At 46.4% G+C, this 72089-nt stretch overlaps 2 protein-coding genes across 3 annotated transcripts; one reads left to right on the top strand and one right to left on the bottom strand.

Annotated features, from left to right (window-relative positions):
- Positions 1-15956: 15956 nt before the first annotated feature.
- Positions 15957-39699, bottom strand: LOC141176103 (uncharacterized). 2 transcript variants are annotated; one of them, XM_073660093.1, is made up of 7 exons: positions 39558-39699; positions 20935-21090; positions 20704-20805; positions 20506-20629; positions 20334-20422; positions 20047-20137; positions 15957-17494 (listed from the first exon to the last, which is right to left on the bottom strand). In XM_073660093.1, the coding sequence occupies exons 1-7, from the start codon at positions 39621-39623 to the stop codon at positions 16743-16745; spliced, it is 1380 nt and encodes a 459-aa protein (XP_073516194.1). In that variant the 5' UTR covers positions 39624-39699; the 3' UTR covers positions 15957-16742. The 2 variants fall into 2 exon arrangements, with proteins under 2 accessions (XP_073516194.1, XP_073516195.1); XM_073660094.1 differs by lacking the exon at positions 39558-39699 and adding an exon at positions 26833-26902 and having other exon boundaries at positions 15959-17494.
- Positions 36855-70894, top strand: LOC141176104 (gastrula zinc finger protein XlCGF66.1-like). Its single transcript, XM_073660095.1, has 7 exons — positions 36855-36913; positions 49358-49507; positions 49637-49804; positions 49888-50011; positions 50095-50192; positions 51329-51419; positions 66704-70894. Exons 2-7 carry the CDS (start codon positions 49430-49432, stop codon positions 67225-67227), a joined length of 1083 nt encoding a protein of 360 aa, XP_073516196.1. The 5' UTR covers positions 36855-36913; positions 49358-49429; the 3' UTR covers positions 67228-70894.
- The last annotated feature ends 1195 nt before the right edge of the window (positions 70895-72089 follow it).

The raw sequence follows: 72089 nt of genomic DNA, 5'->3' as shown, positions 1-72089 counted from the left end.
TGGCAGATGATGCTGTGAATCCACAACATGCGGTCAAAAGAACTCTCAATAAAAGAAAAATAGAACATCATAAGGCTGAAAAAATGAAGAAATCAATCAGGGAGATAGCAGGAATCTAAGGAGTAACCAAATCAATGGTTTGGTACACTCTGCAAATAAGAGGGCACTGGTGAGCTTGGGAAATCCAAAAGGCCTGGACATCCACAGAAGACAACAGTGGTGGATGATCGCAAAATCCTTTCCATGGTGAAGAAAACCCTTTCACTACATCCACCCAAGTGAAGAATACTGTCCTGGTAGTAGGTGTTTCAGTATCTAAGTCTACCATAAAGAGATGTCTTCATGAGAGCGAATATAAAGGGTTCATCACAAGGTGCAAACCATTAATCATCCTTATAAATAGAAAGGCCATATTAGACGTTATAAAAAAAAACATCTAAAGAAGCCGCCCAGTTTGGTAAAGCATTTTTTGGACAGATGAAACTAAGATCAACCTGTACCACAATGATGGGAAGAAGAAAGTATGAAGAAGACTTGGAACGGCTCAAGATCCAAAGCACAGCACACCATCTGTAAAACATGGTGGAGACAGGGTGATAGAATGGACATGCATGGCTTCCAATGGTGCTGGGTCACTAGTGTTTATTGATGATGTGACCGAAGACAAAGGCAGCCAGATGAATTCTGAAGTGTACAGGACTATACTCTCTGCTCAGATTCAACCAAATGCAACAAGGTTGATTGGACGGTGCTTCACATTACAGATGGACTGTGACCCAAAACATAGTGCAAAAGCAAAGAAGTGGAATATTCTGCAATGGTCGAGTCAATCGTCAGATCTCAACCCCATCGAGCTGCATGTCACATGCTTATGACAAATCTTTAGGCAGAAAGACCCATAAACAAACAACAGAAGTCAGCTGGAGTAAAGGCCCGGCAAAGCATCACAAAGGTCAAAACCCCACATTTTGTGACGTCCATGGCTTCCAGACTTCAGGCAGTCATTGCCTGCAAAGGATTCTCTACAAAGTATTAAAAATTAACATTTTATTTATGGTAAAGATAATTTGTCCAATTACTTTTGAGCCCCTGAAATGAGGAGGCTTTGTAGAAAACGATTGCAATTCCTAAACGTTTCACAGAATATTTTTGTGCAACCTCTTTAATTAAATTAGAAAGTCTACAATTGAATTGCATAGAAATTATTAGTATACAATATCACAAAAGTCAGAATGTCATTACAAAAGTGTGAAAATATGCAGAGCAAAAAACCCACCATATGTCCAAGTCACTAATCAACTAGCCTCTTGAGAAAGCATCACACACCCGCGAAACGCGCGTCGAGGCTTGTCTTTCCGTACAGCTGCCTGTCCCTCGCTGTCCCTCTACACCTTGCGACATCCTGATACTTTTGGGTGAGTTACCTTCTGTCACATCTGTGTATTGTACGGTGGGGACTTACTAGTTGATTAGTGACTTTGATTGACTATCTTATGTCCACCTGCTGTCTCATTGTGATGTTCGCTTGTGCCACCTTCCTTTGCCCCTTACCTTGGTTTTTTTCATCTTGTCCCTATTTATACATTGTGAGCGTCATACGCTGAGTCGCCGTCTCTCTTTATATTAAGGACCATGCTTGTCCAGCTACATATGTGAGACACACATCGACTTGAGTTTTCATGATTATCTTATGGTGCTTCTAGACATTTTTGGGACAGTTCCTTGCCTAACCTTTCATGTTCTTTTTACATGCGGCCCGCGGAGGACTTTTATCCGGCCCGCCGGGCTGTGGGCAGAGGAGAGCGGTGTCAGCGCCCGCCCTTCCCTCCGCTTTCTCAGAGCCCCGGCAGCCCGATACTTGCCTCTCCCCATGCCTCTGCAGATCCGCAGTCTTCCTGGTGCGCACTCCCTGTGACGTCTCAGGTCAGAGGGTGCGGTGACGTCTTTCCACCGCGCCCTCCCCTGAGCCATCACAGGCAGCGCAGAGAGGGACAACGCCGGAGACGCTGGAGTCCAGACCAGAGCAGTGGCAGCAGGCAAGGAGGGAGGTGAGTATTGGTTTTTTTTTTAATGTATGGAGGCATGGGACATAATATTAGGGGTGACATCCTGCATGTGACATTATATGGGGGGGAGGGGGGTGACATCCTGAATGGGGCATTATATGGGGGGGGGGTGACATCCTGAATGGGGCATTACACTGTGTTCCAAATTATTATGCAAGTAATATTTTCTCAGATTTTCCCAAATTACCTATATGAATTGCAGTCATTGTAATTTTCCAGTCAAATAACTATTAGAGTACAATTGAAAGGTTTTTGTACAAACTGCCCATGATAACAGTATATTTTTAAAAAACTCAAACTGCACTCAAAATGCATGTTCCAAATTATTATGCACAGCAGAGTTTTCAACCTTTTCATTTTAATAAAGAACAAAAAAATGGTCATTTTTGAAATTATAAGCATTAGCAGGTTATTACAAACTGAAATCAAACAGTTTTCAACTCAAAACTTTATTCTAGGTGATGTTACATTTGCACATAGGACCGCTTGTTCGAAAGGAGCTTCTGAACTCTCTCGTCCATTGAATTTGTCAGGTTTTGGATGGTTTCTGCTTCAATTGTTTTGCATGAGGACAGAATACCCTCCCAGAGCTGTTGTTTAGATGTGAACTGCCTCCCGCCATCATAGACACTCCTTTTGATGATGCTCCAAAGGTTCTGAATGGGGTAGAGGTCAGGGGAGCATGGGGGCCGCACCATAAGTTTGTCCCCTTTTATGCCCATAGCAGCCAGAGATGCAGATGTGTTATGTGCAGCATGAGACGGGACATTATCATGCATGAAATGATCTAATAACCTGCTAATTTCAAAAATGACCATTTTTTATTCTTTATTAAAATGAAAAGGTTGAAAACTCTGCTGTGCATAATAATTTGGAACATGCATTTTGAGTGCAGTTTGAGTGTTTTTGTTTTTTTCTTAAATATACTGTTATCATAGGCAGTTTGTACAAAAACCTTTCAATTGTACTCTAATAGTTATTTGACTGGAAAATTACAATGACTGCAATTCATATAGGTAATTCGGGAAAATCTGAGAAAATATTATTTGCATAATAATTTGGAACACAGTGTATATGGGGGGGTGACATCCTGAATGGGGCACTATATGGGGGGGGGGTGACATCCTGCATGTGGCATTATATGGGGGGGGGTGACATCCTGAATGGGGCATTATATGGGGGGGGGTGACATCCTGAATGGGGCACTATATGGGGGGGGTGACATCCTGAATGGGGCATTATATGGGGGGTGACATCCGGCATGGGGAATTATATGGGGGGGGGGGGTGACGTGCTGCATGGGGCATTATAAAGACAGGGGAGTGATATTCTGCATGTGTCATTATATTGGGGGGGGGGTGACATCCTGAATGGGGCATTATATGGGGGGTGACATCCTGAATGGGGCATTATAAAGACAGGGGAGTGATATCCTGCATGTGTCATTATATGGGGGGGGGGGGTGACATCCTGAATGGGGCATTATATGGGGGGTGACATCCTGAATGGGGCATTATATGGGGGGGTGACATTCAAATGCGGCATTATAAAGACAGGGGAGTGATATCTTGCACGGGGCATTATATGGTGGGAGAAAGGGAAATCCTGCATGGGGCATAATAAGGGGGGAACAGCCTGCATAGGACATTACAAGGGGGAAACAGCCTGCCTATTGAGGACCTATGCTGCCTATTGGGGACATTTACTTGCCTATTGGGGATATTTACCTGCCTATTGGGGACCTATGCTGCCTATTTGGGACATTTACCTGCCTATTGGGGACCTATGCTGCCTACTGGGAACATTTACCTGCCTATTGGGGACATTTACCTGCCTATTGGGAACATTTACCTGCCTATTGGGGACATTTACCTGCCTATTGGGGACCTATGCTGCCTATTTGGTACATTTACCTGCCTATTGGGGACCTATGCTGCCTATTGAGGACCTATGCTGCCTATTGGGGACATTTACCTGCCTATTGGGAACATTTACCTGCCTATTGGGAACATTTACCTGCCTATTGGGGACCTATGCTGCCTATTGGGTACATTTACCTGCCTATTGGGGACCTATGCTGCCTATTGGGTACATTTACCTGCCTATTGGAAACATTTACCTGCCTATTGGGACATTTACCTGCCTATTGGGGACCTATGCTGCCTATTGGGGACATTTACCTGCCTATTGTGGACCTATGCTGCCTATTGGGTACAGTTACCTGCCTATTGAGGACCTATGCTGCCTATTGGGTACAGTTATCTATCTATTGAAATACTGGTTGATTTAACTTTACTTGTTCTTCATTTTAAATATTGTATTTGTTCCTGTATTGTTTTTTTACTACAAAATAAGATATGTGCAGTGTGCATAGGAATTTGTTCATAGTTTTTTTAAAAAACTATATTCCGGCCCTCCAATGGTCAGAGGGACCGTGAACTGGCCCCCTGTTTAAAAAGTTTGAGGACCCCTGTTGTATACTAATAATTTTTATTAATAAAGCCTTTATATGCTGCTATACTCGTTTTGCTCTGTGTTTACAAATATCTTTCTGAGTAGGCCATAATACACGGCTATGGGGTGTGAATTGTATGGTCTCCACACTCCCTATCCGTGACTTTTACTATGATGGCCGAAGTGTTTTCTAGAATTGAATTGCATATCAGTTGTTTAATTTTAAATCAAAAGCAGTGGCCTGCAGAGCCCAAATCATGAAGATACCGTCAATGTCCAAATATTTCTGGACCTAACTGTATGTCTTGTGCATTAAAGACTAAGTACTGGTTATGGTGCTATATTAAGCAGGGAAGTGTCAAGTTAACCCCTGCTTTGCTGGCCAAAGACGTCACATCTGTTCCAAAAGTGACACGAGACCAGTGCGGATGACACTGAGGATTCCAGAATCATCCAAAGACAATCCAACGTAAGTCCAGGTGACACCGCACAGATATTAAAGCTACATTTCATCCATGGACTTTGTTTTGTTATTAACATTTAATGTATGGACTCTGACACATGATTTTCTAATAAAGAGAACAGTTTATGGACTGAACAATAATGAATACAATTATGGACTGCACATTATCTACACGCTATAATTTATTTCAAAGGAGTTTTCATCTAAAATAGATAAAAGTTGTGTGTAGGCGCTGGTAGGTGGGCCTGGATATTACCTGCTGCAAGGGATAGACAACCACCACAGGTTGACAGTATTGGAAAAGTCCAATGTTTAAAAGGTAGAAATAGTTAAAATATCCTGCGCTGGTAAGGTTTAGGCCGTATACTTGAAAGGGGAAGGTTGTTGGGGACAGAAATGTGGACAATACGAGAGGATGATAAAATAGTTTTTATTTTAAATAGTAAATCTCGCATAAAACTGACGTTAAGTCATAATGAAGGTAAAAAAAGGATAAAATATTAGATAAAGATAGCTGGTGGGTCTTTTGGGGTGGAGGCTTTTTGGAGGTTCCTGGTAGTGGTAGTCTCGTGGGTTTCTAGGCCAGTTTTTAGAAGGATAGTAGTCTGGATATTTCCTAGGTGTAAAAAGGAGAAAGAGAAGGGGAAAAAAAGGGGGGGGGGGTTTAGTGACCGGATTGTTCTCCGTATACTTAGAGTGGCTGCTCTCACCGGTGTAAGGAGTGATTTACCTGTTGTCAGTCTGGGTAGATTTCCAGGTGTTGATGGCTTGTGCTTGGGCTGATGATCGTTTGTAGATATTTAGGCAGCGGAATTAGAGAGTGCTGCTAATGAAAATAGAGTAATATTAGTTAAGCCAATAACGCTTGGTATAGGGTCTAAATGGCACATATAAGGGGATGCAGTTTGTTACCTGTAGAGGAGGGAGGTTCTGTGTAAGTAGCAGGATTGCACTAGATGGTGTCTGCGGTCTTGATTGTTGTCCGGTTCTGGGTGATGGACAGCTGTTATTAATCGCAGTGCTTGAAGCTACTTGCTACTGTTGGCGGATAGTAGAAGGGTTTTGTTATACCTGTGGTACAGTACAGCGGGTCTGAGTGGCACAGGTGGGAAGATATGCGTATTACCTGTACGAGGTGCTGTATAGGTTCCAAGGTAGCCTGGGCTGGTGACTACGGTTTTAAAGTCAGTTATCTGAGGCTGGGTGATGGACAGTTGTATGCGTATCCAAAAGAACTTTGAAGGATAAATGTTAATATAGGTATATCTATGGATTCTATTGAGTAGGGGGAGGGGGGGGGGAGGAAAGACCTTTATAGTGCAGGTAAAATGATTAAAGTGTTACCTGTTGGGTTAGAGCACTGGAAGTGTGCTTGTTCCTTGGACTCACTGGTAATATCAGTAGCAGTGGGGAAGCAGTATCTGTGCTCTATGTTAAGGTACTGAGGATCTGCTTAAAACTCTTGAGCTTGTTCGTGGTGGTAGTTGCAATCAGGGGAGATGGGCAGTCTAGTGTGTGTGCAGCATGTGCACACTGCAGTGCAGTCTTAGATGCTGAATGTCACCGTGGGAGCAGAGCTCAGTACTTACTGTTAGTAGTCTGTCAGGGATGGTTCTGCTAACAGGGACTCGTTGGCATCCCACTGTGCTCTCAGAGTCACAACTGGCAGCGGGGGGTAGAAGAGTAGTGGGGCATAGAGATGGGTCGCGCAGGGAGTGATACAGGGTCCCGGCCGGTGACCAGCTGTTATCCCTTGCGCTGCGTGTCCTCCGTCGGCGGTCTGTGGAGGGCGGGAAGGACCTGGAGTATGCGTCGTGTATCAACGCAGTAGGACCTGCGTGACGTAAGTGCACGTGACAGCGGGCATGTGACCCGTACGGGTACGGTGGCTAACAGGGACCAAAAAGACCCGCTGTACTGTACCACAGGTATAACAAAACCCTTCTACTATCCGCCAACAGTAGCAAGTAGCTTCAAGCACTGCGATTAATAACAGCTGTCCATCACCCAGAACCGGACAACAATCAAGACCGCAGACACCATCTAGTGCAATCCTGCTACTTACACAGAACCTCCCTCCTCTACAGGTAACAAACTGCATCCCCTTATATGTGCCATTTAGACCCTATACCAATCGTTATTGGCTTAACTAATATTACTCTATTTTCAGTAGCAGCACTCTCTAATTCCGCTGCCTAAATATCTACAAACGATCATCAGCCCAAGCACAAGCCATCAACACCTGGAAATCTACCCAGACCGACAACAGGTAAATCACGCCTTACACCGGTGAGAGCAGCCACTCTAAGTATACGGAGAACAATCCGGTCACTAAACCCCCCCCCCTTTTTTTCCCCTTCTCTTTCTCCTTTTTACACCTAGGAAATATCCAGACTACTATCCTTCTAAAAACTGGCCTAGAAACCCACGAGACTACCACTACCAGGAACCTCCAAAAAGCCTCCACCCCAAAAGACCCACCAGCTATCTTTATCTAATATTTTATCATTTTTTTACCTTCATTATGACTTAACGTCAGTTTTATGCGAGTTTTCATCTAAAGACTGTGTTTTATAAGAACCAAGAAAATGATGGGATGAAGAGCAGATGACAAAAATGATGAGGCCTGGACCAGTGATTGCATTAATTTAGATTCAGGGAAGAATAATTATACATTTTATATGAATATTAGTCACGGCTTACCATAACATGAATCCACATCATTATGCTATTGAATTCTAACAATAATCCGATATTGATAAATTGTATTACTATTATTATTATGGACATTAAATTATATTGCCAAAGAAGAAGAAAAGAAAGAAGATCCTGTTATCCTAATGATGAACCTATCTACTTTAAGGATTCCAATTGATGTCTGTCACACTCACCCTGAGGAATTGTTAAATAGTAATTATATACTTGATAATTATACATACAGTACAGACCAAAAGTTTGGACACACCTCATTTAAAGATTTTTCTGTATTTTCATGACTCTGAAAATTGTACATTCACACTGAAAGGCATCAAAACTATGAATTAACACATGTGGAATTATATACTTAACAAAAAAGTGTGAAACAACTGAAAATATGTCTTATATTCTAGGTTCTTCAGAGTAGCCACCTTTTGCTTTGATGACTGCTTTGCACACTCTTTGCATTCTCTTGATGAGCATCAAGAGGTAGTCACCGGAAATGGTTTTCACTTCACAGGTGTGCCCTGTCAGGTTTAATAAGTGCGATTTCTTGCCTTATAAATGGGGTTGGCACCATCCGTTGTGTTGTGCAGAAGTCTGATGGATACACAGCTGATAGTTCTACTGAATAGACTGTTAGAATTTGTATTATGGCAAGAAAAAAGCAGCTAAGTAAAGAAAAACGAGTGGCCATCATTACTTTAAGAAATGAAGGTCAGTCAGTGCGAAAAATTGGGAAAACTTTGAAAGTGTCCCCAAGTGCAGTTGCAAAAACCATCAAGCGCTACAAAGAAACTGGCTCACATGAGGACCGCCCCAGGAAAGGAAGACCAAGAGTCACCTCTGCTTCTGAGGATAAGTTTATCCGAGTCACAAGCCTCAGAAATCGCAGGTAAACAGCAGCTCAGATTAGAGACCAGGTCAATGCCACACAGAGTTCTAGCAGCAGACACATCTCTTCAACAACTGTTAAGAGGAGACTTTGTGCAGCAGGACTTCATGGTAAAATAGCTGCTAGGAAACCACTGCTAAGGACAGGCAACAAGCAGAAGAGACTTGTTTGGGCTAAAGAACACAAGGAATGGACATTAGACCAATGGAAATCTGTGCTTTGGTCTGATGAGTCCAAATTTGAGATCTTTGGTTCCAACCACCGTGTCTGTGCGACGCAGAAAAGGTGAACGGATGGACTCTACATGCCTGATTCCCATCGTGAAGCATGGAGGAGGTGTGATGGTGTGGGGGTGCTTTGCTGGTGACAGTGTTGGGGATTTATTCAAAATTGAAGGCATACTGAACCAGCATGGCTACCACAGCATCTTGCAGCGGCAAGCTATTCCATCCGGTTTGCGTTTAGTTGGACCACCATTTATTTTTCAACAGGACAATGACCCCAAACACACCTCCAGGCTGTGTAAGGGTTATTTGACCAAGAAGGCGAGTGATGGGGTGCTACGCCAGATGACCTGGCCTCCACAGTCACCAGACCTGAACCCAATCGAGATGGTTTGAGGTGAGCTGGACCGCAGAGTGAAGGCAAAAGGGCCAACAAGTGTTAAGCATCTCTGGGAACTCCTTCAAGATTGTTGGAAGACCATTTCTGGTGACTACCTCTTGAAGCTCATCAAGAGAATGCCAAGAGTGTGCAAAGCAGTCATCAAAGCAAAAGGTGGCTACTTTGAAGAACCTAGAATATAAGACATATTTTCAGTTGTTTCACACTTTTTTGTTAAGTATATAATTCCACATGTGTCAATTCATAGTTTTGATTCCTTCAGTGTGAATGTACAATTTTCATAGTCAAGAAAATACAGTAAAATCTTTAAATGAGAAGGTGTGTCCAAACTTTTGGTTTGTACTGTACGTATTCATTTTATACTTTTATTTCTATAGATTGCGTCAGTCTCGTGGTATGGTTGAACTGACACAACGTGCTATTCTTATACTTAGCTCAGGGTAAATGGTTAATGCCATATATAGATAACAGATGCTATGAGGGCCCTATATAACCCATATATAACCCATGTGAGACACAGGGAGGGGGCTCTCTCGTTTGCTACTTCACACTACACCAGACGGAGGATCTACGTGTTGAGGAAAACAGCTGACGATGTAGGTCCAGACGCATGGTTCATCCGGACATGTGCTTGACAAAGACACGAAATACCATTCAGGATCCAGGTAAAGATGGACACTCATGAATCAATCACTTTGTAACTATTTCACCTATTTTATGTAACTGCTGCAATTATTCTTTTTAATGGACAATCCAAGAATAAACAGCTACTTTTTTTATTAGAATATCGTGATATATTCTTTGAACAGTCGCATCTGGTAAACAGTCCTATATATACAGTGCCTACAAGTAGTGTTCAACCCCCTGCAGATTTAGCTGGTTGACACATGCGGAATTAACTTGGCATTGTGACATTTGTACTGTAGATCAACCTGGAAGTGGGAAATGCACTGCAGCAACTTTTTTTTTTTTTTAAAACGTTAAAAGTTAATTCAAAGTGTCATTTATTATTCAACCCCTCAAACCACAAGAATTCTGTTTGGTCCCCCTAACGTATTAAGAAGTAGTTCAGGCACCAAGAATAATGAGCTTCACATGTGTGGATTAAAGATCTATTTTGCCAGCCTTTTCTGACTATTTAAGACCCTCCCCAAACTTGTGAACAGCACTCAGACATGGTCAACATGGGAAAGACAAAGGAGCATTCCAAGGCCATCAGAGACAAGATCGTGGAGGGTCACAAGGCTGGCAAGGGGTACAAAACCCTTTCCAAGGAGTTGGGACTACCTGTCTCCACTGTTGGGAGCATCATCCGTAAGTGGAAGGCTTATGGAACTACTGTTAGCCTTCCACGGCCTGGACAGCCTTTGAAAGTGTCCTCCCGTGCCGAGGCCAGGCTTGTCCGAAGAGTCAAGGCTAACCCAAGGACAACAAGGAAGGAGCTCCGGGAAGATCTCATGGCAGTGGGGACATTGGTTTCAGTCAATACCATAAGTAACGTACTCCACCGCAATGGTCTCCGTTCCAGACGAGCCCGTAAGGTACCTTTACTTTCAAAGCGTCATGTCAAGGCTCGTCTACAGTTTGCTCATGATCACTTGGAGGACTCTGAGACAGACTGGTTCAAGGTTCTATGGTCTGATGAGACCAAGATCGAGATCTTTGGTGCCAACCACACACGTGACGTTTGGAGACTGGATGGCACTGCATAAGACCCCAAGAATACCATCCCTACAGTCAAGCATGGTGGTGGCAGCATCATGCTGTGGGGCTGTTTCTCTGCCAAAGGGCCTGGCCATCTGGTCCGCATCCATGGGAAGATGGATAGCACGGCCTACCTGGAGATTTTGGCCAAGAACCTCCGCTCCTCCATCAAGGATCTTAAGATGGGTCGTAATTTCATCTTCCAACAAGACAACGACCCAAAGCACACAGCCAAGAAAACCAAGGCCTGGTTCAAGAGGGAAAAAGTCAAGGTGTTGGAGTGGCCTAGTCAGTCTCCTGACCTTAACCCAATTGAAAACTTGTGGAAGGAGCTCAAGAATAAAGTCCACATGAGACACCCAAAGAACCTAGATAACTTGGAGAAGATCTGCATGGAGGAGTGGGCCAAGATAACTCCACAGACCTGTGCCGGCCTGATCAGGTCTTATAAAAGACGATTATTAGCTGTAATTGCAAACAAGGGTTATTCCACAAAATATTAAACATAGGGGTTGTATAATAATTGACCCACACTTTTATGTTTAAAATGTAATAAAATTCAACTGAGCAACATAACTTTTTGGTTTGTAAGATTTATGCTTCTGTTCATAAATCCTACTCTCGTTTGCAGTTTGAAGGCTCTAACTTATTTGCAAACCAGCTAAATCTGCAGGGGGTTGAATACTACTTGTAGGCACTGTATATATATAAATATACAAAATAATTATATTTAATATCAGGTAACTGAGAAGAGGAGCAGAACGGCGCTGGATACTGGAGAAGATGGCAGTAACGTAGTATATTAACACACTGACCCTACAGCTTTATTCCCTGCACCCAGTTTGTTTAATCCCTGCACCTCTATCAAACTTGATAGCTCCATGTGCTGTGTTATCTAACCTCACAGCCAGAGCTGGCCTCAATGTCCAGCACCACCCTCTGCACACTCATTGGCTGTCAGCATCTTCCCCAGCACCGCCCTCTGCACACTCATTGGCTGTCAGTATCTGCCCCAGCACTGACCTCTGCACACTCATTGGCTGTCAGTATCTGCCCCAGCACCGCCCTCTGCACACTCATTGGCTGTCAGTATCTGCCCCAGCACCGCCCTCTGCACACTCATTGGCTGTCAGTATCTGCCCCAGCACCGCCCTCTGCACACTCATTGGCTGTCAGTATCTGCCCCAGCACCGCCTTCTGCACACTCATTGGCTGTCAGTCTCTGCCCCAGCACCGCCCTCTGCACACTCATTGGCTGTCAGTATCTGCCCCAGCACCGCCCTCTGCACACTCATTGGCTGTCAGTATCTGCCCCAGCACTGACCTCTGCGCACTCATTGGCTGTCAGTATCTGCCCCAGCACTGACCTCTGCGCACTCATTGGCTGTCAGTATCTGCCCCAGCACCGCCCTCTGCGCACTCATTGGCTGTCAGTATCTGCCCCAGCACCGCCCTCTGCACACTCATTGGCTGTCAGTATCTGCCCCAGCACCGCCCTCTGCACACTCATTGGCTGTCAGTATCTGCCCCAGCACCGCCCTCTGCACGCTCATTGGCTGTCAGTATCTGCCCCAGCACTGCCCTCTGCACACTCATTGGCTGTCAGTATCTGCCCCAGCACCGCCCTCTGCACACTCATTGGCTGTCAGTATCTGCCCCAGCACCGCCCTCTGCACACTCATTGGCTGTCAGTATCTGCCCCAGCACCGCCCTCTGCACACTCATTGGCTGTCAGTATCTGCCCCAGCACCGCCCTCTGCACACTCATTGGCTGTCAGTATCTGCCCCAGCACCGACCTCTGCGCACTCATTGGCTGTCAGTATCTGCCCCAGCACTGACCTCTGCGCACTCATTGGCTGTCAGTCTCTGCCCCAGCACCGCCCTCTGCACACTCATTGGCTGTCAGTCTCTGCCCCAGCACCGCCCTCTGCACACTCATTGGCTGTCAGTATCTGCCCCAGCACTGCCCTCTGCACACTCATTGGCTGTCAGTATCTGCCCCAGCACTGACCTCTGCACACTCATTGGCTGTCAGTATCTGCCCCAGCACTGACCTCTGCACACTCATTGGCTGTCAGTATCTGCCCCAGCACCGCCCTCTGCACACTCATTGGCTGTCAGTATCTGCCCCAGCACCACCCTGTGCACACTCATTGGCTGTCAGTATCTGCCCCAGCACTGACCTCTGCACACTCATTGGCTGTCAGTATCTGCCCCAGCACTGACCTCTGCACACTCATTGGCTGTCAGTATCTGCCCCAGCACCGACCTCTGCACACTCATTGGCTGTCAGTATCTGTACCAGCACCGCCCTCTGCACACTCATTGGCTGTCAGTATCTGCCCCAGCACCGCCCTCTGCACACTCATTGGCTGTCAGTATCTGTACCAGCACCGCCCTCTGCACACTCATTGGCTGTCAGTATCTGCCCCAGCACCGCCCTCTGCACACTCATTGGCTGTCAGTATCTGCCCCAGCACTGACCTCTGCACACTCATTGGCTGTCAGTATCTGCCCCAGCACTGACCTCTGCACACTCATTGGCTGTCAGTATCTGCCCCAGCACTGCCCTCTGTCATTCATCTCAGCATTGGGAATAACAGAGCAATGTCCGGTCATCTGAGGAAAGCAGCACAATCACTGCCCTCCACATCTACAGCGGTGACAGAGCCCCCCGTCTGCACATCACCCCCGACATAGGAACACTGGAAGTGAAAAGCCTATAGAGATGTGTAATGCCTTAAAGCATTCTCTCTCATTATTCTGGCATTTGGCAAATATTATAAATGATGGTATAATCCTAACTGACCTAAAACGGGAAAGATTTATTCTGATTTCATGTCAGATATTGAGAAAAACATCAAATGTGTCTTTTTATATAGTGTATGGAAACTTCTGGTTTCTACTGTAGGTGATATCCAGACGTCTATTGATCCTATTCTGAACATTATTGGAGGGTTTGGTGAATGGTCAGGACTGTCCATTAATCGGGATAAATCGGTTATTCTACCATTTGATGATATCCCTGATTCCAGCATATTAGAACATACACGAATACAAACGGTTGAGAAATTCTAATACCGGGTATAAATATAACAATAAGATCTCCGGATTACATTGCACTGAATCTATATCTTCTTCTGGAAAAGATTAAAAAGATAATCGATGTGTGGTGGAGATTACCATTATCAGCTGTAGGAAGAGGGAACTTATTAAACATGACATTGATGCCCCAACTCTTATACATTCTGCATAATGCCCCTATTTGGATCCATAATTCCCATTTTCAGAAAATTCATAGCAAGTTTCATTCTCTTATATGGAAAAAGAAATAGTCTAGGATAAAATGTGAATATCTACAAAGTGACAAGGAATCTGGTGGATTGGCGATTCCTAATGCACCAATATATTATAAAAAAACTAAAAAACACACTGGCGCTTCACACAGGATATAAAAGCTGTTGGTAGTAAGCAGGCTCTTTGTGTATCTGCCTGCACAATGTAATAATAATAATAAAAAAACAACCACAAATACTACCGCGCTAAGTACGCTCAGAGCTGGTGGCTCTGACTAGATGGATGCAGATAAATACAAAAAAAGGAGATTGAAAATGCAACCCAAATGGATATCTTACTTCTAACTCTATCCTCAGTGAGGATACACACAGATCCTAGCTATAATCAACAATAGCTCTATGAGAAAGAAACAGAGAAGGAAAAGTGGCAGCACTTACTCTGAGAAGTGTGAGCTGTCGGTTTTTTTGGGGCCCCCTGTACATCTTGTACCTTGGGGTGTGACGTCACAGTGCCACGCCCTCTCCAGCTCTGCACTCACGCGGCCAAGCTTCCGGCCGGAGCACACCGCGTTTGTACCAGCATTACAGAGTGGGTAAGAAGCACCTTTTCGGGAGGACGCTCCCGCTTTACCCCGCCGGCTCATCAGTACAGACCCAGCAGGACGTATGGTAACAGCGCACATCAACTGCTGAACCACTGTGCTCGGTCTGGCAGGCTGAGGACTTCCACACCACAACCAACAGCTGATGGAGGTGATCCTGCAAAGCCTGCCTAATCAATACACCTTTCTATGGAAGCAGCTCACACTTCTCAGAGTAAGTGCTGCCACTTTTCCTTCTCTGTTTCTTTCTCATAGAGCTATTGTTGATTATAGCTAGGATCTGTGTGTATCCTCACTGAGGATAGAGTTAGAAGCAAGATATCCATTTGGGTTGCATTTTCATTTTCCTTTTTTTGTATTTATCTACATCCATCTAGTCAGAGCCACACTCTGAGCGTACTTAGCGCGGTAGTATTTGTGGTTGTTTTTTTAACACTAATATATTATATTGCAGTGCAATTGAAACATTTGGGTGGGTGGCATAGCGCTGCAAACCCAAATAGTATTAAGGGGTTAATTACCTCAGGACACGGTGGAATATTCCTATTCATATAGTGGAACTGAATGACCTCACACACAAGAAATCACTATACCCTACACTTGCTCTACTCTACAAGGTCTGGGATAGGGGTAAAGATATAATGGAAATAGGAGACTGCAATGAATATACACCTATATGGTTTAATAATAAATATGCAGAGGTCTATAAATTAGAGGGATTCCGGAGTTGGGTGGATAAAGGAATATATACAATATAACACATATATATGATATAAAACATATTATCTGAAGGGAAACTTAAGTCCTTTGATCAATTAAAGGGGGAATTTGTATAAATCTCTACAGTTTCGGCATTCATTTAATGCACAATCAAGATGGACGCCCTTTTGGGTAGAAAATAATACTTTTGTTAAGTTGGTATTAGAGAAGGGAAATACTAAGGGTCGTATTTCTGATATTTATTGAATCCTTCTAGATAATTATTTAAAAATATTTCCTTCTCCAGCTAGACAAAAATGGATGGAAGATATAGGTCCAATTTCTGAGGATCAATGGAGAGAGGTATTAGAACTGGTTCCCCAATTATCTTTACATGAGGCTCAGAGATTCTCCCAGATCATATTAATACATAGGAAATACAAGACGCCTAGATTCCTATGTAACATAGGATACCGGACTGCTGCTGAATGTCCAAGATGTAACATGGATGCTGCGGGCCTATTACATACGCTATGGGAATGCCGGGAGTTAGGTAAATACTGGAAAGGAGTTCTGTCTATTATAAAGAGGGTATATAAAATAGATATTCAACCAGACCCAAAAAATGCCTATTAGGTATATTAGAGGATGATATGAAATTTGACCCAATTTCAATAGGGATTTCACATATTTTATTTCAAGCTAGGAAACATATTGCATCCAAATGGATTAACCCCTCACCTCCAGAAATTAGTGAACTAAAAAATAGGATAAATAACATTATCAGATTAGAAAAAGGGGTATATAAAAAACAAAACTCAATGAATAAATTTGAGAAAATATGGGGTTTATGGTTGGATACAGCCAGCAAGGGGGATATTGTTGGAGAGACAATTTGACTTATAGGGGAAGGGGGGTATTGGCACATTGTAATGTGTATTGGAATTCCTTAACATGTGGTATGGGTAATATAGCACACCTATATGTGTATAGGATTATAATATTTATTACAATATTATGGTTATATAAAATATTTCAAGAATGTGGAATGTTAATTGTAAGAAATAGTAACTGAAAGTTATCAGATGGTAATGGGCAAGCTGAAAGGATATACAGGAGAGATGCATATATGTGATCCCTATGGTATGTTATTTTATTATTGTATGTACTGGTTTCTTGTTTTGTCAAAAAAAATAAGTAAGAAAATCTCAATAAAAATATATTGGATTAAAAAAAAAAGATTAGAAAAAAGGCTTCTCCCCCGTGTGGGTTCTCTGGTGCCTAATCAAATTGGATGTCTGGTTAAAACATTTCCCACAATCTGAACATGAAAAGGGCTTCTCCCCTGTGTGGGTTCTCTGGTGCGTAACCAAAACTGATTTTTGGTTAAAACATTTCCCACATTCTGAACAGGAAAAGGGCTTCTCCCCTGTGTGGGTTCTCTGGTGCTTAATCAAACCTGATTTCTGGTTAAAACATTTCCCACATTCGGAACAGGAAAAGGGCTTCTCCCCTGTGTGGGTTCTCTGGTGGTTATCAAGATGGCATTTCCGGTTAAAACATTTCCCACATTCTGAACATGAAAAAGGCTTCTCCCCTGTGTGGGTTCTCTGGTGATCAACAAAAACTGATTTCTGGTTAAAATATTTTCCACATTTGGAACAAAAAAATCTGTTGTCCACTGTGTGTATTTTTTGATGTTTAAGAATAGACTTTTCGAGGGTAAAACTATTTCCATTTTCTGAACGTGAAAATGATTTCTTTGCTTTAGGAGCAGTTCGTTTTTTAATGCTTATTTTATTTTGATTTTCCTTAGTAGTCGGTAATGAATCAGAAGATAGGACCTGTTTCATAGGATCAGATGATTGATGTTTGCTGTGAAGGGATGATGGTATATCTGGAGTAATGGCATTCACTTCAATTGTATCCTGTGGGATCTCAAGATCGTCAGATTTAAAAATCTCCTGTCCATCTGATCTTTTGGTACAGTCATCTGCCAAGAAAAAAAACAATTATTAATTTAGAATAAAATATCCTTGAAATTTATATTTTTGAACATTTCTACTTAAAATGTCTAAACAAACACATCCCTGGGCTACATGCTAGTCCAGGGAAATGAAGAGATATATGCTCAAGCTTAAAAATCAATTTTATTAGACACAAATCTAAAAAATAGAGGAATATTTACAATTCTGCTCTGGTTTTCTGCCATTTTGTTATATTAGGGTTTCTGCAAAAGGTGTGTCCCATCTCCTCTGGGACGTCTACTTCTCCTCCTGCTTCGACTTGTGTAACGTCTGCTTCTGTCACCAGGAGCCGCCTTATTCATTCTGCAGGTAGCACTGGTGATGGAAGAGACGTCAGAACCAGAAGCTCTGCGAGGCACAGGCTCTGTCCAGCCACTAAGATTAGGGTGCCTGGGACCCGTAGTACCATCCAGTCTGGCAGTATGGGTGTGTGTGCTGTCCAGCTGGAGTAATCTGCTCCCTGCTTCAGCCATTTGGAAAGCACCGCACCCTACTAAAGCTGGAAGCATATTGCCGGAAGCTGCCAGATACAGCCTTGTCCTCCTCTGGTTCAGTCCTCTGTGCTCAGCTCCCGGCTTGTGTATTTGCTTCCTGTTGTGACCCCGGCCCGTTTACTGACTACTTTTGTGTCTTCTGATTTTGTATTTTCTCTGCCCTCCTGGTTCTGACCCGGCTACCTGACTATTCTTCTTCCCATCTCACTCCACAGAACAGCAGGTAACACCGTGGCCCAAGCCTGGGGGTCTCTGTGTAACTCCAGATCCATGTAGAGGGGTTAAAGGGTGATGAGCAAAGTAATTTTTTAAATCTAGAAACGGGGTAGATAAGGCAAGCCTGTTCGTGGTAGTCATCTTTTGAGCTTCCAGGTGACCATAAACAGTGCCCCCAATACATTGTGTCTGCAAACAGCAAGATCTGCATTAGAATAGCTAAATGGCGCTCCTTCCCTTCTTAACCTGCCATGTGCCCAGACAGTAGTGTACAACCGTATATAGGGGATTGTCAGATTCAAAAGAAGTTGGAAAATAATTTGTAAGGTCCATTTGTTACCTATTATCCTTTGTGAAGAATTCCAAAGTTATCACCATATAAAGTGATTTGAAAAATGGGCCTGATTAGAAACACAAAACTGGCTGCAGGAAGGGGTTAAATCAGAGGATTACTGAAGTCAAAAACAGTGAGTATAGACAATAACACATCTACTGAAATGATCAAACTCAACAGTCTTCATCAGAGAAAAATGAGTAACTAGTGGTGAAACCTCTCTGGGGTAATTAGAGTCTGGGGCTCGGGGGCTCTTGGGAATCTAAACTATGATAATGGCCAATATTTTCTGTCAGATGAGTTTCAAGAAGAAATATTAGACATTGAAAGAGAACTTTTTCTAATAGTGCAGAGCTGAGGTGTCTTAAATTTAGATCTCGGGCATTTGGAAGAGGCAATGGAGATCTTTTTGAAAGACTACCAGGGAGTTACAGACTCACATAAGTGAGGCCGGCCGATCCCACCACAATGAAACTATCATACAGAATGAACTTGTGAAAAAAGAAAGAATATAAAAACATGTAACATCCCCAACAACAATGTATGTATGAGGGGAGAAATCCAACACTAAACTGGAGTTGCACTCATTTGTGGTGGACCATTGGAGCAACTATGAGTTCTGACCAAAAGAGTAGAGAAAGTATTAGCGCCCCCATTTCAAAAGAGATTGTGCAGTAATCTGAATTCCTTAGGATTGAAAACATAATGTAATTTATGACGTTGAGTGAATCCATGAAACCAGGGCTGGAGCCAACACATCTCCTGCAGACGTGAATAAATGTATATTACAGCCATCAGCCACGCACAGCTTAGAGATATATCATGGCACAGGTGTAATGTTTTTTGTATAGTTTAATGCAATCCTTTTTGAAGTTAATTGGTTTTAAAAGATATTGAAAAGTCAGGATAAAGGGAAACTCTTGATATGTTAAAAGAAATTCACACTTGGCCCTCACTGGACATTTAATGTTGTCGATCATAAAAGCGAAGTTTGGTCAGAAAGACTGGACCTGGTCTTGTAGGGACCAAAAGAGCACATTTAGCAGCACAGAAGGCAGAGAAGGTAGATTCATCCAATAAGATATCAGGGATCTAGGAAGCCAACAGCATCATTACCCTCCGCTTTCTCTTACAGACCCATCATAATATTTTTCTTCAAGTGATTTTTTAATTTGTCAACACATTCTACGTACGCTGTCATTTGGCTTTGTAGTTTACAGATCTGAGCAAGTAAAAGCATCTCCTAATCCCAGGGGGTAGGTGGATCTTCCAGGTAGTAAGTTGTGTAGAAAAGGGCTTTCACAATTTCCCAAAGTAAATTGAATATTTTCGGACTGAGGAGAATGTTGTGGTCTAGCGGCAAAATGGTGATCACACGATTGTGACACGGCCGGACTACACCACTGATAAAGCAGCCACAGCCGGTGACTGAGAAGAATCTGTGACTTCTCTGTATTCAGTGGTCAGTACTCACCTGGGTAGTCATATGTAGGAATCTCCTCTTTACACCGCTCATCACCCGTCACATATGTCTCTGTAGTATTAATATGGGTCAGATTTTCACCCTTAAATAAATATTATAAAAGTCAAAGACAGATGGAGAAGTCACATCTATGATCAGCTCTAATCCTGCCATCTCCACCGTTCTCACTACACAAATATAAATCATAATACTGGTGGATAAAACAAGACTGAACAAAAAACCTTTACAGCCGTCTACACATCATAGGGGAAATCTCATGACATGTTATCTGTATCTACCTGAGGAACATTGGGATCTTCTTGTTTATAGTCCTGTAGAAGAAGATGACGGGGACATCTCTCTGGTGTTGTCCTCTTACTGGATAGATCTGGAGGAAACACATACAGGGGCTGAATTCATTCTTTACATACAGATAATTATAGGCCATGTGTATTTAGTCCTGTCTATTACCTGGTGATGTGAGGGACTGGGGAACCTCCAACAAGATGTTCCTGTACAGATCTTTGTGTCCTTCTAAATACTCCCACTCCTCCATGGAGAAATATACAGCGAAATCCTGACACCTTATAAGAACCTGACAAATACAATGATACAGTCATCCCCCCGATCCCTTCATAGTGTTACTGTATAATGTCCCAGCAATGTCACCTCTCCAGTCAGAAGCTCAATCATCTTGTAGGCGAGTTCTAGGATCTGGTCATTGATGTCCTCATGTATCAGGGGGTGAGGTGGAGGCCCCGTGATTAATCTCTGGTTATGGAGAGACACATTAATAAATCTCACTCCAGACATTTCCAGAGTCCTCACCTCTCCAGTTCTGTCCATCTGTTATTCCCATATATAAGAATAATTAAACGCGATGTCATCAGAATCTCTCACCTCTCCAGTAAGCCGAAAGAGGATCTCTAGGGTGAGGTGTAATATCCTCTCCACCATCTCCATCTTGCCTCTGTCCATATCCATCTTTGATGGGTAAATCAGGAAAATTTTGTTATATAGAAGATCTTCACTGAGAGGATTCGGTATTGTAGAGACCTGAATGAGAAGAAAATAAGCCGATGGAACATCATAAAAATCCTGTGTAATAATACAACTATTGGAGATAACGAGGGGAAACATATAAGGAGATTTATTATTTGACAGTATTTAGTTTTTTCTTTACATCTAGTAATAAAACCTTTATATTTTAGGCCACAGACAACAAGCAGTTTCTTCCTCAGAGTCTGCAGCTGAATACATTTCTCATAGACTCACTGTAAGGGAAATATTGAGAAAATATTAACAATGTCTCCCAAACCTCTTTTCCCTCTCACCCCTCCCTTATCCACCATTTGGACCAAACCAACTGTTTCCATGCAATTTAACACACACAGCAGAAGTCACTTGTAGACAAATGCAGCACAAAAGGTGCTACTGACCCACTTAACATACGAATGCATCTCCCCTTAGCACAAACCTGGGATAGACTGACACCTTCCAGCAGGGGCAGAGATTGAAGAAAAACTCATTTAGGCTTCAAAGGGGTTTAACACAAACTCCAGGATGTCCGGAGCTGATACCAAATATGGAATATTGGAAGTTCCATAACTCCGCTAATAATGGGACCCATATTTTTAGTGGCAGGGTCAGCCAAGGAACAATATGCTTATTTTTTCGTACCTGTGAGCCCCTCCAGGTATCTGGGGTGCAAAAGTAACAAAATAACAGACCACAACTATGTCATGCGTGGTCTCTAAAGGAAGGTAAATTCATGACGGAAAAAATGGTATTACTTCCGGGCTTCTGCGATTAACCAACGATAAGTTATCGCAAAAGCCAGATATTCTAATAAAAATATGGAGGCTGGTATCCAGCCCACGTAATGTCATCCCAGGTGCTGTGTGGGCAGGTCTCCCCTTAGGCATAAAAGAATCCAAGGAGGATGGATGAGTATTCATTGCCAGGGGGGTATAAATACTATAATAAACGGATCTTGTTCGATAACAGTCAAATCAATAAGTGGGGCGCCCCCCTCCAGCTAAACAGAATTGTCTCTGCGATCTGTCTATCACGTAAGTCTTCTTTAATCCCGTTTATATTATGTAACTGTATATTCTGTACTGTATTGTCCCCTTTGTAAAATCCTTGTATATTTTTCATAACATTGCCTTCCTTTTGGTTAAATATAAAATGTAATAGTCCTGTTTCTGTTGCTCTGTAATCGTTCCCTCCCCCGAAGCCATATACGCTACTAGAACGCAGGCGTCCGACCAGGCCTGTATTATATTTCAAATCTGGACGGTGGTGGCAGCGAATAATAATAATTGGGTTATCGTGAAGCTGACAGTGACCGTACGGGGGCATATACACATATCCCTACAGAGTGACGACTATGGTGAGAGATAATGTGATCTCCCCAATGTCGCCTCTTTGTGAGTTCATGGCACCTTCTATAACGCTAATTCTCGTCTCATTTTCCGACAATGGAATTGGAATTAGCAATACTGCAGGAGATATTCATTATGATCCCCATGTTTCTCCCCTTCCCTGCTCATCACCTCTGGAGCTGTGCTAGTCATGGGGCAGCTACCATTGACCATGTCACTATCTGGCGTGACAGTGGTCACTCACACGGGACAACCTGCTTCCTGGTGTCCATGCCTGCTCCCTTTGCACATAGCACTTATGCTGGCTCAATTTAGGGGATCCTCAGCAGCATCACCCCGCAAGATGAGGTGGCTGAACTACCTTTAACACAACATAAATTTTTATTATGCTTGTCATTGACATTATTGACAGTGGCATTACATGCCATATCAGATCTGGGAGGGTGGTCAAACACCCCCAAACCCCGTGACAGTCAGGGTCTTCCCAGGAATGCGTTCCTCTGGTAACATGAACTCAGGGTGGATGAGGGTACATTCTGCGCCAGTGTTCTTAAGGTCAACAGTAACGGGCTGTAAGTTTTCCCGGGCCCTGTCAACCGCCCCACCCACAAAAAGAATGGCTGCAGTAGGTCCTGAGGCCTCAGGTGTGGTGTTCATCTTAAGCAAAAGGTGGCTACTTTGAAGAACCTAGAATATAAGACATATTTTCAGTTGTTTCACAATTTTTTGTTAAGTATATAATTCCACGTGTTAATTCATAGTTTTGATGCCTTCAGTGTGAATGTACAATTTTCATAGTCATGAAAATACAGAAAAATCTTTAAATGAGAAGGTGTGTCCAAACTTTTGGTCTGTACTGTAGGTGGAGGGGAGATACTCAACAGGATCCGTTGCTATAATAAATATATACTCCCGCAATAAATACTACCAACCTCAGCAGATGCGGCTGAAGGGAAAGACCTGCCCACATACCCCCTGGGATGACATTACGGGGGCTGGTCTCCAGCCTTCATATCTTTATTAGATATCTGGTTTTTGTGATAACTTATTGTGGGTTGATCGTAGAGGCCCGAAAGTGATAAAATTTTCTCCGCTATGATTTTACCTTTCTCCAGAGACCTCACACGGTATAGCTGCGATTTGTTATTTTGGGACTTTTGCGCCACAGCCCCCAGAGGAACCTACAGAGACACGAAAATATCCATATCATTCCCTAGCTGACCCGGTCACTAAAAATATGGGTCCCTTCATTTTCAGAATTATGAAACTTTAGTTATTCCATATTTCGTTTTGACTCCGAAGATCCTGCAGTCTTTGTTAAACCCCTTTTGAGCCTAAACGAGCCATTTCCTCTTTCCTTCCATCTCTGCCCCTATGCTGGAAGGTGTCAACCTATCCCAGGTCTGTGCTAAGAGGAGATGCATTTGTATGTAGAATAGGCTACTGAGCTCCTTGTACTGTTATTTGCATACCGACAGCTGCGTGGAGTGTCAGCTCTCCTCTGGAGACAAATGGTGGATAAGGGAGGGATGAAGAGGGGTTTCAGGGACAGAGAATTTGTTAATACTTTCTCAATATTTCCCTGACAGAAACTATGCACTAAAAGGTCCCTAATTGACTGAACCTTTCTGAAAGTTATTGTAGGAGTAGATCCCACAGAACCCTCAGGTCCGGGTCAGCCACAAGTATATCCCAGTGTTTTCTGAGGATATGAAAGATACAGTCACTCTAATTGTCGTAAGTTTTTCTTACTCGTGTTGTTCTATCTTTTTCTTGGTCTCTTGGATAGGTATGGAGGAGTGTCTGTCTCTCCCATTTTTCTGCAAACGATGATGTGGAATCCAAAATGTACCACGAGTACACTTTTTCCCTTAATCTGATGTTCAGGTCTATTGCCTGTATATTAAAATCTGTGACATTAGAGCAGTACCCTCTCAACAGTAAAAATTGTCCCTTGGGTATTCCTCTTTTTATGAGGTTGGGTTGGTGGATATCCAACTTCAATAGTTTATTAGTACTTGAAGGTTTATGATAGATGAGTGTTCCTAGGGTCCCATTGCAATCTTTCTTGATTAGTACATCGAGGAATGGCAACTGGTAATAATTAAATTCAGATGTAAATCTCAGGTAGTCTCTATTGATGTTGAGTTCCCTGACAAATTCAAAAGATTGTTCACTCGTCCCTGACCAGATAATAAAAATGTCGTAAATATATTTGTACCATACCCCAATATATGGATGCCACCACTTATGATCATCCCTGAACATTGTGGTTTCCTCCCACCAGCTCAGCAATACTTTAGCATGTGATGGTGCACAGGGGCTCCCCATCGCAGTACCCCTGAGCTGGTGGAAGTATTTCCTGTCAAAAAGAAAGAAGTTATGAGTAATAGCGAATTTTAGAAGATCCTCCATGAAGTCATTATGTCTGCTACACTCTATTGACCTCGATTTCAAGAAATGTCTTACTCCTCTGATACCATCCTCATGCGGTATATTACTGTACAAAGCCTCGATATCTAGTAAGGCCTGCTCCCCTACATGCATGTATACATGCTCGAGGGTCTACATGTAGGGGAGCAGGCAAAGGGAAAACCATTTTCCAGAGGAATTATTCCAACTATAAAACCTCAGGCGGTACTGTGGGAACATTACACATCATAAATACTGCCTAAGGGGCATAATGGGGGCATTACACTGTGTGGGGGCATCATACATACTGCATATGGGGCATAATGGGGGCATTACACTGTGTGGGGGCATCATACATCCTGCATAAGGGGCATAATTGGGACATTACACTGTGTGGGGGCATCATACATACTGCATATGGGGCATAATGGGGGCATTACATTGTGTGGGGGGCATCATACTGCATAAGGGGCATAATGGGGGTATTAAATTGTGTGGGGGGCATCATACATTCTGCATAAGGGGTATAATGGGAGCATTACACTGTGTGGGGGCATCATACATACTGCATAGGGGGCATAATGGGGGCATTACATTGTGTGGGGGCATCATACATACTACATAAGGGGCATAATGGGGGTATTACACTGTGGGGGGCATCATACATACTGCATAAGGGGCATAATGGGGGCATTACACTGTGTGGGGGCATCATACATACTGTATAAGGGGCATAATGGGGGCATTACACTGTGGGGGGCATCATACATACTACATAAGGGGCATAATGGGGGCATTACACTGTGGGGGGCATCATACATCCTGGATAAGGGGCATAATGGGGGCATTACACTGTGGGGGGCATCATACATACTGCATAAGGGACATAATGGGGGCATTACATTGTGTGGGGGCATCATACATCCAGCATAAGGGGCATAATGGGGGCATTACACTGTGTGGGGGCATCATACATACTGTATAAGGGGCATAATGGGGGCATTACACTGTGGGGGGCATCATACATACTACATAAGGGGCATAATGGGGGCATTACACTGTGTGGGGACATCATACATCCTGCATAAGGGGCATAATGGGGGCATTACACTGTGGGGGCATCATACATCCTACATAAGGGGCATAATGGGGGCATTACACTGTGGGGGGCATCATACATACAGCATAAGGGGCATAATGGGGGCATTACACTGTGGGGGGCATCATACATACTGCATAAGGGACATAATGAGGGCATTACACTGTGTGGAGCATCATACATCCTGCATAAGGGGCATTACACTGTGTGGGGGCATCATTCATTCGGCATAAGGGGCATTACACTGTGTGGGGGCATCATACATACTGCATAAGGGGCATTACACTGTGTGGGGGCATCATACATACTGCATAAGGGGCATAATGGCAGCATTACACTGTGTGGGGCATCATACATTCTGCATAAGGGGCATAATGGGGGCATTACACTGTGTGGGGCATCATACATACTGCATAAGGGGCATAATGGGGGCATTACACTGTGTGGGGCATCATACATACTGCATAAGGGGCATAATGGGGGCATTACACTGTGTGGGGGCATCATACATCCTGCATAAGGGGCATAATGGGGGCATTACACTGTGTGGGGGCATCATACATCCTGCATAAGGGGCATAATGGGGGTATTACACTGTGGGGCATCATACATCCTGCATAAGGGGCATAATGGGGGCATTACACTGTGTGGGGGGCATCATACATCGTGCATAAGGGGCATAATGGGGGCATTACACTGTGGGGGGCAGTAAAGGGGTCCTGTACTATGAGAACAATACGTTTCCTCCCTTCCTGTCTCCATAGTTGGGTCGTATGTATCTATTACAGGAAACAGAACAAAAACCTTATGATTCTTATAAAGGGGCAACACAAGACCCCAAGAGGCTCCGTGCTGAAGGGGTTAATGCCCCCTGCGCCCAGTAATGGGGTCTCCACATACCTCCACCTGCAGAGCCGCCACCACATATATGGCTGCTCTGTGCGCACAGGAGCTGTGATGAGGTCACAGGAGGGGAGGAGTCAGGGGTCACATGATCAGGGGCCTCAGTGGATGCAGGACTCTGCTGTGCTGGTTGTCATGGTGCTGGATGAGCTGAAGTTTATGTGTGGGGTCAGGAGGGGTTTACAGTGTGGATGTAGCAGAGCCGCGTGTGTACGAGGTGTACGGAGCGGAGCCGCGTGTGTACGAGGTGTACGGAGCGGAGCCGCGTGTGTACGAGGTGTACGGAGCGGAGCCGCGCGTGTACGAGGTGTACGGAGCAGAGCCGCGCGTGTACGAGGCGTGCGGAGCAGAGCCGCGTGTGTACGAGGTGTACGGAGCGGAGCCGCGTGTGTACGAGGTGTACGGAGCGGAGCCGCGTGTGTACGAGGTGTACGGAGCAGAGCCGCGTGTGTACGAGGTGTACGGAGCAGAGCCGCGTGTGTACGAGGTGTACGGAGCGGAGCCGCGTGTGTACGAGGTGTACGGAGCGGAGCCGCGTGTGTACGAGGTGTACGGAGCGGAGCCGCGTGTGTACGAGGTGTACGGAGCGGAGCCGCGCATGTACGAGGTGTACGGAGCGGAGCCGCGTGTGTACGAGGTGTACGGAGCAGAGCCGCGCGTGTACGAGGTGTACGGAGCAGAGCCGCGCATGTACGAGGTGTACGGAGCGGAGCCGCGTGTGTACGAGGCGTACGGAGCAGAGCCGCGTGTGTACGAGGCGTACGGATCAGAGCCGTCTGTACGAGGCGCACGGAGCGGAGCCGTGTGTACGAGGTGTACGGAGCGGTGCCGCGCGTGTACGAGGTGTACGGAGCGGAGCCGCGTGTGTACGAGGTGTACGGAGCGGAGCCGCGTGTGTACGAGGTGTACGGAGCAGAGCCGTGTGTGTTTGTCAGTCCTCACTTGTGAGGGCCAATAGAGGTGTGAAGAACATACAACCCCCTAAAGTGACCCCATTTCGGACACTGCACCCACAAGGGAAGTCATCTGAGGGTGTAATGGGCGTTCTTACGTTTTTATCCCACAGGTGTCTCACTGATTTCTTTACCTCTCGTTTGTGTGTAAATAATATTACATTTGCTCAGAGCCGCAGTGAAGGGTTCAGCCAGGGGTGGACACACCACCGATGCACCCGGGCCCAGAGGTGAAGGGGGGCCCATGCAGGAAGGGGCGTAGTGCTCAGGCAGTAGACCACGCAGCTGCTATGGGGCCCCTTGACTGAGGGCTGATGCTGCTTATCCCCGTCCACTCCCACCCGTCATGATTTTTGATACCCTGGGCAGAGTGAGGGCATTGAAAAAGGGGGCATGTCATGCAGGAGAGAGGCCACTGGCCAATGAACGCTTCCCCATCAGACTGATGAAAGCGCTCATTGACTGCTGTGTCTGTCCTCCTGCAGGGACTTGCAATGGGTCTTCTGCCTCCTGCTGTTCCTTTCCCAGAAGCATTTCCTCAAAAAGTAGAGGGAGGGGGAAGAGAGTCCACAGCATTGGACCACACGCTGGGGCAATCAGTCCTGTCTGTGTACCCTCCACAGTGCGTTCTGCAGCCCTCTCCAGAAGACCCCAATAGCATAAAACATTAGTATATGAGTGTATGTATATGTGTGCAGGGCTGCCACCAGGAATTTCAGGTCCCATACTGGCAAAATTTTCTGGCCCCCTGAGACTCCGCCCAGGCTCCACCCCAGCTCCACCTTCACTCCTCGAACCTTCCACAGTCACACCACCCACTGTTGGAAAAACTCCACTTCTGCACCACATCCTCACCAATCACACATTAAGGGTATGTGCCCACGGTCAGGAGCCGCCTGCGGGATAGCCGCATGACTTCTGCCCTCATTTTATGCAAATGAGTGGCACAATTATTTTTTTTTGTACATTGCAGACTTTCCTCATAAAGGTAAAGTCTGTGGAGAAAGTCCACATGTGGACCCACAAGTCAAATTGACATGCTGCTGGTCTGAAAGCAGCCAAAATTAGAAAAATATTGTCTCTGTCCAAATATATATGGACCTCTCTGTACATAGCCAGCAGCTTTTGTTTTGGTCAAAAGATTTTGTAAGCCAACAACATGACAAGGTGGACTCTTCTGGCCGGACCCTGCTCTACTCTAGCCTATTAAACATTTCTTGAAATATCCTGTACTCTTTTTAGGTATATTTTTAGTTATTTTTCTTTAAGGGAATGTGTCACGTTTTTTAAAATGACCAATAATAATACATACAAGGGACAAATACCTTCACACTATGGCCGGACCACATAGTGGCCGAATATTACCACATACAAAGAATACCGCCACACCATGACTAGACCACATATTACCACCCCATAGTGACCGAATAATACTACATACAAGGAGCAAATACCACCAAACCATGGCCGGAGGACATATTACCACAAAATAGTGACCCAATAATACCACATAAAAAGAACAAATATCGCCACACCATGACTGGAGTATATATTACCACCTCATAGTCACCGAATAATACCATGTACAAGGGACAAATATCGCCACAACATTACCAGACCACATATTACCACCACATAGTGACCGAATACTACAATACTGATCATTGATAAAAAAAAACAATACTAATATTACCATAAGTGCCATTATACACAGGAGCTCTTTACATAGTATACAGTGTATAGTGTCAGTGTACAGGTAATACAGGGATCACCAGTGACATTATACACAGGAGCTCTGTACATATAGTGTCAGTGTACAGGTAATACAGGGATCACCAGTGACATTATACACAGGAGCTCTGTACATATAGTGTCAGTGTACAGGTAATATAGTGATCTCCAGTGACATTATACACAGGAGCTCTGTATATAGTGTCAGAGTACAGATAATACAGGGATCACCGGTGACATTATACACAGGAGCTCTGTATATAGTGTCAGTGTAAAGGTAATACAGGGATCACCAGTGACATTATACACAGGAGCTCTGTATATAGTGTCAGTTTACAGGTAATACAGGGATCACCAGTGACATTATACACAGGAGCTCTGTATATACTGTCAGTGTACAGGTAATACAGGGATCACCAGTGACATTATAGCCTCTATATTTTTATTAGATATCTGTTTTTTTTGCGATAACTTATTGTGGGTTGATCGTAGAGGCCCAAAAGTGACTCCATATGTTCTGTTATGATTTTACCTTTCCCCAGAGACCACACACGGTATAGCTGCCGTCTATTTTGTTACTTTTGCAGCACAGCTCCCCAGAGAGGCTTACAGAGACTGGAAAATATCCATATTATTCCTTAGCTGACCCTGCCATCCAAAATATAGGCCCCATTATTATCGGACATATGGAACTTTAGTTATTCCATATTGGCTTTGGGCCGTCTGCAGGCCTTTGTTACATTCTCTTTGAAGCACTGGGAATATAACCTTCTCAGTTAGCTGTAAATCTATCACAAGCCTGTGTTAATTGGGTTTGGTAGCACCTTTTGGGCCAGCATTTGCTTACAAGGCCCTTCTCATGTGTGTGTTGATTTGCATAGAGGCAACTGGCCAAAGTGTCAGCTCTTCTACCGTGGACAATTACTATAGGGGAGGAGGGAAGAGGAGTCTGGGAGAGAGACTTCTTAATATCTATGACAGGGGAGAAGAAAAGATTTTCAATATTTCCATGACAATCTGTTTTTCATTGATACAGAAAGAAATGCTATACCTATAGCCTCACGATCAAGTTTTGCATCAGACTCTATTTTGACGTATCCCATTGCAATTGCTCTGTTATACATCCAACTCCTGGATAGCATGGATTTGTACGCTCCATCTAATCTGATTCACCATTGCAATGTTCTACAGTTATCTCAGCAGTGTTTTGTACATACTTGTTTTCGTCTGTTTTACAATGATGCATCTATTTGCCTCCCGTTGATATGATTGATAATGCTCGGTATATCTGCGGCTCTATGATCCTTTGCCAGGATATTATGCTTTGCACCAGATCAGATGTGGGTGTATTTCCTAACATCGGTGGTTTTCACACAAATTTCCTGCAATAGACAGTTTATATACAGGGTGGGATACAAATATGCATGAACAAGAGTATGAGCTTTAATTCTGTGTTCCTTGTATATAGTATTACTTGTATGTAGTAATATGTGGTCTGGTCATGGTGTGGTGGTATTTGTTCCTTGTATGTGGTGTTCGGTCACTATGTGGTGGTTATATGTCGTCCGGTCACGGTGTGACGGTTTTTGTCCCTTTGTATGTGATATTAATTGAAAAAATGTATGTGACACATTCCCTTAAAGAAAAATAAAGAAAAATATACCTAAATAGAGTACTGGATATTTTAAGAAATGTTTAATAGGTTAGAGTAGAGTAGGGCCCTGCCAGAAGAGTCTACCTTGTCGTGGCAGCAGCTTACAAAATCTTTGGCCAAAACAAAAGCTGCTGCTATGTACAGTGCCTTGTGAAAGTATTTGCCCCCCTTGAACTTTTCTACCTTTTGCCACATTTCTGGCTTCAAACATAAAGATATAAAATTCTAATTTTTGGGGAAAGAACCAACAAGTGGGACACAATCGTGAAGTCGAACGAAATTTATTGGATATTTTAAACTTTTTAAAAAAATTAAAAACTGAAAAGTGTGGCGTGCAATATTATTCAGCTCCTTTGAGTTAATACTTTGTAGCTCCACCTTTTGCTGCGATTACAGCTGCAAGTCACCTGGGGTATGTCTCTATCAGTTTTGAACATCGAGAGGCTGAAATTCTTGCCCATTCTTCTTTGCAAATCAGCTCGAGCTCATTGAGGTTGGATGGAGGGCGTTTATGAACAGCAGTTTTCATCTCTTTCCACAGATTCTCGATTGGATTCAGGTCTGGACTTTGACTTGGCCATTCTAACACCTGGATACGTTTATTTTTGAACCATTCCATTGTAGATTTTGCTTTATGTTTGGGATCATTGTCTTGTTGGAAGATAAATCTCCTTCCCAGTCTCAGGTCTTTTGCAGACTCCAACAGGTTTTCTTCCAGAATGGTCCTGTATTTGGCTCCGTCCATCTTCCCATCAATTTTAACCATCTTCCCTGTCCGTGCTGAAGAAAAGCAGGCCCAAACCATGATGCTGACAGTGAGGATGGTGTTTTGAAGGTGATGAGCTGTGTTGCTTTTACGCCAAACATATCGTTTTGCATTGTGGCCAAAAAGTTTGATTTTGGTTTCATCTGACCAGAGCACCTTATTCCACATGTTTGGTGTGTCTCCCAGGTGGCTTGTGGCAAACTTCAAACGAGACTTTTTATGGATATCTTTGAGAAATGGCTTTCTTTTTGCCACTCTTCCATAAAGGCCAGATTTGTGCAGTGTACGACTGATTGTTATCCTATGGACAGACTCTCCCACCTCAGCTGTAGATCTCTGCTGTTCATCCAGAGTGATCATGGGCCTTTTGGCTGCATCTCTGATCAGTCTTCTCCTTGTTCGAGATGAAAGTTTAGAGGGACGGCCGGGTCTTGGTAGATTTGCAGTGGTCTGATACTCCTTCCATTTCAATATGATCGCTTGCACAGTGCTCCTTGAGATGTTTAAAACTTGGGAAATCTTTTTGTATCCAAATCCGGCTTTAAACTTCGCCACAACAGTATCTCGGACCTGCCTGGTGTGTTCCTTGGTCTTCATGATGCTCTCTGCACTTGAAACAGAACCCTGAGACTATCACAGAGCAGGTGCATTTATACGGAGACTTGATTACACAAGGTGGATTCTATTTATCATTACCAGTCATTTAGGACAGCATTGGATCATTCAGAGATCCTCACTGAACTTCTGGAGTGAGTTTGCTGCTCTGAAAGTAAAGGGGCCGAATAATATTGCACACCCCACTTTTTTAATTTTTTAAAAAGTTTAAAATATCCAATAAATTTCGTCCCACTTTTTGTTGATTCTTCTGAAAAAATTAGAATTTTATATCTTTATGTTTGAAGCCAGAAATGTGGCAAAAGGTAGAAAAGTTCAAGGGGGCCAAATACTTTCATAAGGCACAGTATGTGATCTGGTGTTCTATGGGAACTGTCAGGGTATGTGCACATGGTCAGGAGCCGCTGTGGGTTTGACACTGCAGCTTATGCAGCAACAAACCTGCAGCGGCAGGTGTTACAGCATAGTGTATAGGATTTCTAGAAATCCCATGTCCACTATGCAACTCTGTGGACCTATGGATCACCCACGAAAACTGGCATGCGTCGCATCTTTCAGACTCGCATCATGTCAATTTCTCTTGCAGGTCTACATGTGGACTTTCTCCACAGTCTAACTTCTATGAGGAAACTCCACATATACAAAAAAAAAAAAATTGCACCACTCAATTGCATAAAATGAGGGCAGAAGCCGCACGTCTATCCCGCAGCTTTGGGGCCGCAGGCACCTCCTGAGCGTGGGCACATACCCTTAATGTGTGATTGATAAGGATGTGGTGCAGAAGTGGAGTTTTTCCAAGAGTGGGCGGTGTGACTGTGGAAGGTTCGAGGAGTGGAGGTGGAGCCTGGGCGGGTCTCCAGGGTGCCTAAAAAGTTTTTGCCAGTATGGGGCCTGAAATTCCTGGTGCCAGCCCTGCAGACATATACATACACTCATATACTAATCTTATATGATATTGCTGTCTTCTGGAGAGGGCTGCGGAACCCACTGTGGAGGAAGGAACACAGCTCAGACAGGACTGATTTCAGCTTCCTGCCCCTGCGTGCTGTCAGATGCTATGGACTCTCCTCCCCAACCCCCTACTCTTAGAGGAAATTCTACTGGGAAAGGAACAGCAGGAGGCAGAAGACCCACTGTGAGACCCTGCAGGAGGACAGACACAGCAGCCAATGAGCGCTCTTATCAGTCTGATGGGGAAGAGTTCATTGGCCAGCGGCCTCTCTCCTGCATGACATACCCCCTTTTTCAATGGCCTCACTCTGCCCAGGGTATTAAAAATCATTACGGGTGGGAGTGGACGGGGTTAAGCAGCATCAGCCCTCAGTCAAGGGGCTCCATAGCAGATGCGTGGTCTACTGCCTGAGCACTAAGCCCCTTCCTGCATGGGCCCTTCACCTCTGGGCCCGGGTGCGGCTGCATCGGCGGTGTGTCCACCCCTGGCTGAACCCCTCACTGCGGCTCTGAGCAAATGTAATATTATTTACACACAAACGAGCGGTAAAGAAATCAGTGAGACACCTGTGGGATAAGAACGTAAGAACGCCCATTACACCCTCTTCCCTGGTGGGTGCAGTATCCGAAATGGGGTCATTTTAGGAGGTCGTATGTTCATCACACTTCGAGGGCTTTGCTATTGGCCGTTCCGTACACCTCGCACACACATGGCTCCGCTCCATACACACAGCTCCGATCTCTACACCTCGTAAACACGCGGCTCCTCTTCCTACAGCTTGTACACGTGCGGCTCTGCTCCACATGTCTCTGCTCTGTACACCTCATACACACGGCTCATCTCCGTACACCTCGTACACACAGATCCGCGCGGCTTCGCTCCGTACACATCGTACACGCGTGGCTCCGCTCCCTACACCTCGTACACGCGCGGCTAAAGCTCCATACACCTCGTACACGCGCGGCTAAAGCTCCGTACACCTCGTACACACGCGGCTCTGCTCCGTACGCCTCGTACACACGCGGCTCTGCTCCGTACACCTCGTACACACGCGGCTCTGCTCCGTACACATCGTACACGCGCGGCTTCGCTCCGTACACCTCGTACACGCGCGGCTAAAGCTCCATACACCTCGTACACGCGCGGCTAAAGCTCCGTACACCTCGTACACACGCGGCTCTGCTCCGTACGCCTCGTACACACGCGGCTCTGCTCCGTACGCCTCGTACACGCACGGCTCTGCTCCGTACGCCTCATACACGAGCGGCTAAAGCTCTGTACGCCTCGTACACGCGCGGCTCAGCTCCGTACGCCTCGTACACGCGCGGCTCAGCTCCGTACGCTTCGTACACGCGCGGCTCAGTTCCGTACGCCTCGTACACGCGCGGCTCAGCTCCGTACGCCTCGTACACGCGCGGCTCCGCTCCGCACGCCTCGTACACGCGCGGCTAAAGCTCCGTACGCCTCGTGCACGCGCGGCTCCGCTCCGTACGCCTCGTGCACGCGCGGCTCCGCTCCGTACGCCTCGTACACGCGCGGCTCAGCTCCGTACGCCTCGTACACGCGCGGCTAAAGCTCCGTACGCCTCGTACACGCGCGGCTCAGCTCCGTACGCCTCGTACACGCGCGGCTCAGCTCCGTACGCCTCGTACACGCGCGGCTCAGCTCCGTACGCCTCGTACACGCTCGCGTCAGCTCCGTTCACCTCGTACACGCGCGGCTCAGCTCCGTACACCTCGTACACGCGCGGCTAAAGCTCCGTACGCCTCGTACACGCGCGGCTAAAGCTCCGTACGCCTCGTGCACGCGCGGCTCCGCTCCGTACGCCTCGTGCACGCGCGGCTCCGCTCCGTACGCCTCGTACACGCGCGGCTCAGCTCCGTACGCCTCGTACACGCGCGGCTAAAGCTCCGTACGCCTCGTACACGCGCGGCTCAGCTCCGTACGCCTCGTACACGCGCGGCTCAGCTCCGTACGCCTCGTACACGCTCGCGTCAGCTCCGTTCACCTCGTACACGCGCGGCTCAGCTCCGTACACCTCGTACACGCGCGGCTAAAGCTCCGTACGCCTCGTACACGCGCGGCTCTGCTCCGTACGCCTCGTACACACGCGGCTCTGCTCCGTACGCCTCGTACACGCACGGCTCTGCTCCGTACGCCTCATACACGAGCGGCTAAAGCTCTGTACGCCTCGTACACGCGCGGCTCAGCTCCGTACGCCTCGTACACGCGCGGCTCAGCTCCGTACGCTTCGTACACGCGCGGCTCAGTTCCGTACGCCTCGTACACGCGCGGCTCAGCTCCGTACGCCTCGTACACGCGCGGCTCCGCTCCGCACGCCTCGTACACGCGCGGCTAAAGCTCCGTACGCCTCGTGCACGCGCGGCTAAAGCTCCGTACGCCTCGTGCACGCGCGGCTCCGCTCCGTACGCCTCGTGCACGCGCGGCTCCGCTCCGTACGCCTCGTACACGCGCGGCTCAGCTCCGTACGCCTCGTACACGCGCGGCTAAAGCTCCGTACGCCTCGTACACGCGCGGCTCAGCTCCGTACGCCTCGTACACGCGCGGCTCAGCTCCGTACGCCTCGTACACGCGCGGCTCAGCTCCGTACGCCTCGTACACGCTCGCGTCAGCTCCGTTCACCTCGTACACGCGCGGCTCAGCTCCGTACACCTCGTACACGCGCGGCTAAAGCTCCGTACGCCTCGTACACGCGCGGCTAAAGCTCCGTACGCCTCGTGCACGCGCGGCTAAAGCTCCGTACGCCTCGTGCACGCGCGGCTAAAGCTCCGTACGCCTCGTGCACGCGCGGCTCCGCTCCTTACGCCTCGTGCATTCGCGGCTCCGCTCCGTACGCCTCGTACACGCGCGGCTCCGCTCCGTACGCCTCGTACACACGCGGTTCCGCTCCGTACACCTCGTACACACGCGGCTCTGCTCCGTACACCTCGTAAACACGCGGCTCTGCTCCGTACGCCTCGTACACACGCGGCTCTGCTCCGTACACCTCGTACACGCGCGGCTCCGCTCCGTACGCCTCGTACACACGCGGTTCCGCTCCGTACACCTCGTACACACGCGGCTCCGCTCCGTACACCTCGTACACGCGCGGCTCCGCTCCGTACACCTCGTACACACGCGGCTCTGCTCCGTACACCTCGTACACACACGGCTCTGCTCCGTACACCTCGTACACACGCGGCTCTGCTACATCCCCCCTGTAAACCCCTCCTGACCCCACACATAAACTTCAGCTCATCCAGCACCATGACAACCAGCACAGCAGAGTCCTGCATCCACTGAGGCCCCTGATCATGTGACCCCTGACTCCTCCCCTCCTGTGACCTCATCACAGCTCCTGTGCGCACAGAGCAGCCATATATGTGGTGGCGGCTCTGCAGGTGGAGGTATGTGGAGACCCCATTACTGGGCGCAGGGGGCAGTAACCCCTTCAGCACGGGGACTCTTTTGGGGTCTTGTGTTGCCCCTTTATAAGAATCATAAGGTTTTTGTTCTGTTTCCTGTAATAGATACATACGACCCAACTATGGAGACAGGAAGGGAGGAAACGTATTGTTCTCATAGTACAGGACCCCTTTACTGCCCCCCACAGTGTAATGCCCCCATTATGCCCTTATGCGGGATGTATGATGCCCCACAGTGTAATGCCCCCATTATGCCCCTTATGCAGTATGTATGATGCCCCCACACAGTGTAATGCCCCCATTATGCCCCTTATGCAGGATGTATGATGCCCCCACAGTGTAATGCCCCCATTATGCCCCTTATGTAGTATGTATGATGCCCCCCACACAGTGTAATGCCCCCATTATGCCCCTTATACAGGATGTATGATGCCCCCACGCAGTATGATGCCCCCACACAGTGTAATGCCCCCATTATGCCCCTTATGCAGGCTGTATGATGCCCCCACACAGTGTAATGTCCCTATTATGCCCCTTATGCAGTATGTATGATGCCCCCACACAGTGTAATGCCCCCATTATGCCCCTTATGCAGGCTGTATGATGCCCCCACACAGTGTAATGTCCCTATTATGCCCCTTATGCAGTATGTATGATGCCCCCCACGCAGTGTAATGCCCCCATTATGCCCCTTATGCAGTATGTATGATGCCCCCCACACAGTGTAATGCCCCCATTATGCCTCTTATGCAGGATGTATGATGCCCCCACACAGTGTAATGCCCCCATTATGCCCCTTATGCAGTATGTATGATGCCCCCACACACTGTAATGCCCCCCTTATGTAGTATGTATGACACCCCCACAAAGTGTAATGTCCCCATTATGCCCCTTAAACAGTATATATGATGCCCCCATTATGCCCCTTATGCAGTATGTATAATGCCCCCCACACAGTATAATCTTCCCACAGTACCGCCTGAGGTTGGAATAAACTTTCTGGAAAATGGTCTTCCCTTTCCCTGCTCCCCTACATGTAGACCCTCGAGTATGTATACATGGATGTAGGGGAGCCGGCCTTACTAGATATTGACGCTTTGTACAGTAATATACCACATGAGGATGGTATCAGAGGAGTAAGACGTTTCTTGAAATCGAGATCAATAGAGTGTAGCAGACATAATGACTTCATGGAGGATCTTCTAAAATTCACTTTTACTCATAATTTCTTCCTTTTTGACAGGAAGTACTTTCCCCTAACTCAGCGGTACTGTGATGGGGAGCCCCTGTGCCCCCTCGTATGCTAACCTATTCCTGGGCTAGTGGGAGAAAACCACAATATTCGGGGATGATCATAAGTGGTGGCATCCATATACTGGGACATAGAATAGATATATTGGCGACATTCTTGCTCGGGGACGAGTGAAAAGTTTCTTGAATTTGTCAGGGAACTCAACATCAATAGAGTGGGCCTTAGATTTACATCAGAGGTTAATTATTACCAGTTGCCTTTCCTGGATGTTCTAAATAAGATATAGCAGGATGGGACCCTAGGGACACTTATCTACAAAATACTTACAAACACTAGTAAACTATTGAAGTGGGATAGCCACCACCCCATCCCCCTAAAAAAATAAACAAAACAAAAAAAAAAAACTATATCCATGGGTCAATTTTTATGGTTGAGAAGAAACTGCTCTAATGTCACAGATTTTAATATACGGGCAATAGACATGAACACCAGATTCATAGGACAAGGGTACAGACACTCCTTCATACCTAACCAAGAGACCAAGAAAAAGATGGGATAACATGAGTAATAGGAACTTAGGACAATCAGAGTGACCATATCTTTAATATCCTCAGAAAACACTAGGGTGTACTTGTAGTCAACCTGGACCTGGGAGTGCCGTGTGATCTACTCCCACAATAACTTTCAGAAAGTGTCGGTCAATTAGGGACCGTTTAGTTTACAATTCTGGACAGCCAATCACAGCATTTCTCACTGTTTCTGGCAATCAGATTGCAGCCTGGGATCGGTGCTCATAAGAGCATCGATCCTAGGCTCTTGCAAAGAGACCCCAGCCCTCTCCCCCACCCGCTGTGATCGGTGTGATCGCCAATCACATCGATCGCACCGATCATAGCGCCACCGCGCGGTGACTGGGCGGTCACGGGGTGGTGACCGGCTTGTAACCTACCTGTCACCGCCCCATGACCCCTTGTGATGTCAGCAGAGGCCTCAGACAGCTCTGATTGGAGCGATCAATGATGACATCGATCGCTCCAATCAGAGTACCTGAACACAGGTGACAAGGCGGTCACAGGGCGGTGACTGACTTGTCACCTGCCTGTCACCTCCCTGTGACCCCCTGTGATGCTGCCCAGGCCCCAGCCATCTCTGATTGGTGTAATCGATGTCATCATCGATCGCACCAATCAGAGTTCCTGACCGGGAGGTGATTGGCCTGTGACCTGGCTGTCACCACCCTATCATTCCCCCTGTGACCACCCTGCAGTTCCTCACACTTGGTGAGGATTTCTACGGAGCGGTCACGTTTGATCACCTCTGTGCTGGGCCTTGTGTTGCCACAGAAGCACCTGTGACACCACAAGACTTTCTCACCTGCTCCAGTTGCTGCTGCTCTGGCGTCCTGCTGCGGTCTTCTGGGTCCTGGGTCTCCTGCTCCATGTCCTGCTGCTGCAGATCTTACTCCTGGACCTGCTGCTGAAAGAAGAACAGAGAAGACTTTGGTAAGTCCATCTCTGTTCTCCCCTCATCCACCCCAAACCACTCCTTTTTACCCACCCTGCCCCCAGTTTGTTTGTTTGTTTTGTGCGTCCTGCAGCGGCCGAGTGCTGACCAGTGACTACGTCACTGAACAACGTCCAAGCTCGCTGCATTTCATGATGTTATTTCATCCCTGTCACTTTATTTCTCCTCCCCCCTCACTTCGCACCACCTCCGTGCTTACATCCAGCAGCCACCGATCAGCACTCGTGCTCGCTACTTTACCTTTTTTTCAACTAACCTTTTTTTTTTCTAGAGGGCGGTCCCGCTGTCCGATTGTGTGCCGTGCTGGGCCACAGAAGCCTGCTCCAGAAGACATCTTACAGAAGACATCTGATAGACGACATCTGAAAGACAACAACTGTAAGTAGGATTTTTTGATCCCTCCTTATCCACCCCAATCCCCCTCTCCCCCTTCCCATACTCCTTTCTGCCTCCAAGTGCTGATCATCACTTCATCGCTCGACTGTTGTCTGTTTTTCTTTTTTTTTTGCGTTTCGTGCAGCGGCCGAGCTCTGATCAGTGACCACAGATCTTATTCCAATCGCATACCTTTTTGCCGTCCAGTGAGCGTCAGTCACAAATAGCCTGGCATCGCTAATCAGCAGGTGCTCTGCCCAAAGAAAGATTTTTCATTTGATATCCTGTTAGCAGCTAGAAGGTGGCACTCCAGCAAGCGATTGAATATGAAGATCCTTTATTCTTTACAATTTTAAAACATGGAGCCGGGAAAGCGGGAGTCCTTCAGGTGCTGCTGAACCGCCACTCAGACACCCCAGGAGAAAAGATGAACCAGCGCCCTCCCCCCACTACTGACCCAGTGTGGACGTCGCCCCCCCCAAAATTATGAGCCACTGATTCCTGATTTTGTGGCGGAATCAGGAATCAAGTTTGACACCACCGGCCTCACAGAACTAGACTTTTTCAAAGTCTTTTTCTCTGAGGATCTTGTAAACCTCATGGTGGGCTTTATACGCTCATCAATTTTTGGAACAAAACCCCTCTTCATCATTTTCTAACTGGTCTCCTGTACACGCAGTAGAAATAATGAAGTTTTGGGGCCTGGTCCTTCATATGGGATCATGAAGAAGACAGAACTTTGGCAATATTGGAGTGTTGACGTTTTGTATAACACTCCAGTGTTCCAAAAGGTCATGACCCGGAAAAGTTTTCAGGCCATCACAAGTTCTTGCATTACAACGATAATGCAAGGTGTCCTGCATGCGATGACCCGAACTTTGATCATCTTTTCAAAGTTCGACCGGTCATCGACCAGTTCAACAACAAGTTTGCTGAAGTGTACGTGCTCCAAAGGGACATCTGCGTGGATGAGTCCTTAATGGCTTTTATGGAGCTGCTTGGATTCCGGCAGCACCTGCCCAATAAGAAGGCCAGGTTCGGAATCAAGCTGTATAAACTTTGTGAGAGTACCTCAGGGTACACTCACAAGTTTAGAGTTTATGAAAGGAAGGACTCCCGGATTAAATCCCCTGAATGCCCCCCTGTTCTGGGAGTGAGTGGGAAAATTGTGTGGGACTTGTTGCGCACACTGCTGGATAAAGGTTATCACTTGTACTTGGATAACTTTTATACCAGTGTCCCTCTCTTCAAGTCCCTCTCTGTGCGACGTACCGCAGCCTGCGATACTGTCCGCAAAAATAGAGAGGCCTCCCAAAGACGCTAATTGGGCAGCTGCTCAGAAGGGGTGAGAGCAGAGCCCAATGTAGTGACCACCTTCTGGTGGTCAAGTACAAGGACAAGAGGGATGTCCTTTTCTTGACCACCATACATGGTGATGGCAGCACTCTCAGCACTGTACAAGGTCCCACTACACAGGTCGTCAAACCAGACTGTGTAGTGGGGTACAACAAGTACATGGGGGGAGTTGATCTCTCTGATCAAGTCCTCCTGCCGTTCAGTGCTTTGAGAAAGGCCAGGGTGTGGTACAAAAAGTTGGCCATGCACATTGTACAGATGGCAATGCACAATTCTTTCCTTCTATCACAATGTGCAGGCCAGACTTCTACGTTGTACCTTCAGTTCCAGGAGGTTGTTATCAAGGCCCTGATATTTTGCAGTGGTGATGGAGCGGGCCCCAGTACTTCCGGAACTGAAGGTCCTCGAATTGTACCAGACCAGCATTTCCCAGGGCAGATGCCTCACAGCGGAAAAAAAGGTCACAAAAGAAGTGCCGAGTGTGTTTATAAAAGGTGAATACGCAAGGACACCATTTATCAGTGTGACACCTGCCCCGACAAACCTGGCCTGTGCATGAAAGAATGCTTCAAAAAGTACCATACTTCCATGGACTACTAAATTAATTTCTGACGTATGACAACCTGACGAACACTACACAACTGACGTATGACACTACATTATAAGATTCACAAATCGGGTATCCGTTCCAAAAAGGGGGCACTTGTTGGCCATTTCCACTGTTTAGGCACATTAGGGGCTCTGAGAACGTGACATGATGCCCGCAGACTATTCCATCAAAGTCTGCATTCCAAAGCGCGTCACTCCTTCGCTTCCTAGCCCTGACGTGCACCCAAACAGTAGTTTTCTCCAACACATGGGGTATCGGCGTACTCAGGAGGAATTGGACAACAGATTTTGAGGTCCACTTTCTCCTGGTACCCTTGGGAAAATAAAAAAAATTTAGGCTAAAAGATCGTTTTTGTGGAAAAAAAAATTATTTTTTTTTCATGACTCTACGTCATAAACTTTTGCGGAACGCTTGGGGGTCCAAAGTGCTCACCACACTTCTAAATAAGTTCCTTAAGGGGTCTAGTTTCCAAAATGGGGTCACTTGTGGGGGGGTTTCCACTGTTTAGGCACATGGGGTCTGCTGTCAATTCCAGCGAATTTTGCATTGAAAACGTCAAATGGCGCTCCTTCCCTTCCAAGCCCTGCCGTGCGCCCAAACAATGGCTTTCCCCCACATATGGGGTATCAGCATACTCAGGAGAAATTGCACAATAACTTTTGGTTTCCAATTTCTCCTGGTACGCTTGTAAAAATAAAAAAAAATTTGGGGTTAAAGTAAAATTTTAGTGAAAAAAAGTTAAATGTTCATTTTTTCCTTTCACGTTCAATTAATTGCTGTGAAGCATGTGAAGGGTTAATAAACTTCTTGAATGTGGTTTTGAGCACCTTGAGGGGTGCAGTTGTTAGAATGGTGTCACTTTTGGATATTTTCTGTCATAAAGACCCCTCAATGTGACTTCAAATGTGACGGGGACCCCAAAAAATGGTTTGTAAACTTTGTTGTAAAAATGATAAATCGCTGGTCAACTTTTAACCCTTATAGCTCCTTAAAAAAAAAAAAATTGTTTCCAAAATTGTGCTGATGTAAAGTAGACATATGGGAAATGTTATTTATTAATTATTGTGTGTGACATATCTCTCTGATGTAAGGGCATGAAAGTTCAAAGTTTGAAAATTGTAAAACTTTCCCCAAATTTCCATTTTTTTCACAAATAAACGCAAGTGATATCGAAGAAATTTTACCACTGTCATGAAGTACAATATGTCACGAAAAAAACATTCTCGGAATCAGGGAGATCCGTTGAAGCTTTCCAGAGTTCTTACCTCATAAAGTGACAGTGGTCAGAATTGTAAAAATTGTCCTGGTCATTAACGTGCAAACCACCCTGGGGCGTAAAGGGGTTAAACTGAATGATTTGGGTCAAACGTTTGAGATATCCTTCCACAAGCTTCTCACAATAGTTCGGTCGGAATTTGGGCCCATTCCTCCTGACAAAACTGGTATAACTGATCCAGGTTTGTAGGTCGCCTTGCTCGCAGCCTTTTCAGCTTTGCCCATAAATTTTCAATAGGACTGAGATCAGGGCTTTGTGATGGCCACTCCAAAACATTGACTTTGTTATCCTTAATCCACTTTGTTACCATTTTGGCAGTATGCTTCGGGTCATTGTCCATTTGGAAGACCCTTTTTGCCCATGCTTTAACTTCATGGCTAATGTCTTGAGATGTTGCTTCAGTATTGCCAAATAATATTCTTTTCTCATTATGCCATCTATTTTGTGAAGTGCATCAGTCCCTCCTGCAGCAAGACAACTCCACAACATGATGCTGTCAACCCCGTGTTTCACAGTTGGGATGGTGTTCTTAGGCTTCCAAGCTTCTCCCTTTTTCCTCCAAATGTAACAATGGTAATTATGCCCAAAATTTTAGTTTAATCAAACCACAGGACATGCCTCCAAAAATTAAGGTCTTTGTTCCTGTGAGCATTTGCCAACATTAATCTGGCTTTTTTAGGTTTCTTTTGGAGTAATGGCTTCTTCTTGGCAGAGTGGCCTTTCAGCCCATGTTGATACAGCACTCGTTTCACTGTGGATATTGACACAGTCTTACCAGCTTCCGCCATCATCTTCACAAGGTCTCTCGCTTTTGTCCTTGGGTTGATATGCACATGTTGGACCAAAAGCACGTTCATCTCTGGGACACAGAACCCGCCTACTTCCTGAGCGGTATGATGGCTGGACATTCCCATCTTGTTTGTACTTGCGTATAATTGTTTGTACAGATGAATGAGGCACCTTCAGGTATCTTGAAATTGCACCCAAGGATGAACTGGACTTGTGCAAGTCCACAATTCTCTTCCTGGTATCTTGGCTGATTTCTTTAGACTTTCGCATGATGCTACACAAAGAAGCAGTGTGTGTCAGGTGTGTATTAAAATACATCCATACGTGTGTCTCTAAATAACTAAGATGTTGCCAAAAAAACGGAAGCTTCCAAACACGTGATATGTGTTGTGTCGGCGTCTATGCCTCCTGGGCGGCAGAGACGTCGATCCACTCATCACCGTGGCTATGGTTCGGCGTTCCCCGCTATTTCCTCTGGTCTCACCGCAGCATCTTCCCAGGGTGCGTGCCGTCCTAAAAAGTCCCTGGCCAATGGCCGGAGGACTGCCCCTATTTAAAGCACCTCCTCAAAAATGGAGGTGCCTGTGCAAAGTTGTGGTTTGTGTTCTAAACACTCTTTCCAGCCCTCAGGTCCCAGTGCTGCCTGCCTGTCTATCAGCCATGTCCGCCTGTCAGTCTGCCTGCCAAGCCTGCCCGTTTACCTGCATTGTCTATCAGCCATGCTCATCTGTTGTGCCTCTTGGCTTTGGCCATCAGTCCCGTGGGAGTCGCCTGCTCTCACTGGAGGTCGGTCCCAGTGTGGCACCTGTTCCACCTTCTCCGTCCCTCCTTGGTTCACGGAGTCGATTAAGCCGCCGTGTAGCCAGGGTCCAGTTACGCCCCTCTGGTCCCTCCTCATATCTCAGCACAGAGGTTCCATCACCCGGACCCGTAACAGTATGATCATATGGGCAGTCCAAAATTGTTTAAAGGCATAGTAATCTTAGTGTATGTAAACTTTTGACTTTGCAGTAAGTAATAAATATGCCTTAAAACATTCTCTCTCTCTCATTATTCTGGCATTTGACAAATATTAAAAATTATGGTAATCCTAATTGACCTATAATGGGAAAGGTTTATTCTGATTTAATTTCAGATATTGAGAAAAACGTGGATACAGTGAAGGAAATAATTATTTGATCCCTTGCTGTTTTTGTAAGTTTACCCACTGACAAAGACATGAACAGTCTGTATGGTTTAGAGATGATCTGCAAAGAGGAGTGGACAAAAATTCCTCCTTACATGTGAGCAAACCTCATCATCAACTACAAAAAAAGTCTGACTGCTGTGCCTGCCAACAAGGGTTTTGCCACCAAGTACTAAGTGTTGTTTGCAAGAGGAATCAAATACTTATTTGTCACTACAAAATGAAAATAAATTTATCTAATTTATACAATGTATTTTTTTTTTTTTTTTTTGGATATTCTATCTCTCAATGTTAAAATTAACCTACCCTTAAAATTACAGACTGTTCATGTCTTTGTCAGTGGGTAAACTTACAAAAACAGCAAGGGATCACAAGGGCTTCTGAGGTACAGCCACCAGTGAGCGGGGTCACCATTGTTGAGGGTGCCAACCTCCCCAGCTAGGCAGTATAAGCTTTGTTTAGGTACAGGATAGGGTAAGGTAGTGACTGTGTCAATTATTTAGCAGCATCATTGTTTAGATCTGTTTATATACATCCACAACAAGCCATTCAGCTTGTAATTTTGCTAGTTTTAAGTACATATCTGCTGTTAGTCCAGTTTTTAATGCATATATTTAATAAATGTTTAAGATTTTACTTTAGGGAGGTTTTCCCACAGTACTGCCCCCTACACCCACAATATGGTTTCATCCACTCCACCGACTACCCCAGTGCTGATTAATAAATACTCACTTAGCCCCATTCTTGGTGCAGATACTAATAAATCCAGAACCTATGAGATTTTTACTACATCATAGTTGGATAGTTAGAGGCGTATTATCCATAGCGGCAGCCCACCCGGCCACTATTGTGCCCATGAGAAAAACAAGAATTTGAGATTGGTTTAAATTGGCATACATTCAGCACATAATGCATGTTTACAATGGCCATTAATCAGAAAAAAACTACAAGAAGAAAAATGATCATAAACCCTGCTGTAAATAAATAAATAAAAACCAAAAGTGCATTTAAATAAAATAGGGTTCTTAGTAACACTGTTTTTGATCAAAAATAGCATGAAAGCTACCATGGCAAGGTGAACCTATTCGGGATAGTCCTACTCTGTCTAATATTAAAAACTTTACCATGTGTCAAAGCCTCAAACTTGTGTGTGTGAATCAGACATGAGATCTAATGTGATAGAAGATTACAGTGCAGGGAAGACGGGAAACATTCATATAGCCGGCCAGTGGTGATGTAGTCAGTAACGGACTCTGGCCAAATATGTTTCTAGAGCTGTAGTAGATGAAGATGTCGTCCTCATGAAGTAGTTATTCCTCATGTCACGTGTAATGAATATCTCCTGCAGTATTGCTAATGCTGATTCCAGTGTCGGTAAATGAGACGAGAATTAGCTTTATGGAAGATGAGTCTTTGAGAAACGTGTTCAGCTGCCGACTCCAAGGAAGAAACTGCTTGTTGTCTGTGGCCTAAAATATATATGTTTTATTACTAGATGTAAAGCCGAAAACTAAATACCGTATTTTTCGGACTATTAGACGCACTTTTTTCCTCCAAAGTTTTGGAGGAAAATAGGAGATGCGTCTTATAGTCCGAATGTTGGGGGATGAGGGGGTATATATATGATGTGTGGGGGGAGCGGTAGCGGCGGAGGAGTGGGGCACAGGAGGCAGCAGCCTACACTGTCCCCGCTGCTAAAGAAAATTAATATTCAGTGCTCCCCACGCCCATGGAAGCGTGAATGAATATTTAACCTGTCTCTATGCTCATGGTCGTGGAGAGCGAGTGAATATTCATGCCCTTTAATAGCTTGCACACGTGATCTCCCAGCAGGAGCTGTTCTGCAGCTGTGTGCCGGCTATTAAGGAGCATGAAGTCACTGTGACTTCCGGGAGCTGATCTCTCCTTGTGAGCCGCGCATGGTAGTGACGCCAGGCGTGGCTCACATGACCAGATCAGTGGGGCAGACAGGACGCAGCGCTGGAGGAGAGAAGAAAAGGGAGTAGGAGTGTTTATTTTTATTTTTTTATGTGCAGCATGATGGGGATGAGGGGGACCATACATACCAGGATAAGGATGAGGGGGCCATACATACCAGGATAAGGATGAGGGGGCCATACATACCAGGATAAGGATGAGGGGGCCATACATATCAGGACAGGGATGAGGGGTGCCATGCATATCAGGACAGGGATGAGGGGTGCCATGCATATCAGGACAGGGATGAGGGGTGCCATGCATATCAGGACAGGGATGAGGGGTGCCATGCATATCAGGACAGGGATGAGGGGGGTGTCATGCATATCAGGACAGGGATGAGGGGGGTGTCATGCCTACCAGGACAGTGATGAGGGGGGTGCCATGCATGCCAGGATCGGGATGGGGGGTGCCATGCATGCCAGGATAGGGATGGGGGGTGCCATGCATGCCAGGATAGGGATGAGGGGGGTGCCATGCATGCCAGGATAGGGATGGAGGGTGCCATGCATGCCAGGACAGGGATGAGGGGGGTGCCATGCATACCAGGACAGGGATGAGGGGGTTGCCATGCATGCCAGGATAGGGATGGGGGGTGCCATGCATGCCAGGATAGGGATGGGGGGTGCCATGCATGCCAGGATAGGGATGGGGGGTGCCATGCATGCCAGGATGGAGGGGTGCCATGCATACCTGGATGGAGGGATGCCAGGCATACCAGGATGGGGATGGGGGCCACGTATAAAAGGAAGGGGGGCATATAAACCAAGATGGGGGATATTGTTAGAATTGGAGGACATTACCCCTATACCAGTGTCAGCAATGTCAACACATTTTTTGCTTAATTTTTTTTTCTATTTTCTTCCTCTAAAACCTAGGTGCATCTTATAGTCCGAAAAATACGGTACTGTAAAATAATATATCTCCTCATATGTTTCTGTGGCATCCCGGTTCACGTTCTACTGCTGCTAAATGAGACAGTTGTAGTGTGATAGTAGACTTGTTCCAGTGTGGGCACTGTGAGTTAGGAGATATAATACATTGCATTGTAAATTGGACTTTCCTGCCATCTACTGGCCAATGTGTGTATATGAAAGGTAAGTGATTCTCCTCACAATAAGCTGCCATAGAAATGGCTGTGAGGAGTTTCCCAGCTCAGGGCTCGCACACTGACTGAGCACTGGTACAAATCAGTAGTGGGCGGTTCAAGCTGCCTAATGAAGATACAGGAGACAGACACTATTTCTTACAGAAGAGTTTCCATGCCAGTCCACGCTGGGGGGACATTTTTCTCCACATAATCTCCTTCCAAAAAAGACAAGCCTCTTCCAGTCAGGAGAGATAACTCTGTTCGTGTGCTCTCCTGCACGCTGGTTATCCTGTTTGCTTCTAGCCGGACCAGATCCACGTGGCTGCCACACCATCGAATACCCCCTGCGAAAGGGAACGGTGGGCTAAAAACTGTGAGCACACCCAGACTTTAGTGTGTTTCCACGGAGAGCCATTCTGTGAAGGTTCCTCCATCAGTGTAATATTACTTAGACTGCGCATAGCATTTCCTCTACTAGCAAGTGAAGAGGACTCTGCTCCAGCCGCCCTGAGAGGCCATAACCTCGCTTGTCTCATGAGGAGAGAACCATTACTTTCATATGCACAAAATACTGTAAACTTTGCCTTCAAGAGAGACTGTACCCCGTTACCTCCTTCAGTAAAATTGTTATGTTTACAAGTTCACCTGTGTGTCTGACTGCTTGTGATTGCACAAACATCACGGGCACTCCAAACTTGCACCCAGACACCACAACTACAGGAGTGCCCCCTGGGGGTCCTATACCATCCACAAGTGCCACCTTCCGACAATTGTTGTGGACACTAGGGAAGTGTTTAGGGGTCCAGCGACCCACTCCAACTACTGTGACATCATTATCTGCTGCCTTTGAGACTACATACCCCAGCTGGCCCTTCTGCAACATCTGGGGCCTCCTCAGTGGCCCACCACATTTCCCCTTATTATCTCCAGTAATTGTATTATTACACAGGATTTTTATGATGTTACATCAGCTCATCATCATCTCATTCAGGTCCCTACAATATCGGATCCCCTCAGTGAAGATCTTCTATATAAGAGAATTTTCCTGATTTACCCATCAAGGATGGATATGGACAGAGACAAGATGGTGGAGAGGATATTCCACCTCACCCTAGAGATCCTCTTCCGGCTTACTGGAGAGGTGAGATATTCTGATGACGTCACATTACATCATTCTTATCTATGGGAATAACAGATGGACAGAACTGGAGAGGTGAGGACTCTGGAAATGTCTAGAGTAAGATTTATTAATGTGTCTCTCCATAACCAGGATTACACAGTAGTGAAGAAGACCTCTAGTGAGCACTGTCAGGACCCTGTGTCTGAGGGATGGGGAAGACTACTGAGCCCTCCACCTCACCCCCTGATACATGAGGACATCAATGACCAGAAGATCCTAGAACTCGCCTACAAGATGATTGGGCTGCTTACTGGAGAGGTGACACTGCTGGAAATGCTGGGATATTATACAGTAACGCTATGAAGGGATCGGGGAGATGACTGTATCATTGTATGTGTCAGGTTCCTATAAGGTGTCAGGATGTCGGCATCTATTTCTCCATGGAGGAGTGGGAGTATTTAGAAGGACACAAAGATCTGTACAAGGACGTCATGATGGAGCTTCCCCAGGCCCTCACATCACCAGGTAATAGACAGGACTAAATACACACGGCCTATAATTATCTGTATGTAAAGAATGAATTCAGTCCCTGTATGTGTTTCCTCCAGATATATCCAGTAAGAGAACAACACCAGAGAGATGTCCCCATCCTCTTCTTCCACAGGACTGTAAACAAGAAGATCCCAATGTTCCTCAAAATCATCAGGTAGATGGAGAGAAGGTGTCATGAGATCTATAATGTGTAGACAGCTGTGAAGGTCTTGTGCTCAGCCTTGTTTTATCCACCAGTACTATATGTTTTATACTAGCTATTGAACCCATTCTACGCCCAGGTGGCGAGCATTTTTATTGCTATATGGTCTCCCATGCTGGTATGTGCTGCTCCCCTCCTGGTATTTGTGCTGCCCCCATCCTGTCCCCACCATCCTATCCTGGTATGCATGGCACCAGTCAACCCCAAATCCTGGTATGCATGGCACTCCTCACCCCCAATCCTGGTATGCATGGCACCCCTCACCCCCATATCCTGGTATGCATGGCACCCCTCACCCCCAATCCTGGTATGCATGGTACCCCTCACCCCCCAATCCTGGTATGCATGGTCCCCTCACCCCGCAATCCTGGTATGTGTGGTACCCCTTATCATGGTATGCATGATCCCCTCATCCCACAATCCTGGTATGCATGGTCCCCTCACCCCCCAATCCTGATATGCATGGTCCCCTCACCCCCCAATCCTGATATGTGTGGCCCCCTCACCCCCCAATCCTGGTATGTGTGGCCCCCTCATTCCTTTCACACTGTACACACATACAAAAAAATAAACAGTTATACTCACCTTTCTTCCCTGTGCTCCAGCGCTTCTGCGCCCTGTTCTGCCGGAGGCCGGGGGAGGAGTGTGTCGCCGAAGCACTGCGCTGTCCGACGCCATTTTTGCTGAACACACACTGTAAATGTGTCTTCAGTAAAACGGCGCCAGATAGCGCTATGCACATGCGCCGATCCGACGCCTCACTCCTGCCCCATCTCCGACGAAGAGAGGCACCGCTGCAACGCTCCTCCCGATCAGGTAAGTATGGCGCCGGAGATTGCGGTATACGTTCAGTGCCTACGCATATAGCGATCTCCGGAGCCATACACACTCCTCTTACCTGTAATGGCTGGATGCCTGATTCTGTCTGGAGCCATACTGCGCGTCGCGCATGCGCAGTCTATCGAGGCTTCAGACAGAGACCCGCATCCCCGGTTATATTATAGACTATTGTAATGAGAACGGTGGAGATGGCAGGATTAGAGCTGATCATAGATGTGACTTCTCCATGTTTACAATATTTGTTTCAGGGTGAAGATCTCACCCATATTAATACTACAGAGACATATGTGAGGGGTGATGAGCGGTGTAAAGAGGAGATTCCTACATATGACTACCCAGGTGAGTAGTGACCACTAAATGCAGAGAAGTCACAGATTCTTCTCAGTCCCTGTCTGTGGCTACTTTATCAGTGGTGTAGTCCGGCCGTATCACAATCGTGTGATCACCATTTTGCCGCTAGTACACAACATTCTCCTCCATCCAAAACTATTCAAATCATTTTGGACATTGAAAGCCCTTTTCTATAGAACTTACAACCTCGACAATCCACCTACCCCCTGGGATTAGGAGACGCTGACCGTGACCTGTCCAGATCTGTAAACTACAAGGCCAAATGGCAGCGTACGTAGAATGTGCTGACAAGTTAGAAAATCACTTGAAGAAAAATATTCTGATGGGTCTGTAAGAGAAAGCGGAGGGTAATGAGGCTGTTGGCTTCCTAGATCCCTGATATCTTATTGGATGAATCTACCTTCTCTCCCTTCTGTGCTGCTGAATGTGCTCATATGGTCCCTACAAGACCAGGTCCAGTCTTTGTGGCCAAACTTCACTTTTATGATCAACAGCATTAAATGTGCAGTGAGGGCCAAGTGTGAATTTCTGTACAATAACAACAGAGTTTCCCTTTATCCTGACTTTTCAATTTCTTTTAAAACCAACTAACTTCAAACAGGATTGTGATAAACTATACAGAAAACATTACACCTGTGCCATGATATATATCTAAGCTGTGCGTGGCTGATGGCTGTAATATACATTTATTCACGCCTGCAGGAGATGTGTTGGCTCCAGCCCTGGTTTCATGGATTCACTCCATGTCATAAATTCCATTATATTTTCAATCCTATAGAATTCAGATTACTGCACAATCTCTCCTGAAATGGGGGCGCTAATACTTTCTCTACTCTTCTGGTCAGGACTCATAGTAGCTCCAATGGTCCACCATAAATGAGTGCAACTCCTATTTAGTTTGTAGTTCTCCTCTCATACATATGTTGTTGTTGAGGATGTAACATAGAATAAAAAAAGAAGTTATTTTTTCCAGGTTCATTCTGTATGATAGTTTGATTGTGGTGGGATCGTCCGGCCTCACTTACGTCAGTCTGTAACTCCCTGGTAGCCTTTAAAAAAAAGGTCTCCATTGACTCTCCCAGATGCCCGAGATCTAAAATTAAGACATTTTCAACTCTGCACTATTATAAATAGTTCTCTTTAATAAAAGTATATTTTTTCTTTAATCTCATGTGATAGAAAATATTTATTAGACCTTACAATAATTTAGATGGCCCAGAGCCACGAAGCCGCATACTATAATTACCCCAGAGAGGTTTCACCACTAGTTACTCATTTATTACTGATGGAGACTGTTGAGTTTGATCATTTCAGTAGATGTGTTATTGTCTATACTCACAGTTTAGCTCATCATCCTTTAACCCCTTTACATGGATCTGGAGTTACACAGAGACCCCTAGGCTTGGGCCACGGTGTTACCTGTTCTATGGTGTGAGATGAGAAGAAGGATAGTCAGGTAGTTGGGACAGGACCAGGAAAGCAGAGAAAATACAAAATCAGAAAACACAAGAGTAGTCAGTAAACGGGCCGAGGTCTCAACAGGAAACAAATACACAAGCCGGGAGCTGAGCACAGAGGACTGAACCAGAGGAGAACAAGGCTGTATCTGGCAGCTTCCAGCAATATGCTTCCAGCTTTAGTAGGGTGCGGTGCTTTCCAGATGGCTGAAGCAGGGAGCAGATTACTCCAGCTGGACAGCACACACCCATACTGCCAGACTGGATGGTACTACTGGTCCCAGGCACCCTAATCTTAGTGGCTGGACAGAGCCTTCGCCACACAGAGCTTCTGGTTCTGACGTCTCCTCCATCACCAGCGCCGCCTGCAGGATGAATAAGGCGGCTCCTGGTGAGAGAAGCAGACATTGCAGGAGCAGATCGCAGAGGAGATGGGACACACCATTTGCAGAAGCCCTAATGTGACATAATAACAGAAAACCAGAGCAGTAATAATCTTTATTTTCTCTCTCTCTCTCTATCTATCTATCTATCTATCTATAGCGCCAACATATTCCTCAGCGCTTTACATACATTATCATCGCTGTCCCCATTGGGGCTCACAATCTAAATTCCCTATCAGTAGTATGTCTTTGAAGTGTGGGAGGAAACCAGAGAAACACAGGGAGAACATACAAACTCCTTGCAGATGTTGTCCTTGGTGGGATTTGAGCCCAGGACCCCAGGCTGCAGTACGAACCACTGAGCTATCGTGCTGCCCTAAGCAGGGCAGCACGGTTAAATGCACATAAAGTGACTCCATTGTGTAATTTTTAACCCTCAGGGAATTAATCTAAAGGGGTAGTGACTATTTTGATTCTACTGGCACTTTCCGGATATTAGAATGCAGTGGATGTTGGAGAGTGAAAATTGCAATTATGCCATTTCATTGCCCAACACATAGTGTCCAGATTGTGCTCCAGGAGACACACACCATGAATTAAGTGGGTTCTTCTCACTATAGTAATGTCAAATACATAGATGCTAAATGTGTTTTGGGCGCACTGCAAGGCTCAGAAGCAAGGGGGAGATTTGACTTTGGGAGATCGGATATTGCTGGATTGGGTTATGGAAGCCATGTTGCTTTACAAGAGCCTTTATGGAAACCTCTGGTTTTTTTTCCCTTCTTCCATGACAGCACCACCTGAAAGAGGGTATCCGCCCACCAAGGGTACACGCGGGAGTGCAGTGGTATTATGCACCCTGTGGCTAAGCGCGCTGGCAAGTGGGACTACCGGGGCTGTGCACATGCAGGGCACGTGTCAAGAGGTTCCGGCGCGCCCTGCTGACGTAGCGTGCCGGAATGCCGGGAACAGGACTACACACACGCAGGGCGCATGTTAGTTTACGCTGCACCCTGCTGACGTTGCGCGCCAGAATGTTGGTCCATGGGGCTGCGCACACGCAGAGCGTGTGTCAGGAAGTGAAGCGCCCTGCGGCAAGAGCCGCAGTCACCAGAGCAGCAGCAGCAGAAGCCACCAAAGCAGCCTCAGCAGCAACAGCAGCTCCATCAAGGCCGCAGCAGTGTCAGTCGGACAAGCGGCAGCAAGACCCGTCAGAGGAGCAGGGCAGGTCGCGAGTCCACCATCTCCAGCCGGGAGCGATCATATGAATTGATCCAGCCTCAATCTCCGGTACCCTGAACGGCAGAGTAGTGAGTGATCTATGTGAAAGTTCACCATAGTAGATGGGTCCCTTTTTTCTATGTATTTTTTCTACTAGGAAAAACCCAAAAAGGGAAGTGCCAAGAGGAATAACATGGAGTGTGCGCTGTGCGGGGTTAATTTTCCCTGCACTTATACTAAAAAGCTTAGCCCGAGTTGTATCCGAGAAACCATATCAGAGGAAACACCTAATTTTGCTATGGATTTAAAATCTTTAATCCAGACGGAGGTTAGGGACTCACTAAAGACGTTGGCTACACGTAAAAAGAGTAGGAAGCTGAGACGTCATACATCAGACTCAGAAAAATCTGTAGTATTCCAGGGCAAGGGGAAGTCTGTTTCCTCTCCTACCTACTCGTCATCCTCATCATCATCATCTTCCTCAGATAGCGATACAGGAGGTAGGCCGTGTTTTCCAGTGCAAAACACGGATAAGCTGATTTAAAGCCATCAGAACAACTATGGGCATAGCCGATACCAAGACCTCTAGGACTGTTCAGGACATCATGTTTGGGGGTCTGGGTCAGAAGAAGAGGCGCACATTCCCTGTCAATGAGAGGATAGTTTATCGACAGGGAATAGAAAAGACCTGATAGGAGAGGGCAGTTACCACCACCTTCAAAGAGAAGATACCCGTTTGAGGAAGAAGAATCAACCAGGTGAGATAAAACCCCAAAAATTGACGTGACAGTATCAAAATTCTTTAAAAAAAATCCACCCTGCCGTTTGAGGATTTAGGAGCTTTCAAGGATCCTCTTGATAAAAAAGCGGAAACCTTATTAAAACAAACCTGGGAGTGTCCAGCGGGAGAATTGAAACCGGAAGTCGCAGCCACTTGCACAGCCCGGTCAATGATGGTCTGGTTTCAGCATCTAGAAGACCAGATTAAAGGGGACATTCCAAGGGAAAAAATCCTGGCCAGTCTTCCGCTAATGCAGGGGGCGGCTGCCTTCCTCGCGGACGCTTCGGCAGATTCAGTAAGACTGGCCGCCAGATCAGCGAATTTATCCATCGCAGCTCCCAGAGCTCTGTGGCTCAAGAGCTGGTCAGGTGATGTACAGTCTAAGATGAAACTGTTCAATCCCATGTGAAGGGGAGTTTCTTTTTGGCAAAGTTCTGGATGACATACTGGATAAAGCCGCAGATAAGAAACACAGGTTTTCCAGTGTGTTGATGCCTCAGTACAAGACTTCCTTTTGTAAAAGGAAGTATATCATAGGTAAATTTTCCAGAGACCAGGGCAGATGGAAGGACAAGGAGTGAAGGCTTCATGTTCGGAGGTCCTTCCTCTGAGAACAGAAAAACCCCTAAGTGATGGGCCTCCCCAGGTAGGAGGAAGACTGTCCCACTTCCTGCCTACCTGGGAAAAAATTACATCCAGTGCCTGGATATTAGGGATTATAAAGACAGGACTGAGACTGGAATTCAGATCCATTCCCCTGCAGACCTTCAGGATTTCGCTCCCAGGAGGCCCAGAGAGCAAACAGCCCTGGAGCAAGAGGTATTAAACCTAATGGAAAAGAAGGTTCTGAGAGAGACTAATAAGCGAGCAGGGGAAAGGATTCTATTCGCCCGTTTCTGATAAAGAAGCCGGATGGCTCCTTTAGAACCATAATCAACTTGAAGGGCCTAAACAACTTTCTAATCTACAGACCCTTCAAAATGGAATCTATAATATTAGCCATAAAGGTGTTGTTCCCGGGTTGTTATATGAGTGTCCTCGACCTGAAGGACGCCTATTACCACGTCCCAATCCATACAGGATACCAGCAGTATTTGAGAGTAGCTGTGTATATCATCAATCTTGTGAGGCAATTTCAGTTCACAGCTCTGCCCTTCGGCCTCTCCATGGCTCCAAGAATCTTTACGAAGATCATTCTGGAGGTCATGGCGCATTTGAGAGAACAAGATACTCTAGTTGTCCCTTACCTGGACGACTTCCTGGTAGTATGCAGATCAAGAGAGCATTGAAAACTCGCATTGACAAGAGTCAGAGCCAGCCTGATCAATCTTGGATGGATACTGAATCTAGAGAAGTCAAGCCTGGAGCCTCGGAAGGTTCTGTCTTTTTTAGGGCTTATCTTGGACTCAGAGGGATAGACTTGTCTGCTACCGGAAGACAATAAAAACAAAATTACGTCCCTAGCCTAAGGAGTAGTCAGGAATCCATTCATGACCCTAAGGAAAGCAATGTCTCTTTTAGGTACAATGACATCATGTATCCCAGCAGTCCAGTGGGCTCAGATACACTCCCGATATCTGCAGCAATGTTACGGGTCCGGGAGGTGGAACCTCTGAGCTGCAATACAAGGGGGAAGTCCTTGTAAGGAAGCGGGTGACTCCCAGGGAAGGCAAGCAGATAGTCACAGCTAGTGACGGGGACAGTCTCTGGGTAAACGGGCAGGTGGTCACCGCAGGTGATGGGGACAGTCTCTGGGTAGACAGGCAGGTGGTCACGGCAAGTGACGGGGACAGTCTCTGGGTAGACAGGTAGGTGGTCACGGCAAGTGACGGGGACAGTCTCTGGGTAGACAGGCGAGGCGGATACCTGACAGGTAACTGGCGGGCGCTCCCAGGTGAGCGGGCTGACGGAGACAGCAGATAACAGGCAGGTAACTGGTGGCCGCTCCAGGTGAGCGGGCTGACAGACGAGGCAGGAGACAGGCAGGTAACTGGTGGATTCTCCCAGGTGAGCAGTCTGGCAGACAAGGCAGGTAACAGGCAAGTAACTGGTGGACGCTCCCAGGTGAGCAGTCTGACTGACGAGGCAGGTAACTGAAGGACGCTCCCAGGTGAGCGGTCTGGCGGACAAGGCAAGTAACAGGCTGGCAGGCAGGACGAGAAGTCAGGCTAGCAGCGGAACCTGGGGGCTGAAGCACAGGTGAGACACAGTGCAAACAACATTGCTCGGGCACCTCCATTTTGGAGGAGGTGCCTTATATATGGGAGGTCCAACGGCAATTGGCCGGGGACTCCTAAGGACGGCGCGCGCGGTCCCTTTAAGAGAGGAGGAGAGCGCGCGCGCCCTAAGCACACTGCCGGGGAAGGAGCGCGTGCCGGAAGCAGCGGGGTGAGAAGCGCTGGAGGACGCCGTGCCAGAAGCGGGGAGGTGAGAGGGACGGCGTCTCTGCCTAGCAAGGGGCAGAGACGCCGATGCTACAGTACCCCCCCCTTTAGGCCCCCTCTTTTTTAGGCCAGAAGGAAATTTTTCAAGGAGAAGCGGGGCGTTGATGTTCTCCCTGGGTTCCCAAGTTCTCTCCTCAGGACCAAACCCCTTCCAATCTACCAGAAAAAAGGTCTTTCCTCTTACCCTCTTGGTGGCCAGAATACTCTCTACCTCAAAGACGTCTTCAGCGGAAACCGGAGCAGGGGGAGCACCTGGATTGTTGGAAAAAGAGTTAAAGACAACGGGTTTGAGGAGAGATACGTGGAAGGAGTTGGGAATCCGTAAGGTGGCCGGGAGTTTTAATTTGTAGGCCACTGGATTAATTTGCCTGAGGATTTCGAATGGGCCGATGAACCGAGGACCTAACTTGTAGGAGGGTATCTTGAGCCGTACATGTTTGGAGGAGAGCCAAACCTTGTCTCCCAGACGGAATTGAGGCGGATCCAGACGTCTCTTATCAGCATAACGCTTCATCCGCTCGGAGGACAGAAGAAATGCGGACCTAGTACTCTCCCAAATGGTAGAAAACTCGCTGACAAGAGACTGCGCGGCAGGGTTGTCCACAGAGGCGGAGACGGGAAACGGAATCCGGGGGTGCTGGCCATAGACAATAAAGAACGGGGATTTGGAAGAGGATTCGCTCTCGTGGTTATTGTAAGAGAATTCGGCCCAAGGGAGGAGGTCCACCCAATCAGAATGGTGGGCATTAACAAAGTGCCGGAGATAGCTGGTAAAGATCTGATTGATCCGCTCCACTTGACCATTGGACTGAGGGTGGTAAGCGGAGAAGTCCAGGGTGATGTCCAGCAGTTTACATGTGGCTCTCCAGAAGCGTGAGGTGAACTGAACACCTCGATCCGACACGATGTGGAGGGGTAGGCCATGGAGACGGAAGATATGGCGGATAAAGTCCTTAGCCAGCTCAGGTGCAGACGGAAGACCAGGCAGGGGAATGAAGTGGGCCATTTTAGAAAAGCGGTCCGCGACCACCCAAATGACAGTACACCCGGCAGAGACAGGAAGGTCGGTAATGAAGTCCATAGCGATGTGTTGCCACGGGGCAACAGGTATGGGAAGCGGCAGGAGATGACCAGCTGGTAAGTGTCTGGGAACTTTGTTGCGGCCACAAGATGAACAGGCATAGACGAAGTCTACCACATCCTTATGCAGGGTAGACCACCAGTAATGCCGGGAAATGAGTAGGAAGGTCTTTTTTTGGCCGGCATGGCCAGCTAGTTTAGAAGAATAACCCCAGCGAAGAACCTTCTCACGGTCAGGAGGTGCCACGAACGTCTTGCCGGGTGGAAGACGAGTCAAATCCAAGGGGGCCACATTCATCACCTTGGAGGGGTCGATAATGTGCATAGGTTCCTCCTCTTGGTCGGAGGACAGGAAGGATCGGGACAAGGCATCAGCTTTGACATTCTTGTCCGCCGGGCGGAAATGAAGGATGAAATCGAAGCGGGCAAAAAACAAAGACCACCGGGCCTGACGTGGATTAAGTCTCTGGGCATTTTGGAGATATGCCAGGTTTTTGTGATCCGTGTAGATGATCACCGGGTATAGAGCCCCTTCAAGCAGGTAACACCACTCCTCCAGCGCCAATTTAATGGCTAACAGTTCTCGGTCTCCTATGGAGTAATTGCGCTCAGAGGAGGAGAAGATTTTACAGAAAAAGCCGCAGGTTACCATTCTCCCGGATGAAGACTTTTGGGTGAGCACCGCTCCGGCTCCAGAGGAGGAAGCATCAACCTCCAGGTAGAACTGTTTGTTGCAGTCCGGACGGTGCAGCACAGGGGCAGAGGAGAAGGCTTGCTTCAGGGAAAGGAAGGCCTCCTCAGCTTCGGGTGGCCATACCTTGGGATTTGCTCCCTTATGGGTGAGCGCAAATATGGGCGCAGTCCGAGACGAGAAGTGAGGAATGAAGAGACGATAGTAATTAGCGAAGCCCAGGAATCACTGTATCGCCTTCAAGCCTTCCGGACGGGGCCACTTTAGGACAGCAGAGAGCTTCTCGGGATCCATTCGCAAGCCTGTCTGGGAGATAACATAGCCCAAGAATGGAAGAGAGGTCTGCTCAAAAAGGCACTTCTCGTATTTAGCATAGAGGTGGTTCTGCCTGAGCCTAAGCAGGACCTGACGAACATCTCTCCGGTGTGTGGGAAGATCCAGAGAGAAGACCAAGATGTCGTCCAGGTATACCACCACGCAGGAGTAAAGAAGGTCACGGAAGATGTCGTTGACCAGTTCTTGGAAGACGGCGGGAGCATTGCAGAGACCGAAGGGCATCACACGGTACTCATAGTGTCCTTCCCGGGTATTAAATGCCGTTTTCCACTCTTCTCCCTGACGGATACGAACCAGGTTATACGCTCCACGTAGATCCAGCTTGGAAAAGATCCTGGCGCCTTTAAGGCGATCAAATAACTCAGAGATGAGCGGAAGGGGGTATTTATTTTTAACCGTGATCTGATTGAGTCCTCTATAGTCAATACAGGGGCGTAGCGAGCCATCCTTTTTTTTGACAAAGAAGAATCCGGCTCCAGCCGGGGAAGTAGACTTCCGGATGAATCCCCTGGCCAGATTCTCCTCTATGTACTCAGACATGGCCTGGGTTTTGGCTGCAGACAACGGATAAATACGCCCATGGGGTGGAGTGGCGCCAGGTACCAGGTCGATCGGGCAATCATATGGCCTATGAGGTGGCAATGTCTCTGCTTCCTTTTTACCGAAGACGTCAGCATAGGGCCAGTAAGGAGCCGGAAGACCGGGTAAATTAGCTGGGGTAGGTGGAGGACGAACTGGAACCAGGCAGGTCGTATGGCAGACCGGCCCCCACCGGAGTACTTCACCGGAATGCCAGTTCAACACGGGTTCATGTGTCTGGAGCCAAGGTAGACCTAGCAATAGGGAGTGGGAGAGTCCGGGCAACACATGGAAGGAGATTACCTCAGAGTGCAGCATTCCCACCTGCAGGGTTATGGGTTCCATGGCGAGCAGGATGGTCACCGGAGGGAGTCTTCCATCCACGGAGGCGACTGACAAAGGTTCAGCCAGAGACTTGGTGGGAATACGGTATTTCTCAACCAGGGACTGGGCGATGAGGTTTCCAGCGGATCCAGAATCCAGGTGGGCGAGTTCAAAATGACGGTTCTCTCCCCAGGAGATAGATACAGACAAAGTCAGGGTTGGAGAGGACTTATTTTTGTCTAGGGCGACCTCTCCGAGCGGTCCTAGACACTGGAGTTTCCCGGCCTCTCCGGGCAGGAACGAATCAGGTGCTCCTTACTGCCACAATAGAAGCAGCTCCCCTCGGCTCGGCGTGACTCTTGGCGAGATTTGACCATCTTGGTCTGGTCGATCTGCATGGGCTCGGGTGAGTGCGCCCGGGGAGTGACAGAAGAGGAGACCGGTTTCTGGAAAGTAGGAGCTAGGCGGGGAAACCTTCTCTCACGTGTGGTCTCTTTGGTGCATTCTTGAAACCGGATGTCAATCCGGGTAGCCAGCGACACCAGGTCATCCAGGGTGGTAGGAATATCCCGACTGGCGAACTCATCTTTAATCCGACCGGAAAGACCCTCCCAGAAGACGGACACCAGGGCCTCATTATCCCAGGCAAGCTCAGAAGCGAGGGTGCGGAACCGTATGGCATATTGGCCCACGGTGAGACTCCCTTGGCGGAGACGTAGCAAAGAGGAGGCATATGAGGTCTTTCGTCCCGGTTCATCGAAGACTCTCCGGAAAGCAGTGAGGAAAGACGACAGGTCGGACCCCAGGGGATCCCCTCTCTCCCACAGGGGGTTAAGCCATGCCAGTGCCTCCCCAGTGAGATGGGACATGATGAATGCCACTTTGGCCCGGTCGGAGATAAACTGATGAGCCAAGAGTTCAAAGTGCAGGGTGCACTGGTTTATGAAGCCCCGAGCTTGAGCGGGGTCGCCGCCGAAGCGAGGAGGTGCAGAAAGCCGGGGTCCGGGGCAGGATGCCATGGTATTGGTGGGCAGCGGCGCTGCCGGGGTGTGAGTCGTGACACTAGCAGTGGTTGCTGGTGGAGCAGTCAGTGTGTCCAGGCGGGAGTTGACATTCCGCAGGTGGTTCAGGATGGACTCCTGCTGGGATATCTGACGGGAGACTTCATGGTATAGGTCAGAGAGCGAGGGAGCTTGGGTGCCACCGGGTTCCATGGCCCGAGCAAACTGTTACGGGTCCGGGAGGTGGAACCTCTGAGCTGCAATACAAGGGGGAAGTCCTTGTAAGGAAGCGGGTGACTCCCAGGGAAGGCAAGCAGGTAGTCACAGCTAGTGACGGGGACAGTCTCTGGGTAAACGGGCAGGTGGTCACGGCAGGTGACGGGGACAGTCTCTGGGTAGACAGGCAGGTGGTCACGGCAAGTGACGGGGACAGTCTCTGGGTAGACAGGCAGGTGGTCACGGCAAGTGACGGGGACAGTCTGTGGGTAGACAGGCAGGTGGTCACGGCAAGTGACCGGGACAGTCTCTGGGTAGACAGGCGAGGCGGATACCTGACAGGTAACTGGCGGGCGCTCCCAGGTGAGCGGGCTGACGGAGACAGCAGGTAACAGGCAGGTAACTGGTGGCCGCTCCAGGTGAGCGGGCTGACAGACGAGGCAGGAGACAGGCAGGTAACTGGTGGACGCTCCCAGGTGAGCAGTCTGGCAGACAAGGCAGGTAACAGGCAAGTAACTGGTGGACTCTCCCAGGTGAGCGGTCTGACTGACGAGGCAGGTAACTGAAGGACTCTCCCAGGTGAGCGGACTGGCAGACAAGGCAGGTAACTAGTAGACGCTCCCAGGTGAGCGGTCTGGCGGACAAGGCAAGTAACAGGCTGGCAGGCAGGACGAGAAGTCAGGCTAGCAGCGGAACCTGAGGGCTGAAGCACAGGTGAGACACAGTGCAAACAACATTGCTCGGGCACCTCCATTTTGGAGGAGGTGCCTTATATATGGGAGGTCCAACGGCAATTGGCCGGGGACTCCTAAGGACGGCGCGCGCGGTCCCTTTGAGAGGGGGAGAGCGCGCGCGCCCGCCCTAAGCACACTGCCAGGGAAGGAGCGCATGCCGGAAGCAGCGGGGAGAGAAGCGCTGGAGGACGCCGCGCCAGAAGCGGGGAGGTGAGAGGGACGGCGTCTCTGCCTAGCAAGGGGCAGAGACGCTGATGCTACAAGCAAGATATCCTAGCAGCAGAGAAACAACTCAGGGGACACTTGGACAGGAAGATGACACTTTCCAATACAGCCATCAGCTCAATCGCATGGTGGCTGGATCGGGAGAACCTGTCACAGAGAGTTCCCTGGTCGTATCAGGTCAGGGACATAATTACAGCGGACTCAAGCTCAGATGGCTGGGAGCACGTCTGGGAGATCGTGTAATACAAGGAATCTGGTCGGACAGCGAGAAAGCCTTCTCAAAACATGAAGGAGCTGTCGGTGGTAAAGAATGCAGTGATGAAGTTCAGTTCCCAACTACAGGGACAACACATCCGAATTATGTCAGACAACAATCACCTATGTCAATCATCAGGGAGGCACGAGATCCCGACCTCTCCTGTTAGTGAAAGAGCAGATTCTACAATTTGCAGAGCAACATCAATTTATGCTCTCGGCTCTGCAAATAAGAGGCAAAGAAAACTAAAGATCAGATTTTCTGAGTCAGAATATACTGAAGCAGGGCGAATGGGAGCTGAATCCAACAGTATTCCAGCAAATTGTGGATCGCTGGGGTCAATCAGAAATAGATCTTTTCGCAAACAAACGAAACAGAAAAACAAGGATCTTCTGCTCCTTAAATCCAAAAGAAAGACCCTATGCATTAGATGCATTTCAAATACCCTGGAGCTTTGGCCTATCCTATGCTTTCCCCCCACTAATGTTAATGCCAACGATTTTGAGGAAGATCCGAGCGGAGCAGGCAAGGGTCATACTAATCGCCCCATTCTGGCCCAAGAGACCCTGGTTCACCTGGATAAAGAGGATGTCCCAGTCAGATCCATGGGTCCTTCCAGATGCTCCAGATCTCCTCAAGCAAGGCCCAGGCTTCCATCTTCAGAGGTTGGGCATTTGATGGCCTGGAATTTGTAAGGTCGTTACTAATCCAGGAAGGGTTTTCCCCAGGTCTAGTCACTACTCTGCTCAAAAGCAGTGTGACGACTAAGATCTATGGTAGGACATGGTCAAAATTCCTATCTATTTCGGCGCAGTCAGCTAAGGTTAAAATTCCTATAAAGCTATTCTGGAATTTCTTCAAAGGGTCTTAGATATTGGGTTGGCTACCAGTACCCTTTAGGTGCAAGTATCAGCGCTTGGAGCTTTATATAACTATAATTTGGCAGCAGATAGATGGGTTATCAGGTTTAAAAAGGCATGCAATAGATCCAGACCTATTGCTACCCCGAGAATGCCTCCCTGGGATCTAAACCTGGTCCTGGAAACCCTGACTAAGTCTCCTTTTTGAGCACTTAGGAAGCGTGACAGAAAGAACTCTCACTCTGAACACAGTGATACTGATAGCGCTAACATCAGCCCGTAGAGTTAGTGACTTACAAGCTCTGTCAGTAAATCATCCTTTTACACAGGTCACTGTAGATGGAGTTACATTAAAACCAGACCCGGCCTATTTTCCGAAGGTGGCCTCCAAATTCCACAGAACACAGGAGATCGTTCTCCCCTCATTGTATCCTAACCCAAAAGATTTAGAGGAGCAGAGGCTTTATACTCTAGATGTTAGACTGGTTTTGGTTCAGTATTTGGAGGTAACAAGGCCTTGGAGGAGAAGTGATGCTGTATTTGTCTCCTTCCAGGGACCTAGTAAGGGACTTAAAGTTACAAGGGGAACTATAGCTAGATGGATCAGGGACGCCGTTAGCTTAGCATATTCCCCTAGTAATTTGCCGGTTTCAGAGAACCTGAAGGGCCGTTCCACAGAGCTGGTGCAGCCTCCTGGACTGAGAAGGCGGAAGTGTCCATTGATAACATATGTAAGGCAGCAACATGGTATCTCCTTCTATAACCATTACCGGCTTGATCTTTCTTCATCTGCTGATCTATCCTTTGGGAGAAAGGTGTTGCAAGCGGTGATCCATCCCTAAGGTGTCTGTTCTATATAAATCTCTCAGGTGGTGCTATCATAGGAGAAGGGGAAAAAAATCATAGTTTCCGAACGGGATTTTACAGAGCCCATGACAGCACCCTTATATGCCCCCCCTTTTTTGATCACTTATGGTGTTCTCTATATATGGGTGTATAGTGAGAAATGTTTTATTGGTGGTAGTTGTGTACTAACATACTGTCTGGAGGTCCTCTAAAACAAAACTGATGTGGAGGAGAGATACCGCCTTTTTTATTCAGCAGGTTTCCTGTCCTGGGTGGGCTGATACCATCTCTCAGGTGGTGCTATCATGGGCTCTGTAAAATCCTGTTACCGGTAACTATGATTTTTTTCCATTTACAGACGATGGACCTGAGTGGGGCTTGTTGTTTGTGAGATGAGTAGAAGTTTTTATTAGTATTATTGTTGCCTACATAACTTGGTGGCTTTTTATTCCATATTTGGGAGGCAGAATGAACAGTTGAAAACCACGCTCTACTGGTTCATCCTATGAGGTTTTCTATTAGATTTTGAAATGTCAGTGTCTTGGTGAATAATTAATTCAATGTATTTTTCAGACTATAAGACGCACTTTTTTCCTCCTTTTTTTCTCCTATGCCCGCTGTTAAAGGGCATGAATATTCAACCACTCTCCACGCCCATGGGCATGGGGAGGGGGTGAATATTCATTCCCTTTAATGAGCGGGCACAGGAGATAGCCAGCAGCCGCAGGGCGGCTCCGCTATGTGCTGGTAATAAAGGAGAGTGAAGTCCCTGCTCCCCGTGCACACAGTCCCGGCGTGGGAAGCAGTGACTTCCAGCAGCTAATCTCTGCTTGTGAGCCGCGCATGGCAGTGACGTCATGCACGGCTCACATGGAGAGATCAGTGCAGGCAGACAGGATGCAGCGCTGGAGGAGAGAGAAGAGAGGTGAGTAGGAGTGTTTATTTTTTTTTAATGTGCAGCATGATGGGGATTAGGGGTGCCATGCATATTTGGGCAGGGATTAGGGGTGCCATGCATACCAGGACAGGGATTAGGGGTGCCATGCATACCAGGACAGGGATTAGGGGTGCCATGCATACCAGGACAGGGATGAGGGGTGCCATGCATACCAGGACAGGGATGAGGGGTGCCATGCATACTAGGATAGGGATGAGGGGTGCCATGCATATCAGGACAGGGATGAGGGGTGCCATGCATACTAGGACAGGGATGAGGGGTGCCATTCATACCAGGACAGAGATGAGGCGTGCCATGCATACCAGGACAGGGATGAAGGGTGCCATGGATACCAGGATAGGGATTAGGGGTGCCATGCATACCAGGACAGGGATGAGGGGTGCCATGCATACCAGGACAGGGATGAGGGGTGCCATGCATACCAGGATAGGGATGATGGGTGCCATGCATACCAGGACAGGGATGAGGGGTACCATGCATACTAGGACAGGGATGAGGGGTGCCATGCATATCAGGATAGGGATGAGGGGTGCCATGCATACCAGGATGGAGGGATGCCAGGCATACCAGGATGGGGATGGGGACCACGTATAAAAGGAAGGGGGCGGCATATATACCAGGATGGGGGATATTGTCAGAATTGGGGGACATTACCCCTATACCAGTGTCAGCAGAAGACCCCTCTCCCCCTTATAAGTGCATCATGACCACATTTTATGCTTAAATTTTTATTTTTTTATTTTCCTCCTCTAAAACCTAGGTGCATCTTATAGTCCGAAAAATACGGTACATAACTTGCCATTATTATAGACAGTTTAAGTAAAAATTAAAAAAAATGAAATCCAAGGATATTTTATTGAAAAATAGATTTTTATCTTAGCAGATAACTGTACCTGGAGATCAGAGGGACAGCTGACATCTTCAATTTTTAAATCAGAAGATCTTGAGATCCCACAGGATACAATTGAAGTGAATGCCATTACTCCAGATATACCATCATCCCTTCACAGCAAAGATTTGTCATCTGATCCTTTGAAACTTGTCCTGTCTTCTGATTCATTACCAACTACTAAGGAAAATCATAGTCACAAATTAAGCATTAAAAAACAAACTGCTCCTAAAGCAAAGAAGACATTTTTAGAATATGGAAATAGTTTTCCTCTCGAAAAATCTTTTCCTAAACATCAAAAAATTCACACAGCCGAGAATAGATTTTCTTGTTCCAAGTGTGGGAAATATTTTAACAAGAAATCAGATTTTGTTAAACACCAGGGAACTCACACAGGGGAGAAGCCTTTTTCATGTTCAGAATGTGGGAAATGCTTTACACGAAAAGCAGCTCTTAATAAACATCAGAGAAGTCACACAGGGGAGAAGCATTTTTTCATGTTCAGAATGTGGTAAACATTTTAACCAGAAATACGGTCTTGTTATACACCAGATAACTCATACAGAGGAGAAGCCTTTTTCATGTTCAGAATGTGGGAAATATTTTACGCGGAAAGCAACTCTTAATAAACATCAGAGAAGTCACACAGGGGAGAAACCTTTTTCAAAATTCAATTTTTATTGAAAGGTTAAATAATTTTCAATTACAAAAATACAAAAAAAAAAAAAGAATAATAACCAGGACCATATCAGTATATCATAGAATATAAGTATAACGTCCAATAAAACATCAAGTTATAGGAAGAAAAAGGAAGGAAGAGAACATTTTAGGCCATCAGTATTACAATTATGAAGTTACTAAAATCCAATGGAAACCATACTGCAGCCAGGCACGAACCAATGCAGAGTACAATCCGGACAGAGAAGAAACGCACCAGAGAAAAGGGTGGGTCACAAGAGTCTGATGTAAGACGGTAGGCATCGGATTCCTGGAATTCAATCCAGTCTCTCCAAGACTCGCAGTATCTATCACAATCAGTGGGGGATCGGGCAATCAAATGTTCCGTCCTATTTAGAAGAGCTATGTCACAGAACCACTCCTCCAGAGTAGGTGGAGAAGTACTTTTCCAGTGACGAGGAATGATATTCTTAGCAGCCAGTATAAGGTAGATTACTAAAGACCTTTTGTATTTGGTGAGACTAGTTGGGATCATAAAGAGCAAAAGAGATTCAGAAGAGTCGGGCAGAGAAGCATTTTTCATGTTCAAAATTTGGGAAATCTTTTAACCAGAAAGCACATCTTGATAGCCACCAGAGAACCCACACAGGGAAGAATGCAGCAACTACACCCAATTGGCCTCTGTGCAGACAGGCCCTAGCTAACTAAAAATAACACCTCAGACCTAACTCCCTAATAGGCAGTTGAGGAGTTTCTCTTACCTCCTGAGGAATCAGAGGGGAGGCCGCAATACACTGTCAACAAGGGGAAAGGAAAGTGTGAAGATATGAAAACCCTGAGTGAGAAACTAAGACACATTCATATAGGGCAAAGAAGGCAAGCTAATGAGAACCAAAAATAAAAGGAATAAGTATAACTTCCCAGAAACCTAAGCGTGGTAGAAAGAAAATGTACCGGGAGGGAAAGTAAACAGACAAGGAGGATTGTTTCACCTTTGTGGTGAAACTTACAAAATTCATCCTCACCCACAATTATTTGAATTTGATAACATTTATCTACAGGAGACTGGTACAGCAATGGGAAGTAAAATGGCTCCACAGTACGCAAATATTTTTGTGGCCAAGCTTTATAGTGACTTCTTGTCCTCATGTCCCATCAGGCCTCTTGCCTACTACTGTTACATTGACGATAGTTTAATCATCTGGACAGAATCTCAGCAACAGCTTAAGACGTTCCATGAAGACTTTAATCAATTTCATCCCACCATCAACTTAACACTCAACTACTCCTGTACTGAAATTAACATCTTGGTGGCCTCAGAAAGGCCTTTTTGAACGAGGACTACCATACAAGAACAATTGTAAACCAGATTGCAAGAGCCACCAGAATATTATGGAATCATCTCCTACATTTCAAAACTAAACAAGAAAGCAATCTGGAGTCTCTAGTAGTCACCTACAATCCAAATCTGGAGATGCTAATGGGAGCTGCATGGAAATTACAACCATTATTACAAAAAGATGCCGATTACAATCTATATTTCCAGACCCAGCACTTCTGTGATTTAGGCAGCCCCCAATTCTAAGAAGCATCATTATCAGAAACTCCCTGTCGTCTCCAACAGCTACAGGAACTTTTCCCTGCAGCCAGAAAAAATGTAAAACCTGTCTATTTATAATGACCACTGACAAGATAAAGATTCCCAACTCAAATCAGGAGACAACCACAAGATCCCAGGTACTTTCAGCTGCATCACATCTAATGTAGTGTACTTAATTATATGTACCAAATGTCCAGCTTGGGGTCTGTATGTAGGGGAGACAGGGCAAAAACTTAGAACAAGGATGAATTCTCATCGCCACACAATAAAAGAAAAAAGAATAGATCTACCTGTGACCAAACATTTTTTATCCCTGATCACAGCATCATGGACATGAAATTACTTGTATTAAAAGGGAACTTCAAATCTCAGAGAGACAGAAAAATGTGGAATTACAAACTTATGACAATCTTTGACACACTCACAGAGCAGGAGTTAATGTGTCACATGGATTTATGTCTTTCTACATTAACTAAGGAATGTGCTCCTCAGACCGTTTGGGGGCATCACAATCATGGACCAGACCTCAATCACAGGACAATAAAACTTTCACACTCCTTATCAATGAACTGTTCCAATTTTCATGGCCACAACTGCTTCTCCCTCTCCCATGCTAATAGTTCTTCTTCACGCCACTTGTCTCATCTATTGTTTTATTCCTGTGCCCTGTTGTGTATAAATATGTGACACGTCAGATTTTGTTATACTATGTCTAAAGAAGAGACCTGAGTAGTCTCGAAAGCTTGTAATTTGTTACCATCTTTTCAGTTAGCCAAAGGTATCAACCACTGAAGACTCTCATATTTTTCTCCAAACAGCAATTTTAAGATTTCTCCACAGGTGTTCAATGGGATTTAGATCCGAGCTCATTGGCGGTGACTTCACAACTCTGCAGCACTTTGTTTCCATACATTTCTGGGTGCTTCTTGATGTATGTTTGGGGTCATTGCCATGCTGGCAACCCATGACCTAGAACGCAAACCCAGCTTTCTGACACTAGGCACTACATTGCCACACAAAATCCTTTGGTAATCTTCAGATTTCATGATGCCTTGCACACAGTGAAGGCACCCAATGCCAGAGGCCGCAAAACAACTCCAAAACATCTTTGAACCTCCACCATATTCCACTGTAGTTACTGTGATCTTTTCTTGGTAGGCTTCATTCTGTTTAAACAGTAGAACGATTTGCTTTACCGAAAAGCTCTATATTGGTCTCCTCTGTCCACAAGGCGCTTCCCCAGAAGGGTTTTAGCTTACTCATGTGCATCTTGGCAAACTGCAGTGTAGCTTTTTTATGCCTCTGTGTCAGCAGTGGGGTCCTCCTTATTCTCCTGCCATAGTGTTTCATTTAATTCAAATGTTAGCAGTTAGTTCATGCTGGCACTGATGCACCCTGAGCATGCAAGACAACTTGAATTTCTTTGGAACTTTGGTGGGGCTACTTATTCACCATCTGGACTATCCTGCGTTGTAACCTTTCGTCAATTTTTCTCTTCTGTCCACATCCAGGGAGATTAGCTACAGTGACATGGGTTGTAAATGTATTGATTATGTTGTGCACCATGGACAAAGAAACATCCGCATCTCTGGAGATGGACTTGAAAAATATCAAAAATTTCAAGATTAGAACAATTTTGGTTCTCAAGTTCTCAAACAGTTCTCTTCTTCTCTTTCTGTTCCCCATGCTTAGTGTGGCACAAGCATGCACACATTGCAAAGATTGAATCAGCTTCTCCCTTTTTAACTGGTTTCAGGTGTGATTTTCATGTTGCCCACACCTGTTACTTGCCACAATTGAGTTTGAACGAGTTTCACATGCTTGAAACAAAGTTGTTTACCCACACCCCACAATTTTGACAAAAGGTGCCAACAATTTTGACCGGCCCAGTTTTGGTGGTTTTGTGTGAAATTATGTTGACTTAGCCTTTTTTTATCTGTTTTTTTTGTGTTGTTCCCATACATATAAAGGAAATAAACATGTATAACAAAATATGTGTAATTGCAATAATTTTCTGGGAGAATTTTCATTTTCTGGAACAATTTCAAGGGAGCCAACACTTTAACCATGACTTGTTTTTGTTGCAGCATTTCATCCTCTACATGTTCAGCTATATTAGAAGGCTTGTAGCAAACTCCAATTAGCAGCGTTACATTATTGGCATTTCCATGTACATTTACCCATACTGACTCTACATTGTCGAAGCTCCACTCCAATGTCGTCATTTAGCACAGGTCTTAAGTTGGATTTAATGAAAATACCCACCCCTCTACCTTTTTTTCTTTCCTAACCTTTTGAATGTAGAGTAACCCTCTATGTTTGTCACTCAGTCATGGCTTTCCAGCCAGGTTTCCATAATGCCCACCACATCGTAATCTGTGGCTGACAGAGTCTCTTAATTCATTAATTTTGTTTGCAAGACCTCTTTCATTTGCCAGCAGACATTTAATACTATTAACTATTTATTACTCCTACTTGCCTCCTTACTTTCCTTGAATGTCCCAGCCCCATAAATCCTCATTGACCCCTACTGTCTCTCTCTCTGTCTAGTCTATCCCCTTATTTGCACAACTGCCCTCCTTCCCCCCAGATCCTAGTTTAAAAGCTCCTCCATCCATCTGACCATTTTTTCACTGCAGAACATCTGCACCCTCCCAGTTGAGGTGAAGCCTGTATCTATCGTAGAGCCTGTAGCCGACAGAAGTAGGCCCAGTTCTCCATGAACCCAAACCCTTTATCCTGCCACTTATTTATCTCCTTAAGTTCCCGCTAACTTTCTAGTGACGCTAATGGAATCGGCAGTATTTCTGCAAACACTACCTTAGAGGTCCTGTACTTCAGCTTCTCTCCTAATTCCCTGTGACCTTCCACCTTCCTCTAAGTTTGTCATTGGAACCAATGTGTACCATGACTGCTGGGTTTTCCCCAGCCCCACCCAATAATCTGTTTATCTGATCGCAGGAAGATCCCCTATATTAATGTGGGAGCTACCGTAAGGACCATAATCTTTCCACTTAACGAGATAGTGCAGACAGCGCCTGACCCACCTGGAACTAAGAACTCGCTCTACCTCATACTCCCGACACCCTTCCAAATCCA

The sequence above is a fragment of the Phyllobates terribilis genome, unplaced genomic scaffold (genome assembly GCF_046119375.1).
Source record: "Phyllobates terribilis strain yellow unplaced genomic scaffold, ASM4611937v1 Scaffold_17__1_contigs__length_24005725, whole genome shotgun sequence".
Taxonomy (NCBI): domain Eukaryota; kingdom Metazoa; phylum Chordata; class Amphibia; order Anura; family Dendrobatidae; genus Phyllobates; species Phyllobates terribilis.
The sequence above is the reverse complement of the archived record's forward strand: the minus strand, read 5'-3'. Positions and strand labels throughout refer to the sequence as shown.

What these genes read in the sequence shown, in the direction of transcription:
- LOC141176103 (XM_073660093.1), bottom strand. Translation starts at nt 39,623, where the DNA reads ATGGAGCAGGAGACCCAGGACCCAGAAGACCGCAGCAGGACGCCAGAG. An exon ending in AGCAGCAGCAACTGGAGCAG is followed by an intron (nt 21,091 to 39,557) that starts GTGAGAAAGTCT and finishes CTTCTCATTCAG; the next exon opens with GTCTCTACAATACCGAATCC. An exon ending in TCTTTCGGCTTACTGGAGAG is followed by an intron (nt 20,806 to 20,934) that starts GTGAGAGATTCT and finishes CTCCATAACCAG; the next exon opens with AGATTAATCACGGGGCCTCC.
- LOC141176104 (XM_073660095.1), top strand. Translation starts at nt 49,430, where the DNA reads ATGGATATGGACAGAGACAAGATGGTGGAGAGGATATTCCACCTCACC. An exon ending in ATGTTCCTCAAAATCATCAG is followed by an intron (nt 50,193 to 51,328) that starts GTAGATGGAGAG and finishes TATTTGTTTCAG; the next exon opens with GGTGAAGATCTCACCCATAT. An exon ending in TCCTACATATGACTACCCAG is followed by an intron (nt 51,420 to 66,703) that starts GTGAGTAGTGAC and finishes TTTTTATCTTAG; the next exon opens with CAGATAACTGTACCTGGAGA.